Source organism: Sus scrofa, chromosome 11 (genome assembly GCF_000003025.6).
Source record: "Sus scrofa isolate TJ Tabasco breed Duroc chromosome 11, Sscrofa11.1, whole genome shotgun sequence".
Lineage (NCBI taxonomy): Eukaryota > Metazoa > Chordata > Mammalia > Artiodactyla > Suidae > Sus > Sus scrofa.
The window spans coordinates 36,977,886-37,049,974 of record NC_010453.5 but is presented as its reverse complement, the minus strand read 5'-3'; the positions used below and the strand labels follow the sequence as shown (position 1 = coordinate 37,049,974).

General features: G+C 35.4%; 1 long non-coding RNA gene across 1 annotated transcript; it reads left to right on the top strand.

Moving 5' to 3' along the window:
• LOC110255825 lies at positions 14,697-19,396 on the top strand. The gene is made up of 3 exons (XR_002336688.1): positions 14,697-14,820; positions 16,204-16,358; positions 17,175-19,396. It is a non-coding gene; the product is annotated as an uncharacterized LOC110255825 (long non-coding RNA).

Genomic DNA, 72,089 nt, shown 5'->3' with positions numbered 1-72,089 from the left:
ACCATTAGAGGACCTATTAAAAGAGGCACAAAAGGTTTATGTGAGAAGGGATGAGGAAAAGCAAGAGCAAAGGACCAAGATCATGTTTGCATATCAACAAAAACAAGACAGATTAAATCAAAGAGGTCCTAAAACCAAAAGTAAGAGACGGTCACAATATCGGCCTCACCGCTATCCAGAAACAGGATGTAAGGGAAAGGGGAATAGATGGCAAGGTGAAAACAAGTGCTTTAGGTGTGGCAAATTGGGACATTTCAAAAGGAAGTGCCCTGAGTGGAAAAAGGAGGAGAAAACAATCCCTCTCATATTATTTGAGGAAAATGAGGACTAGGGGTGTCAGGGGCTCTTAGTAGTGATTGACCAACTTAAAAATCCACAAATGCCCTACCCAGAGCCCTTGATAAATTTAGAGGTAGGGTCATACCATGAAACTATGATTTTTCTTATTGATTCAGGGGCGTCTCGCTCCTTGCTTTGTTACTTGCCCAAAGGGTGTTCTTCTTCACGTGAACAAATATTAGTATCTGGAGTAAAAGGGGAGGGATTCTCTGCAAACATTTTAGAAGAAACCAAAGTAAATTTCCAAAACAGATGTGCCAGAATATGTTTCCTTTTTGTTCCAGAGACCAGCACACATCTATGTGGAAGAGACCTAATGACCAAATTGGGATTGGGTTTACAGATTACCAAAAAAACTTTACAAGTAAAACTAAATCTTTTAACCCCAACAGTGGAGGGACAAATTCAACCACAAGTGTGGGCATCAGAGGGAAATTGTGGGGGACTCAAAGTGACCCCTATTAAAACACAGTTAAAAAATCCCTGGAGAAGTAGTCTGGAGAAAACAATACTCTACAAGGAAGGGTGGGACTTAAACCAATTATAGAGGGACTACTTTAAGAGGGTCTCTTAGAACCCTGCGTGTCTTCCTATAAAACCCCTATTCTCCCTGTGCATAAGGTGGATGGGTCCTATGGCTTAGTCCAGGATTTGCGGGCAATTAACCAGATTGTTAAACATCCAGTAGTCCCAAATCCCTATACCCTCCTGAGTAAAATTCCATTTGACCACCAATGGTTCAGTGTAATTGATTTAAAAGATGCCTTTTGGGCATGCCCCATGGACTCAGAGAGTTGGGACCTATTCGCCTTTGAATAGGAGGACCCAGTAACTGGAAGAAGACAACAATGTAGATGGACAGCCCTCCCCCAGGTGTTTGGAGACTCCCCACATCTTTTCAGGCAAATTTTAGAACAGGTGTTGGGAGACTTTACACCCCCTCATGGGACCTGCCTACTCCAATGTGTAGATGACTTGTTACAATCAAACACTGATCAAAAGAAACTTACAGCAGCTACACTTTCCCTTCCCAATTTCCTTGGGGAACAAGGCCTTAGGGTCTCCAAAAAAAAAGTTATAGTTTGTTGAAAAGGAGGTGAAATACTTAGGACATCTAATAACTGGGGGTAAGAGAAAACTCAGCCCAGAAAGAATAGAGGGGTATCATAGGCCTGCCTCTTTCAACCACCAAACATGAACTTAGAAAATTCCTAGGCCCAATTGGATATTATTGCCTTTGGATCAACTCTTATGCATTAAAAACTAAAAATCTATATTCTAAACTTGTGTAGGAAGGCCCTGACCTCCTACTATGGAGCCAGGAGGAAATACAACAATTCAGGGATCTGAGGGAGGTACTGATGGGTGCCCCTGTTCTGGCTCTACCATCCTTTGAAAAACCTTTTCATTTATTTGTAAGTGTGGACAGGGGAATGGCTCCAGGGGTCCCCACGCAGGAACATGGGGGAAGTCGCCAGCCGGTGGCCTTTCTTTCCCACCTCCTAGCTCCTGTCACCAGAGGATGGCCTGAGTACATACAGTCAGTAGCTGCCACCACCCTCTTAACTGAAGAGAGCAGGAAACTCACCTTTGGAGGAAGGCTAACTGTGAGTACCCCACACCAGGTATGAGCCATCCTAAACCAAAGGGTAGGGAGATGGCTCACTGACTCCTGAGTTTTAAAATATGAGGCAATCTTATTGGAAAGGGATGACTTAACCTTAAACCCTGCTTCTTTCCTCACTCAAAGGAAGCCCTCAATTCCCATCGAACATCATGGTTTAAATTTAATAGACTATCAGACCAAAGCTTGACCCAATCTATGGGAAACTCCCTTCCGTTCAGGGAGACATTTATTCACTGATGGATCTTCTCGGGTCTTCCAGGGAAAAACACACAATGGTTATTCAGTCATTGATGGAGAGACTCAATCCATCACTGAGTGAGGAAGACTCCCAAATGCATGGTCAGCTCAAACTTGTGAACTCTTTGCCCTTAACCAAGCCTTAAGATATTTAAAAGGAAAGGAGGGCACAATCTATACTGACTCTAAATATGCCTTTGGAGTGGTCCATACCTTTGAAAAATTTGGATGGAAAGGGGACTTATTAACAGTAAAGGACAGGGACTAATACATGAGGACTTGATTAAACAAGTACTTAATATTATCTCCAGCTCCCAGAAGAGATAGCAGTGGTATATGTGCCAGGTCACCGGAAGGGGACCTCGTTTGAAGCCCGAGGAATCTCCTTAGCAGATGAGGAAGCCAAGAGGGTGGCATTAGAATTGGGGGTTCCTATCTTCCATCTTACTCCCTCCCTTCCCAAAATAATGATCTCTCCCTCCTTTTCAGAAAAAGAGAAGGAACAACTACAACAGCTGGGGGCCCAACTTGACGCTCAGGGAAGATGGTTTCTCCCAGATGGGAGGGAAATGCTTATGAGAGAAATTCTGACACACCTACACCAAGGAAGCCATTGGGGACCTCAGGCCATGTGCGACACAGTCTTAGGGGCCTATGGGTGTGCCAGTATCTACACAATGGCCAAACAGGTAATAGAAGGTTCTTAACATGCAAAAAGACCAATAAAAGGGCTTTACAAAAAACAGCTACCGGAGGAAGGTCTCCTGGTTTAAGCCCTTTCCAGAGTATCCAGATTGATTACACCGAAATGCCCAAAATAGGGAGACTTAAATACCTCTTAGTCATAGTAGACCATCTAACTCATTGGGTGGAGGCCACCCCATTACTCAGTGCTACTGTCAATTATGTGACAAAGGCCTTATTAGAACAAATTATTCCCCAATTTGGGATGGTTGAAAACATAGATTCGGAGAATGGAAGTCATTTTACAGCTCAGATAACAAAGGGACTCTCCAGAGAATTAGATATTAAATGGCTATGCCACACCCCATGGCATCCTCCCTCTTCTGGTCGAATTGAGAGAATGAACCAAACTCTCAAAGCTCATTTAACTAAGTTAATATTGGAAACCCAGCTACCCTGGACCAAATACCTCCCTATTGCTTTACTTAGAATTAGAACTGCTCCCCGAAAGGATGTCAGTCTATCTCTATATGAAATGTTATATGGGTTTCCTTACCTGGGTAGATCATCTGACCTGCCTACCTTTGAAACCAAAGACCAATTTTTAAGGAGTTATGTATTTGGTTTATCCTTCTCCCTTCATTTTCTCAGACAGAAGGGATTACTAGCCCAGGCTCTACCGCATGATTTCCTGGTCCATTCACAGCAGCCTGGAGACTATGTTCTAATCAAGTCATGGAAAGAAGACAAACTCCAGCCAACCTGAGAGGGACCTTTCCTCGTGTTGCTGATTACCAAAACTGCAGTTTGAATGGCCAAGCAAGGATGGACTCACCACACCTGGGTGAAAAAAAGGGGGGGCCATAACAGGCAAAGAACAATGGGTGGCTTCTCCAGGGACCACCGAAACCAGCTGGTCTTAAAAAGGGCTCAAAATTATTCTTGATATGGGTGACTATTTGGGGATCATTAGTATTTGGTAATCAGGGTGAATCATGGGACCCTCTAACTCCAAAATATTATTAGGGCCTGGGATTATGGGCAGGTTATCCACCCAAATTTGTTATTAACTTAACCCAGACCCCTAACCCAATAGTCATAAAATTTGATGCTTGCCAGGACCTAGATTGTGGAACTCTATAAAGGCAAAGACAATTTTCATCTGTAGATAAATACCTTTGTCCAGAACTCAGCCCACAAGAACTATATAAACAAGTTGGAAGATGGGACCATGAATACCCATGTGCAAGTTGGGATGATGTTTGGTGGACCACCCAATACAAGGGGTGGACTTTCCCCCATGCTCATAATTTAGGAGCATTAAGAGACAAGATTCACATCTCAAAGGGAGAGCCCCCCAATTAGTTGTACCCACTTAACATGTAATCCAATCTTGTTAACTATCAACAACCCAGAATTGCTACTTTCCACAATTCCCCCCTTTCATTTTTTTGATCAGTTCAAGTAGCTTTTGTGTTGAGTCCTTAGGGTTTTCTATGTATAGTACCATGTCATCTGCATACAGTGACAGTTTTACCTCTTTTCTTCCTATCTGGATGCTTTTTTATTTCTTTTGTTTGTCTGATTGCTGTTGCAAAGACTTCCAGCACTCTGCTGATTAACAGTGGTGAGAGTGGGCATCCTTATCTTGTTCCAGATTTTAGTGGGAAGGCTTTCAACTTTCCCCCACTGAGTATTATATTTGCTATGGGGTTGTCATAAATGGCTTTGATTATGTTAAGGTATGTTCCCTCTATACCCACTTTAGTAAGAGTTGTTTTGTTTTTGTCCTTCCTCATATTGTGTTTGTTAGATAATTCTTTTTTTATTGAAGTATATTTTTTTTATTTTAATTTTTCATTGTTATTTTCCCAATACATTTTCTTTTCTGCTGTACAGCATGGTGACCCAGTTACACATACATGTATATGTTCTTTTTTCTCCAATTATCATGCTCCACTATAAGTGATTAGACATAGCTCTCAGTGCTACACAGCAGGATCTCATTGCTTATCCATTCTAAAAGCAAGTTTGCATCTATTAACCCAAAGCTCCCAATCCATCCCACTCCAGGATGTTGCACTTTGTCAAATGCTTTTTCTGCATCTAGTGAGATTATCATATGGTTTCTGACTTTTCTTTTGTTACTGTGGTTTATAACACTGACAAGGGCTTAATCTCTAAAATATACAAACAACTTGCACAACTCAACAGCAAAAAAGCCAACAACCCAATTGAAAAATGGGCAAAGGACCTGAATAGACATTTCTCTAAGGAAGATATACAGATGGCCAACAAGCACATGAAAAAATGCTCAACATCACTGATTATTAGAGAAATGCAAATCAAAACTACCATGGGATACCACCTCAAACCAGTCAGAATGGCCATCATTAATAAGTCCACAAATAACAAGTGCTGGAGGGGCTGTGGAGAAAAGGGAACCCTCCTGCACTGTTGGTGGGAATGTAAGCTGGTACCACCACTATGGAGAACAGTATTGAGGTGCCTTAGAAAACTATATGCAGAACTACCATGTGACCCAGCAATCCCACTCTTGGGCATGTATCCAGATAAAACTTTCCTTGAAAAAGACACATGCACCCACATATTCATTGCAGCTCTGTTCACAATAGCCAAGACATGGAAACAACCCAAGTGTTCACCAACAGATGACTGGATTAGGAAGATGTGGTATATATACACAATGAATACTATTCAGCCACGAAGAAGAACAAAATAATGCCATTTGCAGCAACATGGATGGAACTAGAGACTCTCATACTAAGTGAAGTAAGTCAGAAACAGAAAGACATATACCATATGATGATATGACATATACCATATGATATCTGGAATCTAACATATGACACAAATGAACCTTTCCACAGAAAAGACAATCATGGACTTGGAGAATAGACTTGTCATTGCCAAGGGTGAGGCAGAGGGAGTGGGGTGGGTTGGGAACTTGGGGTTAATAGATGCAGACTGTTGCCTTTGGAATGGATTTGCAATGAGATCCTGGCTCTGTAGCACTGGGAACTATGTCTAGTCACTTATGATGGAGCATGATAATGTGAGAAGAAAAATGTGTAAAAAAATAAAAATGGAGTATAATTATGGAAATATCTAACTCAATAAAAGAAAATATCTCATACTTTATGCAAACATGAATATCATTCTTAAATTTTGGGTATTTTATTCAATGTCTAGAAAAAATAGTTTTTTTTTTAGACGCAAATGTACCTTTACAATTAAAATAATTAATTTTTAACAACTCTTTATTTCTAATTGATATGTAATAAACTTTATTTAAAAATATAAAACTTAGGGAGTTCCCACGGTGGCTTAGTGGTAACAAACTGAAATAGTGTTCATGAGGTTGTGGGGTCATTCCCTCACCTTGCTCACTGGGTTAAGAATCTGATGTTGCCATGAGCTGTGGTGTAGTTTGCAGACATGATTCATACTTGGTGTGGCTGTAGCTGTGGCATAAGCCAGCAGCTGCTGCTGTGATTCAATTCATAGTTTGAGAATTCCCATATGCTGTGGGTGTGGCCCTATAAACACCAAAAAAGAAAAAGTTTACATTTGGGTATTTTGATGTATGTTTTGGAACATGTATACATTTGTGAAAACTTCAGTGTAATCAAAATACTAAGTGTATCCTTCACCTCCAAAATTTCCTTTCATCCTTTCTAATTCCTCTTTCCCATTACTTATCCTTCTTATCCACAAGAACCTGTTGGTCTGCTTTAGTTACTACAGATTAGTGGATTAATATGCAGCTTCATGAATGGAGTTGTAAATAATTTTTATCTAAATTTTTCAAACTTAATGTAATTATATGAGATCCATAAGGAAACATACAACTCTTTTTCAGCTTTATTGAGATATATGTCACATATATTAGCTACACCAGTATAAAGCATGCAATTCAGTATTGTTATTTTCAGAAATTTGTAATTGTACATTAAAATCCATATTAGAATATTTTCAACTCTCCAGAAAGAAATGCTGAACTTATTAGAAATCATTTCCCATTCTCACTGAACCTCATTCACTCTACCTGATTCTAGTCAACCACTAATCTACTTTCTGTCACTATTGGTTTAACCACTCAGGAAATTCCACATAAACACAGTCATATAATATCTTATCTTCTGTTACTGGTTTCTTGCACTCAGTAATGTTTTTAAGACCTAGTCATTTTATAGTATATATCATTGTTTCATTTTATTTCCAAATAATAAATTATATGAATATACTACATCATATTCATCAACTAATCAGCTGATGGACATTTAAGTCATTGCCAATTTTTAGCTATTATGAAACATTCTATGAATACTCGTACAAATTTTTTGTTTTTTTTTTGTTTTGTTTTTTGTCTTTTTTTTAGGGCCACACCCATGCCTTATGGAGGTTCCCAGGCCAAGGGTCAAATCAGAGCTGTAGCTGCCTGCCTATACCACTGGCACAGCATTGACAGATCTGACTGAGCTTAATCTGTGACCCACAGGACAGTACACAGCAATGCTGGATCTTTAACCCACTGAGAAAGGCCAGGGATTTAACCTGAATCCTCATGGATCCTCATCAGATTCTTTTCCAGTGAACCATGAAGGGAAATCTTTATACAAGTTTTCATATAGACATATATTCATTTCTCTTGAGTGTATACCTAAGAGTGGAATGCTGGGTTTTACATAAACAATATATTTAACTTTTTTAGGAACTACTTCTCTTTTTCAAAAGGATGATACAATTTTAAAATTCCATCAATGATATATGAGTGTTCCAATCTCTCTATATCCTCAACACTTATCATCATCTTCTATTCTTTTTTGTTTTTAAGTTTTAGCCATTCTAGTCGCTGCAAAGTGATGTGTCATTATGAATTTAAATTTCATTCTTCTAATGAAGAAATATGTGTTTATTTGCTATTTTTATTCAATCTGTTGAGATCCTTCCTTCATTTTTAATCAGGTTGCATGTCTTTTAATAAAGTCTCATGGATAGTACCTTGTTGTAATTGCATTTGAAATTATATCAATCAGAGTTCTGTCAGAGAAGGAATACCCTCTTTCCAGAAAACACACTCACAGACATATACTAATTTTTTAGAGCTGTTATCTTTGTGTCTGATGCTGGGTTTTGAAGTCTAAAGGCAAGCAGATAAGAAGAAAAGATAGATGTAAAACAAGAGCCCATGAGGGTGGACTTGTTCCCATGTGAGTATCTCATTGACTCCAAGTCTGATGATGATGTTATCAGGTGGAGAACCTGAAGCCCTTCATCACAGAGCTAATCACAGGAACTGGGGCAACAATCAGAGAAGTTAAAGGAGATACTAGGGGAAAATAGAGCAGCTATAGGTCTGGTTCTTCTGCTGAAGTGAACCACTAGATGATTTATATGAATGACTGGCAACAGCTCCTGGTGACATCAACCTTTCAAGTATAAAAATAATATGGCAGATACTTCACTTTTGCACTCTAGATCTCATACAAAATATTTCTGTAGCAAGCTCTAACCAGAAATGCAGAGAGAAACATTCTTAGAAATTATGTCAGTCTAGCCCTTTTGACACACTACAAAATTACTCAAATGATAACATTGGAAGATGTCTCTAAGAACATGCATTTAAAGGCAAATTTTAATAGGGTGTTATGGACATTGAACATTTTTTTTAGGGCCACGCTCATAGCATATGGAAGTTCCCAGGCTAGTGGCTGAATCAGAGCTGTACCTGTTGGCCTACACCACAGCCACAGCCACAGCCACAGCCACAACAGATCTGAGCTGCATCTGTGACCAACACCACAGCTCAGAGCAACACTAGATCCTTAACCCACTGAGCGAGGCCAGGGAATGAACCTGCATCCTCATGGTTACTAGTTAAATTCATTTCCACTGAGCCATGATGGGAACTCCCTACATTAAATAAATTGCATTGAAAACATTTTGAGAACAGGTTGACTTAACTGATATCTAACCTAGTTTGGAGAGTTACTCAGCATATTATTTAACTTTGAGAAAAACAAAAATAAATAGCATTTTCTAAGCTATTCTCTACCCTATATTTTAACCTGCCTATTCTAACTAAATAGTTCTGAATTCTAATCCTTACTTAGTTTGAATATTTGAAGCAAGCCATGTGGCTGAAATAAACACTCTAATAGTTTCCTCTGGCTTCTTTCATATTTAAAGTTTCTCTTATCTGTCATAGCATTTTGTTGAATCTATCATTTACAATAGGAAATTTCCTAAAGCCAAGCAAATTTTTTAAAAAAAATGTGATGAGAATTTGCAATAATATTTAAATTGAAATTTGCAAAACAAGTGAAAAAATTAGCAATGTATGCCCTTTATTTTATATTTCTAAACTTGTATTCTTCTGATAGTATTTATCCATTTTCTCTAACATAAGGAAATTTGTGCATATAGCCAAATGAAATCCCAATGTGGTTTGTAAATCATGATTCCCTTTTTTCCTGGGATTGTGAAATTTTGAATTGATTTAGAACATTAAAAAAAGTCACTCTGGAGTTCCCACTGTGGCACAGTGTGTTAAGAATCCAACTGCAGCAGCTCCAGTGGCTGCGGAGGTAGAGGTTAGATCCCTGCCACAGTGGGTTAAATGATCTGGTGTTGCCACAGCTGTGGCTCAGATTCAATCCCTGACCTGGAAATTTTCATATGCTATGGGTGCAGCCATTAAATAAATAAATAAATAAATAAATAAAATTTAAAAAGTCACTTCTGAGTAATCTCTGTCTTTAATTTTAATAAAAGTTAAATGATAATACATGTCTTAATCTCATTAATTGAAACTCTTCTTTTTAGGTGTTTTATATATTGATAAAAGGGTAGATCAAAGCTAAATTTAAGTGTTTCCATTCAACCTTATGAATTTAAAAAAATTGTATAGTATATGTTTATATAGAAATCAAATTCCCAAGATCATTCCAAAAATAACTCTCAAATACACCCTGCATTTAGAAAGCTTATGTTAATGGGCCAGATGATAGATTCCTTAATAGAGACAACTGAACTTATCACTATATTGAGATCATTTAATTTCTTTAAATGCAGCACTATTCACAATAGCCAAGATATGGAAACAACCCAAATATCCATCAACAGATGAATAGATTAAGAAGATTTTGTACGTATATACAATGGAATACTACTCAGCCATAAAAATGAAAAAACATTGCCATTTGCAACAACATGGATGGAACTAGATATTATCATACTAAGTGAAGTAACTTAGAAAGAGAAAGACAAACACCATATAATATCACTTATATGTGGAATCTAATAAAACACAGCACAGATCATCTATCTACAAAACAGAAACAGAGCACAGACATGGAGATCAGACTTGTGTTTGCCAGGGGTAAGGGGAGAGGGAAGGATGGGTGAGGAGTTTTCAAACTAAATAGATACAAATTATTACATTTAGAATGGATAAGCAAGGGGGTCCTATTGTACAGCACAGGGAACTCTGTGCAGTCTCTTGGGTTAGAACATGATGGAAGATAGTACAAAAAAAAAGTATGTATGTGCATGTGTGACTGGGTCAATTTTCTATAGAACAGAAATTGAAGGAACATTGAAAAGCAACTACACTTTAATTCTTTTTAAATGTAAAAAAATTGTTAATTGAAAACAAAATATGTGACTATAATATTGAAATTAATATTAAGCTTGCACAAGTATTTGTCAAACTTTAAATATATACTTACATTTCACTTATATTCTGTGTTTCATTTACTGTTAGTATTTTTATTGTGAATAATTTGTTAGTTATACTATATTTTATGTGTTTATAGGAGATGTTGGAACTGATGGAGATTTGGTCCATTACAACTTATTTCTATTGCCTATCTTTAACTCAAGGATCATTGGTTTAATTGATTTTAACACTTCATTTTAATTTTTTCTGAACATGTGTTATATGAGTCTTATTGAATTCATGAGGTTTAATGGACTGAATAATGACATCAAAGTGTGTGTGTGTTAAAAATGTAAATAAGGAAATAAATCATAATTTAAAAATTTCAATTTTGCATAGTATTTCTTATGTAAATAACATAAAACAATCTAATTTCTACAGTAACTTGTTTTGTGAAATATCTTTTTTATTTATTTTTATGGTCCCACCCATGGAATGTGGAAGTTTTTAGGCTAGGGATTGAATCCCAGCTTCAGCTGTGACCCAAGTCACAGCTGCAGAAAGGCCAGATCCTTTAAACCACTGCAATGAGCTGGGGATTGAACCCACATCTTCAGGACTCAATATGCTCCAGTCAGATTCTTAACTCACTGCACTATAGCAAAAATTCTATGAAATGACTTTTTAACTTTTAAAAAAGTCAGAATTTTGTCCCATTTTTTGTATTTATTTCCTAAAGAAATTGCTAGCAAATAAATGTGGGATCAAATGGAACTCACACATGTTGTAGGTAGAACTATGATGTATTCATAATCAATTACTAATTTTACTTTACTTTTAAAATATTATTTTTTCTAATTTTAAATGACATGCTCAAGAAAGGAAATACTTTAATATGTTTGGGAGAAAAAAGGTAAGCTTATTTTAGCTTATTTTTAATTATACCTGAGTAAAACTAACTAGCTTATACTTTTGCCAAGGTCACTTTTAGGGAAAAAATAAGTGGTTTTCCATAAATATAGAAAAAGCATTAAAAATAAATACCTGCATGGGATATAACTTTGCTGAAAATCAAACTGAAATATTTCTCCCACTTTGATAAAAAATAATTTTCTCACAGCAGGGAAGTTACAGGATAAATCTGTTCAATGTGCCAGGAAGGGATACATGACCTGGTTTCTATTAACAGAAATAGGGTGTCTTGCAGCTATATCTCCATAAGTTGCACTGAAAAATACCCCTGTAAGTAAAGATTCAACCCAAGGGTTAGCTTTTACTGAAAGTTATAAACTTCAAGAAACAGGGTATAGAATGGAAGTGCTGACACAACCTTAAAGATAGTTGCTTGAATGAAGTAACTATAATATTCCAACTCCTTTATTTCAGAAAGTGAGTGTTTATGTTGCCACTGGAAAAAAGAATTTATGTGGAAATTACTCATATTTGGTGAATTGCATGGTAATAAAAGAAAGTATTGCTAAATAGAGCTTTGGGTAAAATGGAATATAGACTCAATTTTTCTACAAACCATTTTTACAAGTTTCATGTTTTACTATTTATGTTCTACAAATCTTGAACCTTTTATTATTATTAGTTTTGCATTTCATTTGCAAACACTTCACTCATGAAATAATTTATATAACAATAGTGAGACAGTCTATGTTGAAATTCAGGAAGCAAATATAATAGCTTTTTAAGAAAAAGTAACTTTTTAAGAAAATATAAAGTCAGATTTTCTGTTTTATGGTCATCTAATCTTTAAATAGTGGTTTAACAGTGGTGGGTACCTATGAAAGGGTTCATAATGTTATGCTAAATATCAGTTAATAATTTTCTGAGAAATTGATCTATGTATTTCAAAAAACATCCAATATAAAACATTAAAAATTTATGATGTAAAATTTTTATTTTATTTCTCCAAAAATTATATTGCTTTAAATATTTTTAATAAGGCTTCTATCCTAATTTATGACTAAGTCTAGTGTGAGGCTTTTCAAAGTAGTGTTTAAAATGTTGGTAATGAATTATTCTCTTTATTTACATGATTATAAAGGAAAGACTTTTGTGTAATATGTATATTACAGGTGTGAAACTGTAATAATACTTTGACACATACTTGCTCTCAAGGATTTAAGTCTAATTGGAGAAAGATATAAAAATATACAAAAGAATGTCATATGTATAACCAAGTAAGGATATGCTTGGGTTAACAATATACACAACCAAGAAATAACAACATTGGGATCTTGAGATCAAAAGTAGTTAAAAAGATGGAATATTTCTCATGAGACTTGAATGGTAAGAAATAATTCACAGGTAGATGGAAAGGATATTTTATGGGGAAGAGAGATGAGATAATTGGAGTAAACTACTCACAAAGCATATACAGCATGAAGAATGAAGATACATGACCATTACTAATATATCCATGTAGATGTATCTATGTAGAAGGGTAAAATGCTGAAAGTTAGAAGAAGAGAACTGATCTCTGTCCTGAGGGAGTTCAGGATATGTGAAATAATTTTGTGCATTTTTCCTCTATGAGATAAGAATAATAGAAAAAATAAAAGGAAAGCATAAAAAAAAGATAGAGCCAAAATATATACTTTTTAATGAGATCACATCATTTAAGCAAGCACTGAATGAAACAGTCCTTATTCAATGTAGAGTCTCAAGACATTGTTTTAAAGAAGGTAAATAGAAAATCATATTAACATCCTTAAATGATAATTTTTTATATCTTCAAAAATTACTTTAGGCCTAAGTATTTGAAAATTTATGGCCAAGACAAGTAGTCAAGTTTTTAAATACAATAGACTTAAGACCTACAGATGGCCAAAAAACATATGAAAAGATGTTCAGAATCACTCCATCATTAGAGAAATGCAAATCAAAACTATTATGAGGTACCACCTTACACTGGCCAAAATGTCCACCATCAAAAAGTCTATAAACAATAAATTCTGGAAAGGGTGTGGAGGAAAGGGTAGGTACCCTATTACACTGTTGGTGGGAATGTAAATTGGTGCAACCACTGTGGAAAACAGTATGGAGATTCCTCAGAAAATCAAAAATAGAACTACTATTTGATCCAGCAGTCCAACTCCTGGGCACCTATCCAGAGAAAACCATTACTCAAAAAGATACATGTAGTCCAATATTCATTGCAGCACTCTATACAATAGCCAAGACATGGTAACAACATAAATGTCCATCGACAGAAGAGTGGATAAAGATGTGGTACATATACACAATGGACTATCACTCAGCCATTGAAAGGAAAGAAATAATGACATTTTTAGCAACATGGATGGATCTAGAAGTTATCACGCTAAGTGAAGTTGGTATACAGTGAGAAACCAACATCATATGCTATCGCTTACATGTGGAATCTAAACAAAGGAGAGAATGAACTTCTTTGCAGAACAGATATCGACTTAGAGACTTGAAAAACATGTTCTCCAAAGGAGACAGGTTGGGAGGTCGGGGGATGGGCTGCGGGTTTGTGATAGAAATGCTATAAAATTAGGTCATGATGATCATTGTACAACTATAAATGTAATAAAATTCATTGAGTAATAAGAAAAGAAACTGGAAAACCTAATTATTTCATATTACATTGAAGGTTAAATAAATTATGGCATAGGGAAACAGTAACAACAACAAAACAGTCATCCAATGGATAAGAAGGTAACTGCTTTGTAAAAGAAACATTCTATTAAAAGAACATTTTGAAAATTGAAAAAAAAATAATACAATAGACTTGAATTTGAATTCAGTGTTGAAATTCATTAATTTATGAGCTGTTTTCCTTTTCCAATTAATGGCTATATAGTAGGAATTTTGCATTAATTAAAATGGAAGCACATGTAGAGTGCTTGGCTCATAAGAGATAATAAATGAGACTTTGTTTTTGTTTAATGTAAACACCCACAGTGTTATCTTTTTCCTTTATTATTGATAAATCCACTGCACAATGGAGAAATTGGACTTTTGAAGTGCCTATCCTACATGTGATATTAAGCTGTGACAGATGGACGCTCAGTTGCTGTTGTGCAGAACTTTTGCCAAATAGAATAGTCATCTGAAAAAGGTGACAATAATAGAGTTCTTCACTGCAGGATTCAAAGACCTACTGCCGTTCATCATGATTGTAGATAATGCCCAATGACTCTGTGTCTATAAAAATACCAATAGATATTTGATAATCTTTGCTAAAGATATAAGAAAAGAGAAGCTGAACTTCAAGGTAGGAAGTTACGATTTCTCTCTCTCCCTCTCTCTCTTTCTCCCTCCATCTTCCCTATCTTCCCTATCCGTCTCTTACACAAATGAAATAGGAGTGATGAATGAGAAAATTAAAATTTGTGTAGGAAATATTTCAAGTAGAAAATGAAAGAGATATTCTCAACTTCTTCAGAGAAAAATATTAGAATGTTCAGATAAAAACCATAGGCTTTTTGTGACTGAGTAATTTGAAAGTGAAAACAGACAATAATTTCTCTTGTGTGGTTTAGACCACTCATATTCCTACACTCTGCTTCACTTTTCCTTCCTTTTTCCCTCTCTCCTTCCTTCTCTTTCTTCCTCCCTTCCCTCATCTCTTCTCTCCTCTTTTTCTGCTTCTTTTTCTCTCTCCTTTTTCTCCTTTTAGTCTTCCTCTTCTTCAGAGTATTTGCTTTTAAAAAATATGTATCCACGCTTGCCTTACTTTTTTAACTCTATCTTTTCTTTGTCTTTTTGTTATCCTGCCTCGGAAATTGCTCCACTATTTTCGTAAGCTGACAGAATTTCCTCTTGGTCATATACTGAGTTATTAAAACCAATGGTTCAAGGAAAACCTAACTCCATGTCTCAAAGCTTTAACTTAATATTTTATATTTTAACTTCTTTCTGGAAAAGTGTTGAACTCTGTTTGGGGAATGAAAACACAAAGATCTTGGTAGCTCTTTATGCTAGGAGATTCGGGGGGGTTGTTTGTTTATGTCTTTTCTATTTATTTCTATATTTAGTATTTCATCATTTCACAGCACTAGAAAAATTGGCAAGAAGCAGTGTCAAATCCCTATTCAGATATAAAGGAATATATATAAACCTAAAATAACTATTATATATCAAATATTTATTACACACTAGGCTATATATTAAGTACTTTGCTAACCATTTTACTGGCATTATTTAATTAATCCACATAACCATTATTTCTGTATGTAACCATTATTTTTGTATGTACTATTTTATATAAGAAAACTTTTGGAGAAACTATTTACCTAAGGTCAAATATTTATTTAGTTGTTCTAAAGCCCATGTTCTTAATAACACAGTATATTATCTTCCTTAATACTGATTGAATAAATCCTAAAGACAGACATTTGGTCAAGGTGAGGTGCTTATTAATTAATTTGCCCTTTATGGTAGATACTGTGGATTGCCTTCAAGATCAAGATGCACATTCCCTTAGCTGCAGGAAGTTATGGTTCAAGAGGCTCGTAGTTGATTACCTTTTTGGGAATTTCCCTTAACTGAAGCTTATTATCATATCCAAATTTATATCCCCTTGTCAGGAGCAGTCTGCTTCTAAAGACCATTTTATATGAGTGTTCAAAGTTTCATCTATTTTTCCCCAACTCAGGACAACTCGAAAGGGACATTCCAGGTCCAGATATCCCTACAGAATGGGCTGAGGACTCTGTTGCAGCTGTATCCCTATTGAACATCTCCCTCTGCTCTTCTTGTTTACATATTTCCTTAGAAATATCATTCCTAAGCCCAGTACGCCTCCTGCATGTGAGTATCCATCTCAGAATCTGTTGCCATGGAACCCAACCTAAGACATTTGGTCCCTGAATGATTCCAGAATGCAGATTTTTTGTTTTGTTTTGTTTTTTGTCTTTTTGCTATTTCTTGGGCCGCTCCTGTGGCATATGGAGGTTCCCAGGCTAGGGGTCAAATCAGAGCTGAAGCTGCCGGCCTATGCCAGAGCCACAGCAACGCAGGATCCGAGCCACGTCTGCAACCTACACCACAGCTCACGGCAATGCTGGATCATTAACCCACTGAGCAAAGGCAGGGACCGAACCCACAACGTCATGGTTCCTAGTCGGACTCCTTAACCACTACACCACCATGGGAACTCCCAGAATGCAGATTTAAATGGGAGGTTTTGTGGTTGGGTCACTTGCCAGATTTCTGACTTTGAGTACCAACCACTGATAGTATGTAGAGTTATGAAAGCCCTCAGAATTATGTAGCAGAGCAGTTGTTATAAACTTTCTGGTATTGAATTTGAATGGGATACATACAAATGGAAATGAATGACTGATGCAATATTTTATGCATTTGAGAAGAGGGAAGTAATAAATATACAGACTACAGAACTATATAATATTGTTGGATGTTATCCATGCATAATGGAAAGTCAATTAAAGGGTGACTTAATGTGAAGTGTGAAAATCAATGGGATTGCTTGGCAGCTTATAAAGCTAATCTCATCTCCTGCACTTGAGGGCCTGAAAAAATGAACATCAGACTTAGACCATAAATATGGGAGCAGCAGCACTTCAGTGATATTTGAATTCTCAATCTAATTAAGTATCTTTACAGCAAACTCAAAGTCCTGAACAGAAAGGAATAGTGCCTTTGGAATTGGAATGTTTTCATTCAATAATCGTCAAACCCCAGATTTTTCTGAACCCTCCTGAAGTGATAAAATGGCTCGCTCTTTCTTGTTAAAGACCAGAACCACCCAAACCCTTGCTTCAACATTATTCAGAATCATCTGCTCTGGAAAGAAACATGAATTTACTTGGAATTTCTTCCCATTTTCCCTCTTGGCCATAAGGTAAGTAACAATCCCAGTCAGGTAGAGAAGTGCTGGTTCTGCTAAGGAGGGAAGAAACCAAATGCAAAAAAAAAAAACCTTCCCCAAAAAACCACTACAGAGTATGTCAACATGTATCATCTGCAGCCAAGAGAACATGTATAGGAATGAAGTCTGAGGGTGGTGGGTCAAAGGAACCAAAACAGAAAGTTGAAAGTTGGATATGGGAGAATATATAAATATGGTGTACTTTCCCAGATATGTTTTATCACTCTAGGAAAGATACACAGAGGAGATGGGATTTGGAAGTTTAGAAAAATCAATGGTTTAATCTAAGCGATGTAACAATTCCAATATAGAAGACACTGAATAAAAGGATCAATATGAGAATCTCTCATACTAGAGTGGATGCATTATACAATATTGGACAGTTCACTATGAAAATAGTACACTGGCTTACCATATTGATGACATATTATTACTTAGAGACCAATCAATAATGTGGTGGTAAGTCTACTGCTTTAATTACGTATAGATTGAAAGTGTTAAAAATCCATCTCATAGTAATTGATGAATATTTTTGTCTTTGTCTTTCCTGCTCATCAAGCTCACCAGCATCATTCTCAAGAATTCAGAATATCTTATCCACTCATAGCAGATCTCTCAGACCATCACCACTGACCAATGAAGTATTTGCAACAGAGATTTACCGATGGGCATATGATGATGAGGTCCGCTACTCCTAACAAACACTGGAACAAGAGAAGCCATTGACCTGATATAGCTATAGAATTGCTTCTTAGAAGGTCAGCAGAGGTGCCTGTATAGAGTTGATAATCTATTAATATGGGGCACCATCCTCCAGGATACACCATAAATCACTAATGATTTTCCCTAGTGGATAGAACACTTGGATTAGGAAACCACAGGTGTTAAGTAGATGTGGGCCTGTTTTCCATACTTCCAGTTGCAGTACTTTCCATCTCCACAATTCAGGCTCTAGAAGTCCTAATTCCAGAAGTGGTGGATGCTTTTGCTTAAGTACCATTAAACTTTGTTACGGCTGCAATATGGTAATTTCAGATTCCTTGTTCACAGTGAATTGCAAGTACAGGAATTCACATTATTGGTTAAAAAGAAAAAATTACCCTCATCAGTATAGCTATTGCTATAAAATTGTACCAATAAAGAATGCATTTGGCATTAGTTATTTTCTTTTGGTACCATGATACCTCTTTTAATTATAAACAGATAAGTGTATCAGCCAAAGACTGAAGAGATCATCAATGAGGAGTAAAAGTCAGGTTTACCTATGAGGTAATCCACCTAGACCAATGGAAATGCTAGCTGATATGAGGGGAATCTAGAAAAGGTATGAAGAAGGGAGAAAATTGCTATCACTTAAGACCTTGAGACCAACTGCAGTGAGGAGAAAAGAGGTTGTAAATCATCTTACTAGCCCACATATTATACATTTCCCTAGGAGATGAGACAAAATGAAATTCTGGTGAATATGAACCAGATGAGGTAAACTTACTATTAGAAACATGCAGATCAAAAGGGCAAAAAAAATAGGGACTCCAATGGAAAGTGTGGAGTACCATAGCTGCCATGAGTACTGGCTGATGACAACTCAGAGCTGAGTATTTCTCCTGGAGTGTTCCTTGCCTAAAGGTCAGGATGCATTCAAAGAACGGTTTATGCTGGGGTAAAATGGTCCAGACCTCTTATCTCAGTTTTGAACAGTTAAGCCCCTGGGATCAGCTGAGACTTTTGCATCACAATTTAATTTTAGCATCTGCTCAATCCTACTCCTCTCATATGCATACATTTTTTCCCAAGTACATACCCATAAAACTCCTATGTGCAAATATTTAATTCAGAATGTTTTTTTTCTAGGAATTTCAGTATAAAATACTCTCAACTTGGAGTTCCCATCATGGATCAGTGGTTAATGAATCTGACCAGGAACCATGAGGTTGCAGGTTCCATCCCTGGCCTTGCTCAGTGGGATAAGTATTTGGCATTGCCAATGAACTGTGGTGTAGATTGAAGCCACAGCTCAGATCTGGCATTCCTGTAGCTCTGGCATAGGCCAGCAGCTGTAGCTCTGATTAGACCCCTAGCCTGGGAACCTCCATATGCCATGGATGTGGCCCTAGAAAAGAAAAATAAAATAAATAAAATAAAATAAAATAAAATATAAATAAAATAAAATAAAATAAATACTCTCAACTTAAAATCTATAAAGGAATTATATTTAAATACTCATGTAGACAGTAAGCATGCCTAAAAGCAAATCATGTACTATATGAAATATTGGGTTGTTATATATCTCTTCTATTCCAGAATGAGAAAACATGGAAAAGAAGCAAAATGAAATTCAAAAAAAATCGTACTACAGAGAGATGTAAATGAAAAAGATAATACTAGTGAAATTATTTATAATTAAAACAAAAATAAATTTTAGACAGTTGTTTGGCTTATTGCACGGTGTATGTATTGATTTTTAATTTGAAAGGAAAATCCAATAAAGTATACAAATAAAAGAATAGATTTGGCTTACAAAAATAATATGACTTCTACAGAAAGCAGCAGAGAAAAGCTGGTTATATTTGAATAATCTCATCTAATCTCAAAATTTTAATACATACATAACTTGATGAACAAAAAATCAGTTTATTGTGCCCACATATCCACCTGATCTTGGACTTTGGTATACAACACTCTACCTTATATCTCAGCTTATTATCCAGAAGACATCTCAAAGTCAATATTTACAAAACTGAATTACTTTCTCTGGTTTATTTTTGCCTCACTACTCTTCTCACACCACAAGTCTTCTCATTTTTATGTTGGCTGTTACCAAAACATACAACTATTGTAAACGTGTGAGTCTTGTTCTTGACTGTGGGCTCTTTTTCATATTCTATATCTTATTATATTCCAATTCTATCCAATTTGCTTTTTTTTAATGTCTCTCCTTCCTACTCTCCTACATATGATGGGGATTCTTACCTATAAACTAAATTATTAATAACATGTTTAATTGGGTCTGCACTTCTGTTTCATTATCCAAGAAATCTTTTCATACATACTACCAACATGACTTTTCATCTTGATGAAAACTGTTTAATGATTTTCTGTTGCCTTTAGAGTAAAAGACTCTAAGATGCTATACAAGACATTTTATTTGTGCTGCCTGCTAAAGTTTCCACCTCTGTTTCTCACCATCTTCTTTAAGTAGTATTATTTAATATCATTACTTTTCCATCAGGTTTTAAGATCCAACTCAGGCATATTCTCTTTGGGGAAATCTTAAATCCACTAGCCACAACATTTGTAAAATTACCAAAAATCAATTTTTGCATCTTTTTTCTAGATGGCTTTTTCTAGATGGCTTTTTCAAGATGGCTTTTTGAACGTCTCTGATAGTTTCCTGCTTCAGAGAAATTATTTGCTGCTATTTAAAATATAAAATCATGGAATGTGTTCATGAAAACTGATAAATTTATTTTTTAAGTTAAAAAAAAGAAAGCACCTAAGATCATGTAAAAATGGAATTCTGGACTATGCCTGGTTAATAGAAGGGCTACTGTGTACTGGTGTTACTCACTGTGAATTACAAAATGAAATAACCTAATTGAAATACAAATAATCAGTACATATCCAAAAATCCTGTGATATTGAATAGAATATTTTCAAAATGTAAAATATGTAATTATGAATGATTTTCATAAACTCTAAGCAGAACAGGTTTGCCAAAAAATCAGGTTAATTTATTTAATTTTATTTCCCTAATACATTACATATATTTTTTTCTACTGAGTGCATGATGACCCAGTTACACATAAATGTATACATTCTTTCTTCTCACATTATCATGCTCCATCATAAGTGACTAGACATAGTTCCCAGTGCTACAGAGCCAGGATCTCATTGCAAATCCATTCCAAAGGCAACAGTCTGCATCTATTAACCCCAAGTTCCCAACCCACCCCACTCCCTCTGCCTCACCCTTGGCAATGACAAGTCTATTCTCCAAGTCCATGATTGTCTTTTCTGTGGAAAGGTTCATTTGTGTCATATGTTAGATTCCAGATATCATATGGTATATGTCATATCATCATATGGTATATGTCTTTCTGTTTCTGACTTACTTCACTTAGTATGAGAGTCTCTAGTTCCATCCATGTTGCTGCAAATGGCATTATTTTGTTCTTCTTCGTGGCTGAATAGTATTCATTGTGTATATATACCACATCTTCCTAATCCAGTCATCTGTTGGTGAACACTTGGGTTGTTTCCATGTCTTGGCTATTGTGAACAGAGCTGCAATGAATATGTGGGTGCATGTGTCTTTTTCAAGGAAAGTTTTATCTGGATACATGCCCAAGAGTGGGATTGCTGGGTCACATGGTAGTTCTGCATATAGTTTTCTAAGGCACCTCAATACTGTTCTCCATAGTGGTGGTACCAGCTTACATTCCCACCAACAGTGCAGGAGGGTTCCCTTTTCTCCACAGCCCCTCCAGCACTTGTTATTTGTGGACTTATTAATGATGGCCATTCTGACTGGTTTGAGGTGGTATCCCATGGTAGTTTTGATTTGCATTTCTCTAATAATCAGTGATGTTGAGCATTTTTTCATGTGCTTGTTGGCCATCTGTATATCTTCCTTAGAGAAATGTCTATTCAGGTCCTTTGCCCATTTTTCAATTGGGTTGTTGGCTTTTTTGCTGTTGAGTTGTGCAAGTTGTTTGTATATTTTAGAGATTAAGCCCTTGTCAGTGTTATAAACCACAGTAACAAAAGAAAAGTCAGAAACCATATGATAATCTCACTAGATGCAGAAAAAGCATTTGACAAAGTGCAACATCCTGGAGTGGGATGGATTGGGAGCTTTGGGTTAATAGATGCAAACTTGCTTTTAGAATGGATAAGCAATGAGATCCTGCTGTGTAGCACTGAGAGCTATGTCTAATCCCTTATAGTGGAGCATGATAATTGGAGAAAAAAGAACATATACATGTATGTGTAACTGGGTCACCATGCTGTACAGCAGAAAAGAAAATGTATTGGGAAAATAACAATGAAAAATTAAAATAAAAAAAATATACTTCAATAAAAAAAAGAATTATCTAACAAACACAATATGAGGAAGGACAAAAACAAAACAACTCTTACTAAAGTGGGTATAGAGGGAACATACCTTAACATAATCAAAGCCATTTATGACAACCCCATAGCAAATATAATACTCAGTGGGGGAAAGTTGAAAGCCTTCCCACTAAAATCTGGAACAAGATAAGGATGCCCACTCTCACCACTGTTAATCAGCAGAGTGCTGGAAGTCTTTGCAACAGCAATCAGACAAACAAAAGAAATAAAAAAGCATCCAGATAGGAAGAAAAGAGGTAAAACTGTCACTGTATGCAGATGACATGGTACTATACATAGAAAACCCTAAGGACTCAACACAAAAGCTACTTGAACTGATCAAAAAAATGAAAGGGGGGAATTGTGGAAAGTAGCAATTCTGGGTTGTTGATAGTTAACAAGATTGGATTACATGTTAAGTGGGTACAACTAATTGGGGGGCTCTCCCTTTGAGATGTGAATCTTGTCTCTTAATGCTCCTAAATTATGAGCATGGGGGAAAGTCCACCCCTTGTATTGGGTGGTCCACCAAACATCATCCCAACTTGCACATGGGTATTCATGGTCCCATCTTCCAACTTGTTTATATAGTTCTTGTGGGCTGAGTTCTGGACAAAGGTATTTATCTACAGATGAAAATTGTCTTTGCCTTTATAGAGTTCCACAATCTAGGTCCTGGCAAGCATCAAATTTTATGACTATTGGGTTAGGGGTCTGGGTTAAGTTAATAACAAATTTGGGTGGATAACCTGCCCATAATCCCAGGCCCTAATAATATTTTGGAGTTAGAGGGTCCCATGATTCACCCTGATTACCAAATACTAATGATCCCCAAATAGTCACCCATATCAAGAATAATTTTGAGCCCTTTTTAAGACCAGCTGGGTTTCGGTGGTCCCTGGAGAAGCCACCCATTGTTCTTTGCCTGTTATGGCCCCCCCTTTTTTTCACCCAGGTGTGGTGAGTCCATCCTTGCTTGGCCATTCAAACTGCAGTTTTGGTAATCAGCAACACGAGGAAAGGTCCCTCTCAGGTTGGCTGGAGTTTGTCTTCTTTCCATGACTTGATTAGAACATAGTCTCCAGGCTGCTGTGAATGGACCAGGAAATCATGCGGTAGAGCCTGGGCTAGTAATCCCTTCTGTCTGAGAAAATGAAGGGAGAAGGATAAACCAAATACATAACTCCTTAAAAATTGGTCTTTGGTTTCAAAGGTAGGCAGGTCAGATGATCTACCCAGGTAAGGAAACCCATATAACATTTCATATAGAGATAGACTGACATCCTTTCGGGGAGCAGTTCTAATTCTAAGTAAAGCAATAGGGAGGTATTTGGTCCAGGGTAGCTGGGTTTCCAATATTAACTTAGTTAAATGAGCTTTGAGAGTTTGGTTCATTCTCTCAATTCGACCAGAAGAGGGAGGATGCCATGGGGTGTGGCATAGCCATTTAATATCTAATTCTCTGGAGAGTCCCTTTGTTATCTGAGCTGTAAAATGACTTCCATTCTCCGAATCTATGTTTTCAACCATCCCAAATTGGGGAATAATTTGTTCTAATAAGGCCTTTGTCACATAATTGACAGTAGCACTGAGTAATGGGGTGGCCTCCACCCAATGAGTTAGATGGTCTACTATGACTAAGAGGTATTTAAGTCTCCCTATTTTGGGCATTTCGGTGTAATCAATCTGGATACTCTGGAAAGGGCTTAAACCAGGAGACCTTCCTCCGGTAGCTGTTTTTTGTAAAGCCCTTTTATTGGTCTTTTTGCATGTTAAGAACCTTCTATTACCTGTTTGGCCATTGTGTAGATACTGGCACACCCATAGGCCCCTAAGACTGTGTCGCACATGGCCTGAGGTCCCCAATGGCTTCCTTGGTGTAGGTGTGTCAGAATTTCTCTCATAAGCATTTCCCTCCCATCTGGGAGAAACCATCTTCCCTGAGCGTCAAGTTGGGCCCCCAGCTGTTGTAGTTGTTCCTTCTCTTTTTCTGAAAAGGAGGGAGAGATCATTATTTTGGGAAGGGAGGGAGTAAGATGGAAGATAGGAACCCCCAATTCTAATGCCACCCTCTTGGCTTCCTCATCTGCTAAGGAGATTCCTCGGGCTTCAAACGAGGTCCCCTTCCGGTGACCTGGCACATATACCACTGCTATCTCTTCTGGGAGCTGGAGATAATATTAAGTACTTGTTTAATCAAGTCCTCATGTATTAGTCCCTGTCCTTTACTGTTAATAAGTCCCCTTTCCATCCAAATTTTTCAAAGGTATGGACCACTCCAAAGGCATATTTAGAGTCAGTATAGATTGTGCCCTCCTTTCCTTTTAAATATCTTAAGGCTTGGTTAAGGGCAAAGAGTTCACAAGTTTGAGCTGACCATGCATTTGGGAGTCTTCCTCACTCAGTGATGGATTGAGTCTCTCCATCAATGACTGAATAACCATTGTGTGTTTTTCCCTGGAAGACCCGAGAAGATCCATCAGTGAATAAATGTCTCCCTGAACGGAAGGGAGTTTCCCATAGATTGGGTCAAGCTTTGGTCTGATAGTCTATTAAATTTAAACCATGATGTTCGATGGGAATTGAGGGCTTCCTTTGAGTGAGGAAAGAAGCAGGGTTTAAGGTTAAGTCATCCCTTTCCAATAAGATTGCCTCATATTTTAAAACTCAGGAGTCAGTGAGCCATCTCCCTACCCTTTGGTTTAGGATGGCTCATACCTGGTGTGGGGTACTCACAGTTAGCCTTCCTCCAAAGGTGAGTTTCCTGCTCTCTTCAGTTAAGAGGGTGGTGGCAGCTACTGACTGTATGTACTCAGGCCATCCTCTGGTGACAGGAGCTAGGAGGTGGGAAAGAAAGGCCACCGGCTGGCGACTTCCCCCATGTTCCTGCGTGGGGACCCCTGGAGCCATTCCCCTGTCCACACTTACAAATAAATGAAAAGGTTTTTCAAAGGATGGTAGAGCCAGAACAGGGGCACCCATCAGTACCTCCCTCAGATCCCTGAATTGTTGTATTTCCTCCTGGCTCCATAGTAGGAGGTCAGGGCCTTCCTACACAAGTTTAGAATATAGATTTTTAGTTTTTAATGCATAAGAGTTGATCCAAAGGCAATAATATCCAATTGGGCCTAGGAATTTTCTAAGTTCATGTTTGGTGGTTGAAAGAGGCAGGCCTATGATACCCCTCTATTCTTTCTGGGCTGAGTTTTCTCTTACCCCCAGTTATTAGATGTCCTAAGTATTTCACCTCCTTTTCAACAAACTATAACTTTTTTTTTGGAGACCCTAAGGCCTTGTTCCCCAAGGAAATTGGGAAGGGAAAGTGTAGCTGCTGTAAGTTTCTTTTGATCAGTGTTTGATTGTAACAAGTCATCTACACATTGGAGTAGGCAGGTCCCATGAGGGGGTGTAAAGTCTCCCAACACCTGTTCTAAAATTTGCCTGAAAAGATGTGGGGAGTCTCCAAACACCTGGGGGAGGGCTGTCCATCTACATTGTTGTCTTCTTCCAGTTACTGGGTCCTCCTATTCAAAGGCGAATAGGTCCCAACTCTCTGAGTCCATGGGGCATGCCCAAAAGGCATCTTTTAAATCAATTACACTGAACCATTGGTGGTCAAATGGAATTTTACTCAGGAGGGTATAGGGATTTGGGACTACTGGATGTTTAACAATCTGGTTAATTGCCCGCAAATCCTGGACTAAGCCATAGGACCCATCCACCTTATGCACAGGGAGAATAGGGGTTTTATAGGAAGACACGCAGGGTTCTAAGAGACCCTCTTAAAGTAGTCCCTCTATAATTGGTTTAAGTCCCACCCTTCCTTGTAGAGTATTGTTTTCTCCAGACTACTTCTCCAGGGATTTTTTAACTGTGTTTTAATAGGGGTCACTTTGAGTCCCCCACAATTTCCCTCTGATGCCCACACTTGTGGTTGAATTTGTCCCTCCACTGTTGGGGTTAAAAGATTTAGTTTTACTTGTAAAGTTTTTTTGGTAATCTGTAAACCCAATCCCAATTTGGTCATTAGGTCTCTTCCACATAGATGTGTGCTGGTCTCTGGAACAAAAAGGAAACATATTCTGGCACATCTGTTTTGGAAATTTACTTTGGTTTCTTCTAAAATGTTTGCAGAGAATCCCTCCCCTTTTACTCCAGATACTAATATTTGTTCACGTGAAGAAGAACACCCTTTGGGCAAGTAACAAAGCAAGGAGCGAGACGCCCCTGAATCAATAAGAAAAATCATAGTTTCATGGTATGACCCTACCTCTAAATTTATCAAGGGCTCTGGGTAGGGCATTTGTGGATTTTTAAGTTGGTCAATCACTACTAAGAGCCCCTGACACCCCTAGTCCTCATTTTCCTCAAATAATATGAGAGGGATTGTTTTCTCCTCCTTTTTCCACTCAGGGCACTTCCTTTTGAAATGTCCCAATTTGCCACACCTAAAGCACTTGTTTTCACCTTGCCATCTATTCCCCTTTCCCTTACATCCTGTTTCTGGATAGCGGTGAGGCCGATATTGCGACCGTCTCTTACTTTTGGCTTTAGGACCTCTTTGATTTAATCTGTCTTGTTTTTGTTGATATGCAAACATGATCTTGGTCCTTTGCTCTTGCTTTTCCTCATCCCTTCTCACATAAACCTTTTGTGCCTCTTTTAATAGGTCCTCTAATGGTTTATCTTTCCAAGCCTCTATTTTTTGTAACTTCTTGGAAATATCTGGCCAACTACTAGTTATGAAGTGAAGTTTGAGCTTGCCCTGTCCCAGAGGGTTGGTGGAATCTATTCCACCGTATCTTCTCATCTGAATTCTGAGTCTTCCCAAAAATTCAGTTGGTCCCTCCTCTTTACCTTGCCACACCTCAAATGCCTTAGATATATTTTGAGTTTGAGGTATGGCATCCCTAATTCCCTGAATTATTAGATTTCTCAAGTCCACCATATGCCCCCGGTGGACTACATTGTTATTGTCACATCCAGGGTCCTTGTTGGGAAATTTTGTTTCTGCCCTAACTTCCTCCGGTTGAGGAGGATGGGTTCACTCCCACAAGGCCATGGCTGACCTTCAAATCATCCCCTTTTCTTCTCCAGAGAACAGAATGCTCAAAATAGACATTAATTCAGACCATGTATAGACTTGTGGTCCAAGGAATTGATCTAGTTTATCTGCTACCCCGTATGGGTCTTCTAGCGATGGTTGCAATTTCGGACCTCAGTGCTGGTTAAAGGGGCATTTACATATCCTATTTCTCCCCCACTTAAGCAAACCTCCCATAGTGGGAAGAGCATTTGTGGCCCTTCTTGTCTATCCCCAGGGGTAGCAGTGGGAAAAGGAAAATTTTGAATATCCTCCTGACATTGCTTTAACTCTCTCCTAAGTCTGGAATAAGGCCCTGCCATATCCTCTGGTTTTGTTGAGGTGCTGGGCTTTGATCCCACTGGCTGTGGCAGTATGTCTATGGCTGTGGCGCCCCCATCCTGTTCTGACTCCCTGAACAGTGGCAGTGCACATGTGCCTGCCTGGTGGGCTCTAGGCTCCTCCCCTTCCTGCTCTGACTCAGCTAGTGGGGGCAGCACACTTGCACCTGCATGATGGGCTCTGTGGCCCTCCCCCTCTGTGCTAATTCATGGCCTGAGGCAGTGCCCTTGCACCTGCATGATGGGCTCTGCACCCCTCCCCCTCTTGTGCTCCCCCGGCAGTGGCAGCTGCAGCTGGAGGGGATCCAGCACCATTTTGGGGATGTGAGGTGGCAGCAGCAAGCCAAGGGGTCCCATGGAGGGGAGGAAGTCCCCGATTGTTCTTGGGTTTCCTCCTCTTTTTCCTTCTTATCCCATGCTCTGAGGGGAAATAAGACCACCGGTCCCTGCCACCAACAGAGAGCATAATCAGTTTCTTCCTGGGACCCTGGTGTCTTGTTCTGGACAAATTGAATAGGCATCTGACAGACCCAATCCTTGTCCAATCCGATCTTTGGTCAGAAGACGGATGTGGCAAGGACAGGTGTCTGTGTCCAGATAAAACAGCAATACTTAATCATTTTTCCCTTCTTTTTGTCTTTTGTCCATGGACTGTCACCCCAATACTTTAACGGTAGTCCCAGAGGATTGTCTGAAGGAATTTGGTCCCCCCCATTTGATCCTCCAAGTAGAGGTACAAGTCGGGAAGACTTACTTCCCATTTCCCAGGATCACGTTTTGATCCTCTGATTTCACCCAAAGTCACCAGCCTCACCCGAGGCCACCAGCCTCACCCAAGGCCTTTGAGGGTTGTACTCTGATTTTATGATTTCACCCAAAATCGCTGGCCTCACCCGAGACCTTTGAGACTTATGGACCCCCTTCCCCGACCACCAAGGATTTTCCTACCTTGGTCCATTAATGGAAGTTGCCTGGTCATTGCATGATTTCCCGTGTTGTCACGAACCCTCCACGGGTTTGGAGTTCACAGATGCGGACTTCTCAATTCAAGGCCACCACAACAGGGCCGTGGGACATGTCTCCCCTCCTCGAGAGTCCACAGTCCAGTGGACCCCAAATCCCAGGCGAGCCCCCAAGTCTGTTGGAAATTACAATAACTCTGGCTCAGGTCATCAGTGTCGGAAAGTGAGACATGTGGACAAGGAGAAAGCTTGACAAGGCTCTTTACTTCTGCAGGAAGGTGTGGGCACTCCAAGAAGTGTGCGTGCCAAACAAAGGACCCTCCACTATTTATCCCTAACGCAGGTGACTTACCTGTCCCCTTCCTATTAGTGAGGTCAGGGCGCACCTTCTTCCCTGTTGGCTAATTTGAAACAAGTTATTACTGGGAAAAGAGGTAAAGAGGAATGGGGTCACGGGGTTGATTCAGTGGAAGCCGGAGCCAGAGCAAAATCGAGTAACCAATATTTCCTTTGATAGAAAAGACATTATGTTACTTTACACAGAACCACAAAAGACCCAGAATTGCCAAAGCAATTCTGAGGAACAAAAGCCAAGCAGGAGGCATCGCTCTGGCAGACTTCAGGCAATATTCCAAAGCCACAGTCATCAAGACAGTGTGGTACTGCTACCAAAACAGACATAGAGACCAATGGAACAGAAGAGAGAACCCAGAAATAAGCCCAGACACATATGTTCAATTAATCTTTGACAAGGGAGGCAAGAATACAAAATGGGAACAAAGACAGTCTCTTCAGCAAGCATTGCTGGGAAACCTGGACAGCTGCATGCAAGTCAATGAAACTAGAACACACCCTCACTCCATGCACAAAAATAAACTCAAAATGGTCTAGAGACAAATATAAGACAAGACACCATCAAACTCCTGGAAGAGAACATAGGCAAAACATTCTCTGACATCATCCTTACAAATGTTTTCTCAGGTCAATCTTCCAAAGCAACAGAAATAAAAGAAAAATTAAACCAATGGGACCTAATCAAACTGTCAACCTTTTGCACAGAAAAGGAAACCAAAAAGAAAACACAAAGACAACTTACAGAATGGGTGAAAATAGTTTCAATTGATGCAACTGAAAAAAACTCAGTTTATACGTCAGAAATATTCTGAATTATTTCTGATTAAGAACATTCTGGCAGCCTTTCATTTTAATTTATGTTGGATTATTTTCCATTATACTTCCATTTTTTTCCCATTCTTCTTTGTAAATTTATGAGTAACATAATATCTAATGAGGAGGTTCAATTTGAACCACCTGGTTTAAATTGATACCACATTCTAATGTAAAATAATGGACCTAAAGGTAGAAAATTATAGAAATTTCCCAATCAATACAATGTACAGGAAAAAGGAGCTTCTGGAAAAGGATTTAGAAGAGATTGAGAGTTAGCTGCTATTGCAAAAAGGTACTTTGCATCCCTTGGAGAAAGATAAGCCTTCATTGGAAGAAACAGACTCAGAGAACTACTTGGGCAGCAGAGCAAAGGTAGGTATCCCCTATCTCTTGATAAAATTATACTTTTGCCTGAATAGAGCCCCAATTTTTCAGGCAGGCTTTTCTGAATCAAATGTGGAACACTTAGTAAGTATCCCTACTGGCTGGGTATTTATATCCAGGAAATAGGGAATACACAGGAAAGAGCAACAATACAGAAAGCCAAGTGAAGTGGGCAGCTGCCTCTAATGATAGGCACCCCTAGCAACTTGCATGGAGATTACTCAAGAAAAATAGTGATGTATAAACATGACCATGCCCAGAGAAAAGTGCCATATTGTCAATTTCACATAAGAACTTCTAGCCAATATTTGACATTTAAGGGGGAATATTTGACATTAAATTAACTTTATAATTTTATTTCCTGTGATTGAAAATTCTAAATGCTGACTTCAAACTGTGTTTGGAATTTTTAAATATCTTAGGCATTTCCATTTCTTAAGAAGGACTGGAAGTAATGAAACATCTAAATTTTTATCAAAGGATACAGACAAATTATATCTCTGGATACATTTTAAAAAAAGCAGTGGGAGGTTAAAATAGAGGTGAATATATATAATTGCCTTTGAATTATGCTTATTAAGCCTATCAATTATAACTTATCCTTGCACTATCATCTAACTTGTACTTCCCTAAATATTTTAGTCCATCCCATCAACATCTTACAGGAATTAACTTCTTTTGCATTTAAATAAACTATAATAAAAATAACATTTTTGAAACTTTTCTTTTGTTTTTGCCTCAAATCATTTTTTTCTAAGCCAGGATTCTTGGAAGAGGCATCTATATTCAGTACTACCATTTTTCTCACCTTCCATGTACCACTCTAATCAACACTATATATATATATACATAAATATATATACACACAAATATAAATTTTCACTTGTATATTTAGTAGAATACAGTAAATTAATGATCATAGTTTTCAAACATATCCAACTACAGCTCTCCACATTTTTAAATGACAACACTGTTCTCCACTGGCTCATGCCAAAAATTTTGATACCATTCCTATCCCCCATCTTTGTCTCAATTCCATGTCTAAACCTTTAGTTAATTATGATTTTTTGTAACCTTTAAGTTACATATAGAATAATGACATTTCTTCTTAATTCCAGTGTACATACTCAAATATGAGACATAATTATTTTTGGTCTGGTTTAATTTTTTAGTCTTCTAATTCAAGGAATGACAAATATTTCATTTGTCAATGACAAATAAATATTTTACTATTATGTTCACTCTAATATATTTACTATATTAAATATACATTTTAATATTTTAGACTTTAAGGACAAGAGGCAAAAATCAGTATATTATGTAGTAATTTGTATAGCAAGAGAAGAAGCCTTGTTGTTGAAAAAAATCAAAATATACTATTGAGTATATTTTTTGAAATACATACCAAATAATGACAAAATTGGAATTATCTTCCTGATAGTATTCTGTATCAACAAAGTGATTATCGTATTATCTGTAAAAACACTGTTAGCTCAATACCTTACAAAAATAGACAGATGCTGGATTTAGCCTATTGGATGTAGACTAGTTTATAGCTTCTATCCTCATACTCCCAGTTTGTTCATCATAGAGCAGTCAAAGTAATCCTTTCTAAACTGTAAATCACATCATGCTCCTTCTCTACTTAAACCCTGCTACTGGTTCCTCATCTTAGGGTAAGAGACAAAGCTTTGACAATGTCATAAAAAAATTCTAGATGATTTTATTATACTTTCTTTTAAGTGCTTTTTTTTTTTTTTGTAAATTTTAGGAAGCAGTTTTAGGTCCACAGCAAAATTTAGGGGAAGGTATGAAGATTTCCCCTATAGTCCCTGAGTCCAACATGCATAACATCCCCCCAATAACAACAGCCTTACTGGAGGGGCACATCTGTTACCACTAGTGAACTTAACATTGACACGACATAATAAAAGTTCATAATTTACATTACGGTTCACCCTTGATGTTGTATATTATATGTATTTGGACTGATGTTTAATGATATGCATTCATAATTATAATGCAGAGTATTTTTACTGCCCTAAAATTTCTCCATGCTACACCTATTCATTCCCTCCCACCATCATGGACAACCACTAATCTTTAAATTGTCTCCAGAGTTGTATTTCCAAAATTTCATATCGTTGGAATATATGGTCTTTTCATATTGGTTTCTTTCACTTATAAACATGTATTTAAGATTAATCTTTCAATATTTATTCTTACACTTTCATCCATATTGATGAAATACCACAGCCATTACAAAAGGCAATGGCTTCAACTTCCATTTGTACTCATCTCAATCAACCACAAGTGGAAAGTATGAATACTTTTGCCATACCACTTTATGTCAAGAATTACTATTGCTGTTTGGTGAGGAATTTAGCTCTACAACCCCATCCTAGGTGTCTGTTACTTATAGGTTTTCATGGTGCTCATTATCTTGACTTGCGTTTCCTCCAAGAATAGTACCTATACTTAAGTTTTCTATTTGAGTCATCTATTTGTAAATGTTATCACAGAGAGCAGGAGAGGAATATGGTGAGGGTTGGAGAAAAGGGAAGTATTTACTTATCATGTCCTATTTCCTTTTGGCCAAGATCCAGCCCAAGGTTGTTCTTTGTGCCTTAAGACCCCTTCACTTTTGAGTTCTATACATGTGAGTGACAGTGTGTTTGTGTACCTGAGATGACAGGAAGATAAGCAAGTTACGGCTGCAAGACAATGAGTTTGTATAGACATCAAGCTGCTCTTTAAGCCCTTGTGGAACTAGACACTGAAGCAGTGGCTGCAATAGGGTAAAGTTTAGTGACTATGATCTTGTATTCAAAGAGAATCAATGCATTGTTTATTACAATACCTATTAAGTAATTAAATGATTTATGTTTTGTTCTCCAACTTGGTATATTTTTATGAAATTTAAATTGGCCTTGCGCACTGCTATTATGTAATAGTGCCTGGCACAAAATATATTATAAAATATGTTTGCTCAAAGATATTTTAAAAGTAAAATGAAAAAAATAACTAAATTCTCCACTATGGCTGTTTCCAAAAATATTTTCCTTATCGTTATATAAAATATAATTTAACTTCAAAGATTACTCAATTTAACTTCTAATAATGCTAATCAGCTATCTGCCTAAAGATTTAAAATACTAAATTGTAAAGAAAATGTAATGTGTTTTTATGTAACAAAAGGTGCATAATAATTGAGTTGTACTTAAAGTATTCTAAGCTTGAGGAAATACAGATATCTTAAGAATATGCATTATAACACAGAATACTTTGTTAAAAAAAATAGAAACCTAATATTGTCTCTGGTAGTTTGCATAGGCAGTAATGATTAATAAAATATGTAGTCTTCCTTGACTGTCCGGATTATCTTTGAGGAAAGTAAATTATGAGTTCTTAAGTTATGGTGAATGCATTTCAGATTTCAGGAGCATCTTAAGAAATTTATTCTTGGTGCAGTTTTATTCATGCATTTATTAGAAATCATGATGTCTGATTTAACTTCAAGACTATGTGTATAAGATATTATGATCATTTGCACTCCTTGTACAAGACTCTGTATAATTGGATTTTGTTATGTCAACATAGTATATAACTTCTGCATTTCAATAGAATATAAAGAGCTTTACTCCACTGGTTGCCTACTATCAACTACAAAATGAACAGTTTGCATTCTGCTGTGCAAGTTATCAATATTTAACCAAAACTGACAGGACACTAGAAAACCAATTGAACCAGAACTTATTACAGTGAAGCTGAAGGTTTTTTTACATGACATACACACCATGATAACCAGTGATCTATACAACTGTAATGTGCTTGGGTCACTCAAACAAATGAGGATAAAGTTATATATTTCATGGGTAGATATATTGCTTTAACTTCATGGGAATTTGAAATGGAAAAGTTAATTGCATTCTAAAAGAGTTTAAGAATTATATTCTCCTATGACCCTGTGGATTTGCACAATGAGACATTATTTCCACAGAGATCAGTAACACAAAGGACCCTTAAAAACTGCACTGAATGGTGAGTTTAAAATTATATAAAAGTAAAGAAGTCAACTACATGTCAGTTTAGCATCCCTTTAAGTAAAGCTCTGTAAAACTTCAACTACTTTATATGCAGAAATTTCCAGAACTAAAACAACATGTAAGTGATTGGGGTAGTCTAATGGATATATGACATGGACCAAAAGTAACTGTTTGATACACTGGGTCCTAGTTTTCCAAGAGGAAAAATGAACCTACAAAAAATATTTCAAGTCTAATTAAAAAATTGAAAAGCAATAACCAGATGTTCTTAAATAATCTGCAGCCTAAGATGAGTTTCAGAAATTCTCCTCATTTACTTTTAACTTATTTTTTTCTCCAACCAGTCAGTCACTATTTTTTTAACTCATTTGCTTGTCTGCTCTTTTGCTTAAAAAGGGGATGTGAGTGATTAAAGATATGTAAGATTTATGTGCTCTTGATGCTTTCACATACTCTTATCTCTTTCTTGGATTATAGCTGCATATTTTTTGCTTTTATACTTGCTTCTAGTCCTATCATTTCAGTAATATCTAGACTTCCCAGCTGATTTACTGCATTTTGAATTCCACATCTATTCCTGGCATAGTTTACCCTTCTAGTTTTATTAATTCCTAGTAAAATGAAAAAAAATAACTAAATTCTCCACTATGACTGTTTCCAAAAATATTTTCCTTATCGTTATATAAAATATAATTTAACTTCAAAGATTACTCAATTTAACTTCTAATAATGCTAATCAGCTATCTGCCTAAAGATTTAAAATACTAAATTGTAAAGAAAATGTAATGTGTTTTTATATAACAAAAGGTGCATAATAATTGAGTTGTACTTAAAGTATTCTAAGCTTGAGGAAATACAGATATCTTAAGAATATGCATTATAACACAGAATACTTTGTAAAAAAAATTAGAAACCTAATATTGTCTTTTATTTCAGTTGAGCAACAAGCAAACAATCAAAAATTCCCATCACTGTAGTGCTAGCTGCAGCTGTTAAGATCTATGTGCTGCCCTCCCACAACCAGAGGGCTTTCTAGCATCAAATATTAAACTCTAACTATAAAGTATTCAACATACTTTGCATTTATTCTACCTATATGTCAATTTCAAAACCAAAATTTATTTGCTATCTCAAGTTATTTTCTAGATTGAAATCCTTATGCTTTAGTGAAATATTAAGGTCAAGATGATAATAAAAATATTTTGCTTTTTAATTTTCATAAAAAATTGAAAAGCAAAATTATTTCACCAGAATTTAAAAGTTTAAAATCCGTCCCTGGCTTTGTTGAGGAAGTATTGACAAATAAAAATTACATATATTTAAGGTATAAATTGTGCTGTTTTGATATACTACTCATACATTGTGAAATGATTACCACAAACAAGTTAATTAACATATTCATCACCTTACATAGCTCTGTATGTACGTGGTGAGAATACTTGAGATCTACTCTCTTACCAAATTTCAAATATACTCCATAATAGTTAACCATAGTCAACATACTGGACATTAGGTCTCCAGAACTTATTCATATTATAACTAAAAGTCTATACCTTCTGACCAGAAACCTCCATTCCCCTCAACCCCGATGCCAGCAACTGCCATTCCATTAGTATGAATTTGACTTTTTAAAAATTTAATATATAAGACTATGCAGTATTTATCTGTTTGTGTCTGGCGTATTTCACTTAGCGTAGTGTGCTCCAGGTTTTTCTATGTTTGTACAAATGGCAGGATTTTCATCTTATTTAAAGCCGAATAGTACAAATCATCTAATTTAAAGCCGAATAGTACAAATCATCTAAACTGTCAAAGAATGGACAATATGTGGTGAAAAATGCAGCTAGACTTCATTAGGCTGCCTTCTGGCTTCCCCACTGTTTACCTTATCCTTGGTATATCTCTCTCTAAACAGTCAACATGGTAATATGGGGTTCTTAAAGAGAATTTCTTCCTCTTTAATGCACTTATCTTCTTGAACCTATAACCTATTCCATCTGGAAGAAATGAGATCAGATTAGACTTTAAATCAAAATTGTATTAGGCCTTAGATAACAAAAGAGTAAATAGGAAAGAGGATAATACATGTATAGGTCCCAACAAAAATCATGTGGCAAATGAATGTGATGTCCTCAAATAGTCTGCCCCCAAGCAAACATCTTCCTAGTTTTATGAACCTGTGTTAAACCTCCTTCCTGGATAAATTATAAGCTTCTCTTGGAAAAGCATACACTGCTCAAAAATAAGTGTGCTTAAATGTAACATTATCAACCAACATTCACCCATTAGAAATATCTAGCCTTTACTAAAGAGTTAGTTTCAAGATCAGGTATCTTATAAGAGTGTAGAAGCACTAAAACAATAACCTAAATGTAAACAAGAGGATAACAGTCCCTGTACTGGATAAGAAAAAAAAATTGTGTGATAGAGTAATGAAAAAAACATTTTAAAATACTCTCCTGGGTTCAGGATTGTAGATTTCTATGTGACTATATTGAACACAAATGGTGTATCATTCTTATCTTAATTTTATTTTCAGGGAGTTCCCATCATGTCACAGAAGAAACAAATCTGACTAAGAACCATGACGTCGTGCGTTCCATCCCTGGCCTCACTTAATGGGTTAAGGATCTGGTGTTGCCATAAACTGTGTTATAGGTCACAGATGTGGCTTGGATCTTGTGCTGCTCTGGCTGTGGTGTGGGCCAGCTGTTTCAGCTCCAATTAGACCCCTAGCCTGGGAACCATCATATGCCATGGTTGTGGCCTAAAAAGCAAAAAAAAAAAAATATATATATATATATATTTTTTTTTTTTTTTCAGAGAATTAAAAAATATGTGCAGGATAATATTATTTGTAGGAATTTGAAGTGTATGAGGAATGAAGCTGTTAGGTGGAATATAAAACATGTGGTTTTATGAGGCAAAATAGTCAAATAGAGCAATTATCCATGGTTGATTCATGAATCAATGAAAGTGAAATGAATGACAATATTAAACATTTTTAAAATAAACTGAAAATAAAGTGTCACAATATATATTTGGCACTCAAATGTTTTACCCATTTGATATTCACAAAATTATTGATGGAAAAATCAGTATCCTTTCCAAGAATGCCACCAATTTATTAATTCTTTATTACTGCATGCTGTCATTTATTCACTTATTTGATAAATATATAATGAGTACTTGATATGTTCTTATACCACAAAATACTTAAAATACCATATTAGATAAGTAGTATTATGTTACAAATATAGAAATAGGATTAATGAAGATAAATAACTTGATCAAGTCCACACATCATTAAAGTGGCAAAGTTGGGACTCAAACGCATATGCTTTTAACCATTTTCCATGTATTTTTTGAGCCATAGTTCCACATTTCCTTTATATTTAATATATTTTGCTCTAGGTGAAAAATCATGCATACTTTTGCAAATATATCTTAAAAGCATCATTTTAAAAAATAATCATTTATATAAATGTTACCACAAATATTAAAAACACCTTCTAAGTAATTTTTTTAGAATATATTATCAAATATGTGTTGCAATGAGTATATTTTCATATTATAAAGAAAAAATCAAACTTTCCTCTCCCTTTTCAGTACTAGTCTACCATATAGTGCAATTCACTTTGTTATCTCTTTGCATCTTAAATATATTAAGCTAAAGAAAACTTACACAAAATAAATATAGCAGCATCCATAGTTGCAGTTTTATTCTTTTACCATTACAGAACAATAGTGTTTCAAACCTACAAACAACTTTTCTTCGTGACTGATGTCACTACTATTTAGCCCTTCGAGGTTAGCATTTATTGATTTTGCTTTTACTTTGATTGGATCTTACCTACCTCCGTGCTTCAGTAAATTGAAACCTTCTTCAGTTCAGGGAAGAAAGCTAAGAGCAAGGCTATGAGAAAGTGTACACTGACCTCAATTTGTTTCAGACTATATTGGCAAAATCACTGTCACTGTGTTGCAGCTGTGACCTTAACTGCATTTGTGTAAATTCAATCCACAATATTCTAGACAGCTGATGGAAGACTAGCCTAAAGTGTAAAAATTAAAATAGTTTTAAAATTAAAAAAGAGAAATATTAAGACCATTTTATTAAAATACTTCAGTATTCTTCATGTGCATTAACTTCTATACATCCATTAAATCAATTCAACTTACCTGAATACCTGTTGTGGCAATGTGTACTGTGGGGGTTAAAAAAAAATATAGTGATGTCTTACACTTACGGACTTCACAAAATGGTAAAGGATGTACTGAAGTTAATTAAAAATTATGGTATGTTATATCAAATTATAAACATTAACCTGTGGGAGCACAGATTAAAATATGATCATATAAATTACAGTACAAACTGGAGCTTTGTTGTAAGTAAAATGGGAGTTATTGTTGATAATTATGCTAGAATAACAAGAATAAATAAACTGAGAAGGGAAAAAGGGATTATGGTCATACTAGCCTGGAAAAGGTAGCAGACTATATAAGGGATATCTGAAATTAAATTCAAATTGGGAGCCATTCAGACAGCAGGCAAAAAGGAAGGAAATTCAGGCATATGGTGCCCAGCATAAGCAGAGGCACTAAGAATGAAAAGGATTTGGAAAATCTGATGACTACAGTGAAAGATATAGTAGTAGATATTATTTGGGGGAATTTGAGGCCAGATTGTCAAGCTGATTTTGAATTATGTTATGTAATTTGATATTTATGCTACACAAAGATCAAAGAAAAATTAGAGATGGTTAAGTTACCAAACTTTATTGCCTATTAGAATCACTGGGTAGGAGCGCCCATCATGGCTCAGCAGAAATGAATCCGACTGTTATCCATGAGGATGCAGGTTTGATCCCAGGCCTCACTTAGTGGGTCAGGAATCTGGCATTGCCATAAGATGAACTGTAGGTCATAGACACAGCTCAGATCCTGTGGTGCTGTAGCTTTGGCATAGACCAGAACCTATAGCTCTGATATGACCCCTAACCTGGGAACTTCCATATGCCACAGGCATGACCCTAAATTAAAAAAAAAAAAAATCAAGAATCACTGGGTAAACTCAAAAATTTAGCTGCCTAGGTTGCACCTAATTAAATCAAAATATCTAGATGTAGAATCTAGACATTAAGTTTTTTAAAGACCCCAGGTTATTCTAATTTACTTCCATTTTTGGAAACCACTGGCTAAAGCATTACAAACACCCATTTGACGTCATCTGACAATTTTGAATGAAATCTTCAGAATAGTATCTAACAATGTGGGCATTTTTTGTATTCCTCCAATATGCCAACCAACAATTTGAACATTTTTTATGGCCTATTTATTATGACTACGATGCTCTTTAAGAAAATATTTTGCATAAGACTCTATTTAACTTTATTCAGATCTCTGAATAGGTCACAATGTCACCTTTCCAGAGACATACTCTGACCAAATGATCTAAAAATAGTAATACTCATCCATTTTTTACCCAATAATGCAAAATGATGTCTTCTTATTACTTATGCCTACCTGATATCTTGCTATATATTTATATGTTTAGTTATTTGCTTTCTGCCACAAACATTATTAGAACACAAAATCATTGATAGTAAGAATATCAGAGATGGGTTTACTTTCATACCTCTGGCACATAAAGAGTCCTTGGTATGTAAATACTTGCTAAATAAATGAATTATGAAAATAAGGGAGGGTAAAATAACCATCTTTTGTCTCTGAGTGTAGTTAAAATGTTCCCATTTTAAAAAGAGAAAGACAAACTATCAATGTTTCTCTAAGTTGCTATTTTAAATTTGAAGTTGATATGAGAAAATAAACTGTTTTCTCTTCAAAAGAATTATATTAAGTATAATGGAGCTTTGAAGTTATAGAAATAATCTAGAACCCTTTGCTAAATTTGCTGAATGTATAGTACATTGTCCATTTTTGCCAACAATTAACTGAACTGAATGCTACAAGACTTACAGTGATGACATCCTCCACACACAAATCTATGTTCTTAACCAATGTGACAACTTTGCCACAATTTTTAATGGACCTTTTTTTTTTAATCCAAAGACTTTAGACACTGAGAATTCAATAATTTCTGTAGCAATAAAATGAAAATTGAACCACTCAGAAAAATACAGATTCAGTGTTTATCATTTAATATTTTTCTCCCTTTATTAATTTGGGTTCTCTGAGATCAGTTGACAAGCTCAAACTGGTTTGCTCAGGATCTTCCAGGTTTTGCTCTACAAATTACATGTACCACAAAATTTCTCAGTTCTGAGAAGAGTGGAGTGACTGATCAGCCTAAAATTTTGCTCATACAGAAGCAAGAACAAAGTATCTTTTTTTTTTTTAAGGTAGAATCAATTTGTTTGCCTTCCCTCTATATGTATTACTGAATCAATTTCATTTTACCTGAAATTTAGCAAGCCAAATCTTGGAGATGCTAAAGTTTGCAGCATAGAGGGTTCATTCACAAGACAGTCAAGTAAGGAGATCAGGAAACTGGTCTCAGATCTATCTCCCCAAAGCAAAGGGCTAGGGTATATATGAGCCAATAAATAAAAAAACAGAGTGGTATGAGGCATGGGGAACTTACAAAGTCTGGGAAAGGTGATTTGAAAAAGGTGCAGTAATCATCATTGTGTGTAGGCTATAGGCCTCTGCCTTCAAAAATGAAAGAACTTATGATCTAAGAGTGGAGTTTTAGGCCCTCTGAAGTCAAAAGGTCACCTGGCAGACACTCACACATGCCCTTTTGGAGGGTTGGTGGGTCCTTTCCAGCTTTATCAGCTAAACTTGAACTAGACAGAGCTGACTCCAAGTTCTAAGTTCCTGGAAAACAACATGGGCAAAAGTCTGTTTAGGCTACCTGCTGATTGGAATACCATGCAAGTCCTTTGTGGTAACAATTAAAACAACCTAATCAAGGTTTCACTAATCAAGTGAAAGCAGGTGAAATATATTTGACTAATTACTACCCATAGCTTTTATGAGTGAAAAGTTTAAATTGTTAAGATTTGAATTCATAAGCCCTCTTGATCATTCAGCCCTGTAGGTAAAAAAACTATTTGATCTATCCAATTGTTTTGTGCAGCTTCAAATATTGGTAATATGACCTAGATGCAAATATTTTGATTTCCGTTTGGACTTTTAAAATATTCTATTCATACAATAAAATGCTATCATAAGAAGACATATTTACACATATATTTATATTTGCATATGAATAAATTAGAAATTTTTTGTCAGGCCAAGATGTGAAAAGGGCACTGAATAAATGAGAATTAGGCTAAAACCATATAATCACTGGCAGGATAGTCAACCTTCATCCAATTACTTTAGCAAAATATTTTTAACAACTATAATTACCAGAATAGTTTCCAAAGTATTCCTAAGACTGCCTTGGTGATTGAAGTTAGTTTTTACCTTATATTTTGCCTTGCATTTTTTTTTATTTGAAAATGATGTGAAGAGAAAAATAAGTATAATTTATTTGAATTATAAAATTATTTAAAAATATACCTACATTTGTGTATGTGTGTATATATATATATATATATATATATATATATATATATATACATGTGTCTACATATACATATGTTCATGTATGTATTATTAACCTAACCTCATTACCTGCCCAAAATTGAATACCATATATGAATAATAGTCTCTCTAAAACAATAGAATCACTATTTCCGGAGATCAACTCTGACAATTTTTATGATTTATCTTCAGACATCAGTAACAATAAACATCTTAGGCTCATGTTCCTTTACAATTATTATACAAACAGGGTAAAATGAACATAGCCTTCCTTTCTGCTCAATCAGGAAAACAAGCATCTTTCTCCTTCCCCTCTACCTTTACCCCAGGCCTTTCCTGTTTCTGGGATACAGTCTTCACAACCTTCATAAAGAGTATCAAATTCTGCTGAATATTCATTTTAGCACTTTTTTTTTTCTTTTAGGACTGCTCCTGCAACACAGTGAAGTTTCTGGGCTAGGCGTTGAATCGGAGCTTCAGCTGCCAGCCTATGCCACAGCCATGGCAAAAGCATATCCAAGCCACTTCTGTGACCTTTATCAGAGCTCATGGCAATGCAGGATCTTTTAACACACTGAGTGAGGCCATGGTTTGAAGCCACATCCTTGTGAATGCTAGTTGAGTTCTTAGCCCACTGAGCCATAATGAGAATTTTTTACCAGCACTTTAAGTTGAACTTTATTGTAGTTTTGAAATAAATATAAAATAATATTAAAAGTGGTTGCTCTTTTCTAATATGGGGAAAGAAGGATTGAGTGAGATCTGGGGTCAAACATACATCCTCATGGATACAAATCAGATTTGTTTCCACTGAGCCACATCAGGAGCTCCACTAGAACCATTTTAAAGTGTAATTGACAACTATAAAGATACTTATTATAGACTAGTTTGAGAGTTAAAAAGTCTGTCAGGTCCCATTCCTAAAGAGGCCACCACACTTTTGTGTGATTTACCTCCAGGAGGTTATCTGAAATTTGGAGGAAAAAATCATGGTTCTTCCAGCATAAGGAGGAAAAAATGTAGACATTTCATTATAGGCTAATATAAGCTGTTCTCCTTAACAGTGCCTGTTCTCAAAGGATTATTTTATCACAATCCAACAAACCTAGGAAAATAAATGTACTCCACTCTAGCCCCTCTAACCTTTGACTTGGAAGAAGGCAAATATCCATTTCAGGCTCACTGTAGGACTATAATCTGATTATTAACTGCAGCATACTTGCCCTGTCCTCACACATTATTACTACATCAGTAGAACTTCTATATAATAACAATATATAAGAGCTAAAACAACTGGAAAATTCAGACCATGTTTATGGAGGCTCTGGAAAACCTCAAAGACAAAAGAGAAAACAAAACCAAAGGTACCACAGGAAATTTTACCCTACAACACCGCAGCTACAGTAAAGAGTAAATGAACTCTGACTTTGAGACAGAAAAATGTAAATTTCTCACCAAGGCTTGTCTACCTTAGTACCATTTACTCAATATATTATGTCTGGCTATCAACCAAAAATTAAATGATATACTAAATGAAAAAACTATAGTCTGAAGAGACAAAAACATCAAAATCAGACTCAGGCATGGCCAATATTTTAGAGTTAACAGGCTAGAAATTAAAAATAGCTATGTATAATAGACTATGGCTCTAATGGAAATGGTGGACAACACACAAAAACATAGGGGAGAAAGCAGAGAGATTAAAAAAAAACTATGAAAGCCTCAAAGGAAATGCTAGAAAAAAAATATAACAGAAATAAAGAATACCTTTAATGGATTTGTCACCTTGGACATAGCTGAGGAAATAATGAGTAAAGTTTAAAATATATCAGTAAGAACAAAAAAATGAAATACGAAAAGATAAAAAAATAGAAAAGAGGAAAGTAATATCCATTTGGAATAATTACAAATGGTATAACATACACATAATTGGAATACCAAAAAAGGGAAAGAAAGAAACACAATAAACATTTGCAATAATAATGACTGAAAATATTCTAAAATTAATGACAGACACCATGCCAGAAATCCAGGAAACTCAGATAATGCCAAGTAAGATAAATACCAAAAAAATCTATCGGAGTTCCCATTGGGGCTACAGTGACAATTCCAGATCCACAACCTTCTGTGCCACAAGGGAACTTCTGTGTTCAATAATCTTTGACATTGCTATTGTAATTGTTTTGGGGTCCCACAATCCAAACCAATACAAGATTGTGAACTTAATAAATAGTGTGTATTCTGACTCCTCCACAAACCAGCACTTTCCCTTTCTCTCTCCCTCTCCTTGGGCTTTCCTATTCCCAAAACACACTGATATCAAATTTATACCAATTAATAACACTATAACCAATGACATCAAACTGTTCAAGTTAAAAGAAGAATCACACCTTTCTCATTTTAAGTTAAAAGCTAGAAATGATTAAGTTAATGAGGAAGACATATCTTAAACCTAGATATATAAAAACTAGCCTTTTTTTTTCTTTTCTTTTTTTTCCATCAAATGGTTACCCAAGTTGTGAATGCAAAAATAATTTTTTGAAGAAAATTAAAAGTGCTACTCTAGTGAATACACAATTTGCAAGAAAGTAAAACAGCCTTAGTGCTGATATGTAGAAAATTTTAGTGGTCTTGATAGAAGATCGAAACAGCCACAACATCCCTTTAGACAAAGCATAATCTAGACTTAGTCCATAACTCTCATCAATTCTGAGAGAAATGAAGAAGCTGAAGAAGAAAAGTTTGAAGGTAGCAGAGGTTGCTTCATGAAGTCCAAGGAAAGAAGCCATCTCCAAAATATAAATGTACAAGGTGAAGCCACAAGTGCTGAAGTAGACACTGCATGAGTTGTCCAGATTATCTACCTAAGGTAAGAGGGCAACTACAAATCAAAAACAAACAAAACATAATACAAACCAAGAAGAAGAGGACTCAAGCATAAAATAAAATTAAATCATTCAAAAAAAGAAGGAACAAAGGACAAATAAAATCATCGAGAAAGAAAGGTTTAAAATGGCAATAAATACATATACATCAATAATTACCTTAAAAGTCAATGGACTGAACTGTCCAATCAAATGACTGGAGAGGCAGATTGGATTAAAAAAAAATCCTACAATATGCAGCCTAAGGAGAGCAACCTTAGGGCAAAAGACACACACAGATTGAAACTGAGGATATGGAAAAAGGTATTTCATACAAAGATAAATTACAGGAAAACAGGAGTCACAATGATCATATCAGACAAAATAATCTTTAAAACAAAGTCCATAAAGAAAGATAAAGAAGGACACTATTTGATGATAAAAGCATCAGTTTGAAAAGAGGATATTATAAAACAAATACTTACAGACATAAAAAGAGAAATTGATGGGAATACAATAAGAATAGAAGACTTTAACACCCCACTCACATCAATGCACAGATCTTCTAGACAAAATAATCAATAAGGCGATAGAGATCCTAAATAACACAATGGAAAATACTTAATTGATATATTCATGACAGTACATCCAAAAGAACCATAATATACACTCATTCTTTTCAAGTGTGCATGGAACATTCTTTAAGACTGACAACTACTAGGAGCACAAAACTAACCTCAAGAATTTAATTTTTTTTTTGGTGGTTATTTTTAAAATTTTATTTTATAATGATTTTTATTTTTTTTCAAATATAACTGGTTTACAGTGTTCTGTCAATTTTCTATTGTACAGCAAGGTGACCCAGTCACACATACATATATACATTCTTTTTTCTCATATTATCATGCACCAAAATAAGTGACTAGATATATTTCCAAATTCTATACAGCAGGATCTCATTGCTAATCCATTCCAAAGGCAACAGTTTGCATCTATTAATCCCAAATTCCCAATCCATCCACTCCTTCCCCCTCCCATGGCATCCATGAGATTCCAGATAGAAGTGATATCAGATAGTAGTTGCCTGTCTCTTTCTGACTTAATCCACTTAGTATGAGAGTCTCTAGTTCCATTCTTGTGGTTGCAAATGGCATTATTTGCTATTTTTTATGGCTGAGTAGTTTTCAAGATATATATATATACATGTTCTGAATCCATTCATCTGCCAATGGACATTTAGGTTGTTTCCGTGTCTTGGCTACTGTGAATAATGCTGCAATGAATATGTGGGTGCATGTCTTTTTCAAGGATAGTTTTGTCTGGATATATGCCCAAGAGTCCCAAGAGTGAGATTACTGGAACATATGGTAGTTCTATGTATATTTTTCTAAGGTACTACCAACATGTTTTCCATAGTGGTTGTACCAACTTGCATTCCCACCAAGAGTGCAGGTGGGTTCCCTTTTCTCCACACCCTCTCCAGCATTTGTTATTTGTGCACTTATTAATGATGGCCATTCTAACTAGTGTGAGGTGGTACCTCATAGTAGTTTTGATATGCATTTCTCTAATAATCAGTTATGTATTTAAATAGAAGTTATTTCAAACATCTTCTCTGACCACAATAGCATAAAGCTAGAAATCAGTGAAAGGAAAAGAAACGAGAAAAAAACTGACTACCTGGAGGCTAAAAAACATGCTACTTAAAAAAAATGGAATAGTATGAGAAATAGAATATATATATATATATATATATATATATATATATATATATATGACTAGGGCACTGTGCTGTACAGCAGAAATTGGCACAACAATGTATATCAACTATATTTAATAAAAATAAAATTAAAAAATAAAATAAACAATGGGTAAACAAGGAAATCTAAAGGTAATTTATTGTAATTTGAGACAAGTTACAATGAAAACAAAACCATAGAAAATATATGGGATGCCACAAAAGCCATTCTTAGAGGGAAGCATAGCAATTCAGCCTTTCTCAAAAAACAAGAAAAATTTCAGATAAACAACCTAACTTACTACCTAAAAGAATTAGAAAAAGAGAGAGAAAACAAAACCTAAATTCGGTAGAAGGAAGGAAGTCACAAAGTTCAGAATATATCAATAAAATAGAGATTTTAATAAAACCTAGAAAAAATTGATAAAACCAAGAGTTATTTTTGAAAGGGTAAAGAAGATCAAAAAATCCCTGGCCAGACTCACCAAAAATAAAAGAGAGAGAACCAAAATAAGCAAAATAAAAAATGTAAACAGGAGAACTCTCAAAGGACACTGTAAAAAAAGAGAGAGATTGAGTACTATGATCAAATACAACTTAGAAGAAATGGACAAATCCTGGAAAGACATAGTCCACTAAAACTAATCAAGAAAAAATTAGATAATTTGAACAGTTCAGTCACTACAAATGAAATTGACTATGTAGTAAAACAAAACAGAAGTCCAGGACCAGATGGCTGCACCAGCAAATTCTAGCAAATAAACAAAGAAGAATAATACCTATCCTTCTTAAACTCTTCCAGAAGACTGAAGATGAAGGAACACTCCCAAAGACATTTTATGAACCACCATCACCACAATAACAAACTATACAAATATACCACAAAAAAAGCATTATAGGTCAATATCTTTGATAAATATAAACTCAAAAATATTCAATATTTTAATGAATTGAATCCAACAACACTTTAAAAAGAAAGATCATACACCCTGACCAAGTGGGATTCAACCCAGTTTCATGAGGATGGTTCAACAGGTACAAATCAATCAATATAAAACACCACATAACAAAAGAAAAGGCAAATACCACATGGCCATATCACTACATGCAACAAAACATTTAACAAAATTCAGAATCCATTTCATGATAATAAAAAAAAAACTCTTACCAGTGTGGTAACATAATAAAACATCTAAACATAATAAAAACCATTTAAGACAAAACCACAGCTAATATAATACTCAATAGAAAAAAAAACTAAAATCTTTCCCACTACAATCTGGAACAAGAAAAGTATCCCCACTCTCACCACTTTTATTCAACATAGTATCAGAATTCCTTTTCAAAGCAATCAGAGAAGAAAAAACTAACATATCCAAATTGGAAGGGAAGCGGTAAAATTGTCACCATATGCAGATGACATGACACTAATTTTGAAAACCTGAAATTCTTTACACAAAAACTATTTTATCTGATCAATGAATTTAGTGAAGTAGCAGAATAAAAGATGAACATTCAGAAATTGGTTACATTTCTGTATACTAACAATGAAAAGTTAGAAAAAGAATATGAAAAAAATATTTCTTAAAATCATACCAAAAATCATGAAATAACTAGGAGCAACCTGACCAAGGAAGTAAAAGACTTAGATGCTGAGAACCATAAAACATTAACAAGGAAATGAAGGAAGATTCAAAGAAATGGAAAGATATGCCATGCTCTTGAAGTGATTTATGTTGGGTTAAAATGGCTAACTACCCAAGGTAGGTTTACTACCCAAAATAACCTATGGATTTAATGCGACCTCTATCAAATTACACATGACATTTTGCACTGAGCTAGAACAAATAATCCAAAAATTTATATGGAACCACCAAAGACCCAAAATTGCTAAAGCAATCTTGAGGAAAAACAAAACAAAAAAATCAAAACTACTCCAGACTTCAAACAATATTACAAAGCTACAGTAATGAAAACAGTGTGGTGTTCACTTAAAAAAAAGATACACAGATCAATGGAACAGAATAGAGAGCCCAGAAATAAGCCCAGAGATAAACAGTCAATTAATATTTTACAAAGCAGGCAATAATATGAATGAAAAACAGTCTCTTCAACAAGTGGTGCTAGGAAAAAAGCTCTGAGAAAGACCTGCATATAAGCCAATTAAACTGGTACAGACCCTGACACAATGCACAAAAACAAGCTCAAAATGGCTTAAAACTTAAATATAAGACATGACAGCATAAAACTCCTAGAAGAGAAGATAGACAAAACAATATCAGCATAATACCTCCAAAGTTAATAGAAATAAAAACATACTAAGGAGTTCCCATTGTAGCTCAGTGGTTAGTGAATCTGACTGGAGCCATGAGGTTGTAGGTCAATCCCTGGCCTTGCTCAATGGGTTAAGAATCCAGCATTGACATGAGCTGTGGTGTACGTCACAGATACAGCTCAGATCCCACGTTGCTGGGGCTCTGGCATAGGCTGGCAGCTGCAGCTCCGATTAGACCTCCATATGCCACAGGTGAGGCCCCAGAAAAGACAAAAAGACAAAAAAAAAATACTAAAAAAATGGGACCTAATCAAACTTACAAGTTTTACACAGGTAAGAAAGCCATCAACAAAAGAAAAAGCCAAACTAAGAATCAGGATAAAATAGTTGCAAACAATGCAACTGAAAAGGGCTTAATCTCCAAACTATACAAGCAACTCAAACAATTCAATAACACCAAAAAACACATAGCCCAATCGAAAATGGGCAGAGGTCCTAAGTAGACATTTATCCAAAGGAGACACACAGATGGTCAATAGGCACATGAAAAGATGCTCAGCATGTTAATTACTAGGGAAATGCAAATGAAAACTCCAGTGAGGTAACACCTCACACTTGTAAGAATGGCCATCATTAATAAGTCTACCAATAACAAATGCTGGAGGGAGTGTGGAGAAAAGGGAACTCTCCCACACTCTTGGTGATAATGTAAGTTGTTAGACCACCATGGAAAACAGTATGGATGTACCTTAGAAAACTAAATATAGAACTACCATATGATCCAGCAATCCCAGTCATGGGTGCCTATCCAGAAATAACTATAATTCAAAATTATACTTGCTCATGTATGTTCATAGAGCACTATTCATAATAGCTAAGACATGGAAACAACCTAAATGTCCATGGACAGACAGATGAATGGATTAAAAAGATGAATGGATATATATATATATATGTATATATATATATATCCATTCATATATCTGACCTATTGCTGAGATGAAAGTTCAGTTTTAAAAAATCACTGCTCACTGACAATGCAGCTGGTCACCCAAGGGCCCTGATGTAGATGTGAACGTTTAGTGTTGTTTTTATGCCTGCTATCACAATATTTATACTTCAGCCTACAGATCAATGAGCAAATTTCAAGTCTAGCATTAAAAAAAATTTTGTAAGACTATAGCTGCCATAGACCATAGACTCTAAATTGCTCTGATGAATCTAGGCAAAGACAACTGAAAATCTTCTGGGAAGGATTTGCCACACTAGAGCCACTAAGAACATCCATGATTCATTGGAAGTGTTAACATCAACACTAACATGAATTTGGGAAAAAAAAAGTTGATCCCAAACCTCATAGATGAGATTTTGGGGATCAAGACTTCAGAGGATAACATAACAGCTATGGAGGAAAATAGTGAAAATTAGAATTAGAAGTGGAGCCTGAAAATGTAATTGAATTGCTTTAATTTCATGATAAAACTGTCATGGATAAGGAGTTGCATCTTATGAATGAGCAAAGAGGTTTTTTAAGTGGACCCTTCTCCTGGTGAAAGTGCTGGAGACTGCTTAAGTGACAACAAAGGATTTAAAATATTACATAAACTTAGTTGATAAAGAAGTGGCAGGGTTTGAGAGGATTAACTCCAGTTTTGAAAAACAAAATTACTACTAAAAGCATTGTTGGTAGAAGAGAAATTGCCTGTAAAAGAAAGATTAAATCTGCTCAGCAAACTTCATTGTTTTCTTATTTTAAAAAAATTGCCACAGTAACCTCAGCCTTTAGTAACTGCCACCCTGAGAATCAGCAGTCATTAACATAAAGGCAAAAAGATTATGACTCCTTGAAGATTCAGATGATGGTTAGAATTTTTTTAATTAAAAAGTGTATCTTTTAATTATTATATGTACATTGCTTTTTAGACATGATGCTATTACACACTTTACAAACTACAATATAGTGTAAATATAACTTTTATGTGCACTGAGAAAGCAAGTAATTCGTGTGACTCACTTTACGGCAATATTCACCTCATTGCAGTGGTCTGGATCTGAACCCACAATACCACCAAGACATGCTTGTATTGCACTACTTATAAAATGGTATAATGTTATTTTAAAGATAACTTGGATTAATTTTAAAATGTATTGAAATTTCTAAGACAACCACTGAAGACTTAAAAATAAACAGAACCGATATGTTACAATAGGAAAGAAAACAGAAGTGTTGAAATATTCTATTAGAACCAGAAAAAGAAGAAAAAGAGAAAGAGAAGAAAACTATAGAAAAAAGGAAACATGGAATTAAGGCAATGAATAGAGAAAAGTATAAATTTATACATTAATATTATAATCATTTAAAATGCAAATGATCTAAATATATTAAATTAAAGACAGGCTGAAAATGGGTAAAAAAATCAGTAATATTTTATCAGTTTAAATTAAAAAGACTCACATAAATTTAAAGTAAAAGAATGGAGAAAAATACATGCTACACTAATCAAAGGAGAGCTATAGGAACTAATTTCAGAAAAGGATTACAAGGCAAGAAAAAGTGGCATAAAGAGCAACATTACATATTAATGGAGTCAATTCTCCAAGAAGATATAACAATTCTCAATGTATGGGTCCTAATGATATAAAGTCAAATACGTGAGGCAATAACTGGTAAACTACAAGGAGAAAGACAAATCTCTTATTATATTTGAATACTTTAACACCCCTCTTTTCATAACTGACAGATTCAGCAGGCAGAAAATCATTAAGGATATAAATTTGAACTGAAGAGCACCATCAATCAACTGGATGTAATTGACATTTATAAAATACTTATTCTATCAAAGCGGAATATACATTATCCTCAAGTTCATGTAAAACAGTTTACCAATGTAGACCACATTCTTGGTCATAAAATACATCTGATCAAATTTAGAATAATAGACATCAAACAATGTATGTTTCAGAAACTAGAAAATAAGAAAATATCTTTAAAAATTCCAAATATTTGGCTACAAAATTATTCCTTCTAAACTTCACACAGATTAGGAATTCTTAAAATAAACTTTTAAATATTTTGAGCAAAATGAAAGTGAAAATACAACCTACCAAAATTTGCAGGATGCAGTAAAGCCAATGTTTTCAGTTAAATCTGCAGTATTGATGCATACATTAGAAGAAAAATCAAATGTTAATAAGCTAAGCTGTTACTTTGGGGACCAGAAAAAAAAGAAGAGCAAAATAAATCTAAAGTAAACATAAGAAAATGCGAGAGCAGAAATCAATAAGATTGAAAAGAGGGACATAATAGATAAAATCAATTCCAAAAAAAAGCTGAGTCTTTAAAAAGATCAATAAAACTGACAACTCCCTAGCTAGTTTAGCCAAGAAAAATGAGATAAGAAGTACTGATACTAGAAATAAAAGATGGACCATCACTATTGATACGGCAGACATTAAAATATAACAAAAACAATCACAAACAACTCTATGCCCCCAAATTTGATAATTTTGATGAAATGCTCCAAATCTTTGAAAGAAACAATTGAACAAAATTTATAAAAGAAATAAATAGAAAATACAAAGTCTAATGTCTATGAAAAATTGAATCAATTGATAAACTTTCAAAATAAGAAAATATGTCCCAGAAGTTTTTACTGAAGTATTCTACCCAAAAGGTAGGGAACAAATGATACTAAATTCCTACAATTTGATTTGGGAAATAGATTCAGGGGTCATATTTTCTAATACATTCTAAGAGGCCAGCATTTCCCTAAATAATACCAAAGTTCCAGCAATAAGCAATGGTATTTAAAATTAAAAACATGACACTTTTTATATGATCTACATGATCTCCCCCCTAAAAAAAGGAATATTTAGGTTAAAATCCAACACCATATGTATAAGATATATATGAGATAACCTACAAACTTTGATGAAAAAAAAATAAATACCTATTCCATATTCATGGATTTGAATATTCAATATTGTGGTTATCCTAAAATTTATTTATAGATTTAATGTAATTCTAATATAGCTCCTAGCAAGTTAGTTTGTGTATGTTGAAAAACTGATTCTAAAGTTTATACAGACAAACAAAAAGACTCAGAATGTTCAAGACAATACTAAAGAAGAAAAATATCAAAGACTGACAATACTCAACTTCTAGATTTACTGTATTGCTTCAGTGATCAAGATAGTGTGGTATTGGTGAACGAATAGACAATATAATCAGTGGAATGGAATAGTGAGCCCCTAAGTAGACTCATACAAATAGAGTAATTAAATCCAATGATATTTTATTAGTTTTATTTTTATTTTTTCCAAATTCATAATAATTCAATATCCCCAAGAGAAAATTGAGGACTACAATAACGCTATTTTAAGTTTATTAGAAACCTATTTGCTAAATAACCAGAAGAGCTAAGTGTAAAAAATTGACGGACAGAAGAGTTAGTCACAATGGCAAAATTGGTAGGGTTTAATGGTAGGGAGCAGAGAGTCTTCAAGACTCTATCTGAGACCATATGATTGGAGAGCATTTAGAATCAGAAGGAAAAATAAAGGAAAAAATGAGGCATTGTGAATAGTGATGCAATGAACATAGGGGTGAATGTATCTTTTGGAATTAGATCTTCGAACAAACATATGCTCAGGAATGGGATTTCAGGATCACATCGTAGTTCTACATTTAGGTTTCTAAGGAACCTCCATACTGCTTTCCAAAATGGTTGTACCAATTTATATTCCCATCAACAATTGAGGAGTCTTCCCTTCTCTCCACACATTTTCCAGCAGTTATTTACAGACTTATTAGTGATGGCCATTCTGACCAATGTGAAGTGGCATCTCTTTGTAATTTTGATATGAATTTCACTAATAATTAGTGATATTGAGGATTTTTTCATGTGCTAACTTACCATTCATATGTCTTCTAAAATATGTAACAAATTAATCTATCAACAAAACAGAAATAGACTCAGACATAGGGAATAGACTTGTAGTTGCCAAAGGGGAGGAAGGAGGAAATGGAATGGACTGAGAGTTGGGGTTAGTATATGCAAACTATTACATTTAGAATAGATAAGCAATGAAATCCTACTGAATAACGCAGGAATCTTTATCCAATCTCTTGGGATAGAACATGATGGGAAATAATATGAAAAAAAGAATGTGTGTGTGTGTGTTTGTGTGTGTACTGCTGGAGGCCCCCATGCTAGTGGAGCACAGCTTACACCAGAAAATCTGCTGGGAGTGGCTCCCATCCTTCTGGAGATCAGGGAAAACACAGGCTCCTTGGCTCTGCCCAGATAATCTGCAGAGGCATGTGCCAATGGTGCCTGATCATCAGCAGAAGAGCTGCTGTAAGCAGTACAAATTCCCAAGAGAGGGCTACTGGTGGCTGCTCCCTGATGGAGTTGCAGGCTGTCCAACTGGAGAAAAGCAGTTTGAAAGCCCATATCAGTGGCACTTCTTCCACACCACATTCCAATTCACAGGGATACAGATAGCAGTCCTACCAGCAGCAAGGCAGTTTAGGGAACCACCAGAAAGACACATCTGATAGCTATAGAGAGAGCTTTTAGCAACAATTAGGGAGAAGCCCCCACCCCTGGGGTTTTGGAGAGAGATACCTAGAGTGACCAAACAAGGGGAGTGCCAACAGAAGAGTGGCATCTCCTCCTATACCTACAGAGAACCATCCCTATAGCCTTCCCAGCAAAGGGAGGAGTGGCAGGAGAAACTGCTGACATTTCAAGCTATGAAAAGTAGCCCTCAAAGCTACCTGCTAGCAGGATGAGCTGTAAGAGACACTACTATCCCCATGAGCTACAAAAGCAATTCTGTGAATTGTGAGACACTGCCGCCTTCCCCACAGACACTATCCCTAGCAGCTACAGGAGAAGAAGTGTGATACTGCTGCTCCCAACACATGTTCTGGGTACACATGAACTGCTACCACCCCTGAGAACAACAGGACTGGGCACCTGTTTCACCATCTACATACCAACACTCAAGGGGACATAAATAGAAATGGAGACACTATGAAATGACAAAGAACCAGGTTTCAGACAAAGGAACATGACAAAAACACACAAAAACCACTAAATGATGAGGAGATAGGCAATTTACCAGAAAAAAATTCAGAGTAATGATAGTAAAGCTGATTAAGATTGTGGAAAAAGAATGGGACAAAGATGGAGAACTTAAAAGAAAAAATTATCAAAGAGCTAGAGGGATTTACAGAGCAAGATGAATAGCACAATAGCCGAAATGAAAAATAATCTATATGCAAACAATAGCAGGTAAACGGCAGCAGAAAAATGAATAAGTGAGGTGGAAGACAGAGTGGTGGAAATCTCTGTAACAGAAAAGAATGAAGAAAAAAGAATTAAAAAAAACTGAGGAGAGTCTATGAGACCTCTGAGACAACATTAAATATACCAATATTTGCATCATGGGGTTCCAAAGGAGAAGAAAGAAAGGGCCAGAGAAAATATTTGAAGAGATTATAACTGAAAATTTCCCAAATATGGGAAAGCAAACATTCACTCAAATGGAAGAAGCACAGAGAATTCCACACAAAATAAACCCAAAAAGAAATACAAGATACATACTAATCAAATTGACAAAAATTAAGCTAAAAGAAAGGAAGTTAAGAGCCACAAGGGAAAAGAAACAAATCACATATGAGGGAACCTCCTTAAGGATAACAGCTGATCTTTCAGCAGAAATTCTACAAGCCAGAGGGAGTGGCAAAATATATTTGAGGTGATGAAAAAGAGGAACCTAGAACCAAGAATACTCTACCCAGGAAAGCTCTCATTCAGACTTGAGGGAGGCATCAAAAGCTTTACAGAGAAGCAAAATCTAAGAGAATTCAGCACCTCCAAAGCATCTCTACGTCAACTACTAAAGAAAATCCTCTGAACAGAAAACAAAAAGCAACAGTTAGAAAGATTATTACAAATGAAAAAGTTCATTGGTAAAGGCAAAGATAATATAAAAGTAGGAAATCGTCCAGACAAATATGATACCTAAACTAGCAAGCATGAGAAGTGTAGAAGACAAATGCAGAATATTGAAAATGAATTTGAAATTAAGAGACCAGCAAGAGAAACAATTCTGCACACATAAAGATGGGTATATCAAAATATATGGGAACCACAAATCAAATAACTATAATGTTCACACACATAAAAAAGAAAAAGCAAGCCAAACATAACATTAAGGATGATCAGAAAATCATTAAGAGAAGACAACAAAAAGAGGAAGGGAAAAAAAGACCAAAATAGTAATAAAAAGTTAAGTAAATGACAATAAGTACATACTTACCCATAATTACACTGAATGTAAACATATTAAACACTCCAACTGAAACACACAGACTCACCAAATGGATTCAAAAACAAGACCCATATATATGATGTCTACAGGAGACACACTTTTTTTTTTTTTTGTCTTTTTTCTGTTTCTTGGGCCACTCCTGCGGCATATGGAGGTTCCCAGGCTAGGGGTCCAATCGGAGCTGTAGCCACCGGCCTACGCCAGAGCCACAGCAACTCAGGATCCGAGCCACGTCTGCAACCTACACCACAGCTCACGGCAACGCAGGATCCTTAACCCACTGAGCAAGGGCAGGGACAGAACCCACAACCTCATGGTTCCTAGTCGAATTCGTTAACCACTGCGCCACGACGGGAGCTCCAGGAGACCCACTTCTGATCTAAGGACACATACAGACTTAAAGTGAGGTGATAGAAGAAAATATTGCATGGAAATTATAGAAAACCAGGAGTAGTAATATTCATATCAGAAAAAAATAGATTTTAAAATAAAAAGGTCTCAAGAGACACAGAAGGACATTACATAATGATTAAGGTTTCAATACAAGAAGAATTAAAAATGTAAATATATATGCCTCCAACATAGGAGCAGCACGATATATAAGGCAACTACTACCAGCCATAAAAGGGGAAATTGACAGTAACATAATAATAAGCTTGGAATTTAACACACCACTTACAGCAATGGACAGATCATTCAGACAGGAAATCAACAAGGAAAAACAGGGCTTAAATGATACAGTAGACCAACTAGACTTAACTGACAGCTATAGAACTTTTCACCCCAAAGCAGCAGAATATACTTTCTTCTCAAGTGCACACGGACTATTCCCCAGGGTTGATCACATCTTGTGATACAGATCAAGACTTGATAAATTTTCAAAGAATTGAAATTAAAATCAAGTATTTTCTCTGATCACAATTCAGTGAGACTAGAAATCAACTATAAGAAAAATAAAAAACATCAAACCCCCACAAACTCCTGGAGAGTAAACAGTATACTACTAAAAGCCAATGGATCATGAAGAAATCAAAGAGGAAATTAAAAGACAGAGAAAAAATGACAATGAGGATACAAAAATCCCAAACATATGAGACACAGCAAAAGCAGTTCTTTTTTTTTTTTTTGGTGTCAAAATTTTATTTATTTATTTATTTTCCCACTGTACAGCAAGGGGATCAAATTATCCTTACATGTATACATTACAATTACATTTTTTCCCCCACCCTTTGTTCTGTTGCAACATGAGTATCTAGACAAAGTTCTCAATGCTACTCAGCAGAATATCCTTGTAAATCTATTCTAAGTTGTGTCTGATAAGCCCAAGCTCCCGATCCCTCCCACTCCCTCCCCCTCCCATCAGGCAGCCACAAGTCTCTTCTCCAAGTCCATGATTTTCTTTTCTGAGGAGATGTTCATTTGTGCTGGATATTAGATTCCAGTTATAAGTGATATCATATGGTATTTGTCTTTGTCTTTCTGGCTCATTTCACTCAGTATGAGATTCTCTAGTCCCATCCATGTTGCTGCAAATGCCATTATGTCATTTTTTCTTATGGCTGAGTAGTATTCCATTGTGGATATATACCACATCTTCTGAATCCAATTATCTGTTGATGGACATGTGGGTTGTTTCCATGTCCTGGCTATTGTGAATAGTGCTGCAATGAACATGTGGGTGCATGTGTCTCTTTTAAGTAGAGTTTTGTCCGGATAGATGCCCAAGAGTGGGATTGTGGGGTCATATGGAAGTTCTATGGATAGATTTCTAAGGTATCTCCAAACTGTTCTCCATAGTGGCTGTACCAGTTTACATTCCCACCAACAGTGCAGGAGGGTTCCCTAGCAAAAGCAGTTCTGAGAGGGAAATTTATAAAGCAATACAACCTTATCTAAGGAAAGAAGATAAAACTCAAACAACCTAAACTTACACCTTAAACATCTAGAGATAGAAGAACAGACAAAGCACAAAATTAGTAGAAGGAAAGAAACCATAAAGATTAGAACACAAATTAATAACAGAGACAAAGAAAGAAACTAAAAGGATCAATGAAACCAAAAGTTGATTCCTTGAAAAGATAAAAAAAAGTTGATAAACCTTTCTCCAGACTCATCGAGAAAAAAAAGAGAGGGATCAAATAAAAAAAAATTAGAAGTGAAAAAGAGAAGTTATAACTGATATTGCAGAAATACAAAGGATCATGAGAGACTACTATGATAAACTGTATAACTGTATTCCAATAAAATGAACAGCCTAGAAGAAATAGACAGATTCTGACAAAGGTACAACCTAACAACACTGAACCAGAAAGAAATAGAAAATATGAGTAGACCAATCACAAGTGCTTAAATTGAAAATGTGTTTAGAAAATGTCCACAAAAGAGAAGTCCAGGAGCTGACGGCTTCACAGATGAGTTCTATCAAACATTAAGTGAAGAATTTATACCTCTTTTTCTGAAACTTTTCCAGAAAATTGCAGAGGAAGGAAAACTCCAAAGCTCATTCTATGAAGCCACCATCACCTTAATACTAAAACCAGACAAAGATACCACAAAAAGGGAAAATTACAGGACAATAGCTCTGATGAACATAGATGCAAAATTCCTCACCAAAATATTAGCAAACCACATACAAATATACATTAAAAAGATTATTCAGGAGTTCCTGTCGTGGTGCAGTGATTAATGAATCCAACTAGGAACCATGAGGTTGTGGGTTCAATCCCTGGCCTTGCTCAGTGGGTTAAAGGTCTGGTGTTGCCATGAGCTGTGGTGTAGTTTGCAGACACAGCTCAGATCCCTCATTGCTGTGGCTCTGGCATAGGCCAGTGGCTATAGCTCTGATTAGACCCTTAGCCTGGGAACCTCCATATGCCATGGGAGCAGCCCTAGAAAAGGAAAAAATACCAAAAAAAAAAAAAAAGATCATTCACCATGACCAAGAAGGATTTACCCTAAGAATGCAAGGATTCTTCAATATCCACAAAACTATAGATGTGATATACCTCATCAACAAACTGAAAAGTAAGAAAAACATTTATCACCTTAATAGATGCAGTAAAAACTTTAGACAAAATTCAACACAAATTCCTGATAAAAGCTCTCCAAAGAGTGGGTACAGAGGGGAATTACCACAATATAATAAAAGCCATTGATGACAAACCCACAGGTAACATCATTCTTAATGGTGAAAAATTGAAAGCATTTCCACTAAGACCAGGAATAAGACAAGGATGTCCTCTTTCACCAATATTATTCAACATAGTTTTGGAAGTCCTAGCCACAGCAATCAGAGAAGAAAATGAAATAAAAGGAATTCAAATTGGAAAAGAAGTAAAACTATCACTTTGCAGATGGCATAATACAATACCTAAAAAATTCTAAAGACAGTACCAGAAAACTATTAGAGCTTCAGTGAATTTGGTAAAGATGCAGGATACAAAATTAATACATGGAAGTCAATTGAATTTATATATTCTAACAGTGAAATATCAGAAAGAGAAATTACGGTAACCATCCCATTTATCATTGGATAAAAATGAATAAAATACTAGGAATAAACCTACCTAAAGTGACAAAAGACTTGTAATCTGAAAACTATAAGACACTAATGAAAGAAATCAAAGATGGAAAAATATATCATGCTCTTGGATTAGAGAATCAATATAGTGAAAATGGCAATACTACCTAAAGCAAACTACAGATTCAACGCAATCCCTATCAAATTACCAATGGCATTCCTTATAGAATTAGAACAATATATTTTAAAATTTGTATGGAAACACAAAAGATAGCCAAAGCAATAGTGAAAAGAGAACATGGAATTGGAGGAATCATGGTCCCTGACTTCAGACACTACTACAAACTACAGTCATCAAGACAGTATGGTGCTGGCACAAATACAGGAATATAGATTGATGAAACAGACTAGAAAGCCAAGAAATAAATCCAAACATCTATGGTCAACTAATCTATGACAAAGGAGTTAGGAACATACAGTGGAGGAAAAAGAGTCTCTTCCTGGGAAGACTGGTCAACAACATGTAAAAGAATGAAGTTAGAACATTTTATAATACCATACACAGAAACAAACTCAAAATGGATTAAAGACCTAAATATAAGGCCAGATAATATAAAACTCCTAGAGGAATACATAGGCAAAACACTCCTTGACATCAATCATAGCAACATCTTATTTGATCCACCTCCTAGAATAAAGACAATAAAAACACAAATGAATAAATAGGACCTTATTAAACTCAAAAGTTTTTTCTGCACTGCAAAGGAAATCATTAAAAAAATGAAACGAAAACACACAGAATGGGAGTAAATTTTTGAAAATGACTCTACGAACAAATGTTTAATCTTCAAATATACAGACAACCTACAGAACTCAACAACAACAACAAAAACCCAATTGAAAAATGGGCAGAAGACCTAAATAGACATTTCTCCAAAGAAGACAATCTGATGTCCAGCCGGGCACATGAAAAAATCCTCAAAACCCTAATTATTAGAGAAATGCAGTTAAAAAATAATGAATACCACCTCATGACAGTTAAAGTGGCCATCATTAACAAGCAACAAACAACAAATGCTGGAGAGGATGTGGAGAGAACCTACTTTACTTTTGGTGGGAATGTATATTGGTATAACCACTGTGGAAAATAGTGTGGAAATACCTCAGAAAACTAAATATAGAACTATCCTATGACCCAGCAATCCCACTCCTGGGCATATATCTGGACAAAACTTTCATTGAAAAATATACATACACTCCTATGTTAATTGCAGCACTATTCACAGTAGCCCAAGACACGGAAACAACCTAAAGGCCCATCAACAGATAATAGATTAAGAAGATGTGGTATGCGTGTATATGTAATACTACACAGCTATACAAGAACAAAACAGTGTCATTTGCAGCAATATGGATGGAACTAGACACTCTTACACCAAGTGATGTAAGTCAGAAAGAAAAAGACAGACATTATATGATATCACTTATATGTGGAGTCTAAAATATGGCACAAGGAATCTATCTACAAAACATAAACAGATCAGGAACATGGGGGACAGACTTGCATTTGCCAGGGGGAGGGAGAAGGAGTAGGATGGATTGGGGGTCTGAGGTTAGTAGAAGAAAACTGTTACATTTGGAGTGGATGGGCAATGGGAGACTGCTGTATAGCACAGGGAACTATAACAAATCACTTGTGATAGATCAGGTTGGAAGATAAGGTGAGATGAAGAATGTATATATATGTAAGACTGGGTCACTTTGCCAGCAGAAATTGAGAGAAGATTGTAAATTAACTATAATAAAAAATTAAAAATATACAAGTTTATTAACAATTAAACAAATGGCTTTACTAAATATATATATATTTGTATTAAAATTTTTCCATATTACTGCAGCCATAATTGCATTTAATAGTCAATGCTTTTATTATAAATTTGCCTGTTTTGAACTTAAACATTTAAACAAAAATAAAACTGGAATGTAAGCCTATAAGAAGAATAAAATCATTTATTTTCTAACATGTCTTCTAATTGCTCCATGACAAAGTATTTTACTTTGTTTCTAATCTTAAAATTTTCACCTTTACTTTTTTCCTCTTTGACCTTTATATAAAATGGGACTCTAGTATTTCAAATGGAATTATATTCATCAACTAAAATGAGATTATGTCTCACTGAAAGGAACATGATTGATGTAATATGACAAGGGCAGCCAAATATGTCACATCAGCTTCAAAATATTAAATGCCTTTATGGATGAAGACAAAAATAAAATATCTGTACATAAAGGCTTGAAGAAAATAAATTTAAATCTTCTCCAAAACCAAGGCCAAGGATTGTGTTAGATTTTATTAAATAATTATATTATTTGTAAGTAAATAATTATAATTTCTTTCAAATTTATTGAAAATGTAAAAAAAATGATCCTCATTTAAAAACATTTAATCTAAATTCTATTTAAGAGAAATATTAGAAGAATATTTGATATAAAAACTTTAACTACAAAACAAATTAACAATTAGAAATAGAGTATTTTAAATTAAAACTTCTGAAATTAAATTACTCATATTCTTGACTTGTTTTTTTTGAATACACATGCTTCTAGCCTTATTTTGGTTTTTGCTTTACCTTATGAATTGCATGATAAAGTTCATACTTTGTAAGAATTATATGAACAGTGGAAGAAAAAACATCTTTAAAGTATTGGCATTGCACAGTTTTAATTACTTTAGAAAACTGAAGTTTTGAAAATGTTCCAATAATAGGATTTTGTTTTGATATATCAATATACATATATATATGTAAATGTATATATATAGGTGTGTACATATATACATTTTTTCCATATATATTCTATGATTTGATCCTAGAATTTAGTTTCTTTCTCTTCAGCCCCCTCTCTGCTTTAAAATCTTTGCCTATTCCTGGGAGTTCCCATTGTGGCTCAGCACAAATGAACCCAACTAATATCCATGACGATGTGGTTTCAATCCCTGGCCCCACTCAGTGTGTTAAGGATCCAGCATGGCTGTGAGCTGCAGTGCTAGTCCCAGATGTGGCTCAAATCTAGCTTTGCTGTGGCTGTGGTATAGGCCAGCAACTATAGCTCTGATTTGACCCCTTACCTGAAAAGTTCCATATGGCCACTTCCTGTGGCCCTTTAAAAAAATGCAGATTCCATGGATATTGGGATGTGAACAGAGATTAAAAATGTAGTTAGTTTGAACAATCCCATGATATTTCACACAAAGAATCTCTAAGAAATGTCTTGCCAATATTTACAGAGCTAGCCAAAATGATTGTTCATTAAAACATTTATTGTTTAAAATAAACTTATAGTTTTATATGATCCTTCCATTATAAGAAATAATAAGAAGGAGTTCCCATCATGGCATAGTGGAAATGAATCCAATTAGGAAACATGGGGTTGTGTGTTCGATCCCTGGCCTCACTCAGTGAGTTAATCTGGCCTTGGTATGAGCTGTGGTGTAGTTTGCAGACATGGCTTGGATCTGGCATTGCTGTGGCTCTGGTGTAGGCCAGAGGTAACAGCTCCAATTAGACCCCTAGCCTTGGAATCTTGGGTGCAGCCCTGAAAGACAAAAGACCAAAAAAAAAAAAAAAAAAGAAGTAATAAGGATTTAAGTTATGTAAACTAACATACTGATATTTTATTTGGGTCGTCACATAGGCTTCATATACAGGATAATTCTGTATTATTAATGCACAAAGAATTATATTTTCACTGTATATGCACATATACATACACATATAAGAGTCAAGACATAATCTAAAGATTTTGGCACCTCTGACTATTAATGATTAAGTGATTTTTAGAAATGTAAGGAAAGGTATAAGTTTATTAACAAACATCTGTTAAGGTTCAGATTAAGTAGGCATAAATGTAACATGAAACCTAAGACAATGAGGTTTTGTAATAATCCAAACTGGTAAGATATATTCTTATATTGTGATAAATAAAATAGAAGACTGAGCCATTAAATCAGTATTGTAATGATGTTTTTATTTTCTCTTATGTAGAATATTACTGTAATATATTCAGCCAGCTGACTTTCCAGAAATTCTCTCTATAACAATAATAATAATGATGATGCTAGATTTTTATAGAGTATTTGTCTTCTGAGATGCTCTGCGTTTATATGTACATTGTTTCATTCATTCTAAAAATGTTCTTGCAAGCAAAGTGAGGTCAGGCATTATCTTCTTCACTTGTTGTACATGTAAAGGCAACAAAGCGAAGCTAAATGACTTACAGTGTTATTTCCAAAGCTGAAGTTAGAACCAAGCTCTACTGATTTTCAGTATTTTATACTTTTTTTGCCTTTTGTCTTTTTAGGGCTGTACCCATGACATATGGCAGTTTCTAGGCTAGGGGTCAAATCTGAGCTGTAGCTGCCAGCCAGTGCCACAGCCACAGCAATGTGGGATCCAAGTCATGTCTGTGGCATATACCACAGCTCACAGCAATGCTGGATCCTTATCCTACTGAGCAAGGCCAGGGATTGAACCTGCATCCTCATGGATACTAGTTGGGTTCATTAAACACTGAACCATGACAGGACATCTCTTCTCTACCTTTGGTAAGAACAATTTAGCTGTAATAAATATTAGCTCCTGATATGATAAATAGGTGTTTAGAGGGAGGTATAGAAAGATTTTCAATTCATTTTGAAATGCATGAAAAATTAAGATGCGTCATTAGATTGATAGAAGGATATACTGATATGTATGTGATTAAACAGGTATTGTAAAATGTTATTGTTAGAAACTAAATGGTGGATATTTTATTGTTCTCTGTAAAATTCTTTCATCTTTTCTGTACTTTTGAATTTTTATATAATAAATATGATCTCTATAAAGACATTAAAAATCATTTAAGGGTTACTTTTCCTTTTTTATCATATATAATATATATTTTTTTCTACTGTACAGCTTGGTGACCCAGTTACACATAACACGTATATACATAACATTATGTGTTCCATCATAATTGATTCGACAGAGTTCCCAGTGCTACACAGCAGGATCCCATTGCTAATTTACCCCAAGGGCAATATTCTGTATCTATTTACCCCAAGCTCCCAGTGCCTCCCACTCCCTTCCCTTCCCCCTTGGCAACCACAAATCTATTCTTCAAGTCCATGATTTCCAAACAACTTCATACACCACATTAACAAAAGAAAAGCCAAAAACCACATGATCATCTCAATAGGTGCAGAAAAGCATTTGACAAAGTCCAACATCCATTCATGATAAAAACTCTTACCAAAGCATGTATACAGGGAACACACCTTAACATAATCAAAGCCATTTATGACAAAACCCACAGCAAATACAATACTCAATGGAGAAATGCTGAAAGCCTTCCCACTAAACTCTGGAACAAGACAAGGATGTCCACTCTCACCACTGTTATTCAGCATAATAATGGAAGTCCTGGCCACAGCAATCAGACAAAAAAAGGAAGTAAAAAGCATCCAGATAGGAAGAGAAAAGGTAAAACTGTCACTGTATGCAGATGACATGATACTATATATAGAAAACCCTAAGGACTCAACACAAAAGCTACTTGAACTGATCAACAAATTCAGAAAAGGAGCAGGGTAGAAGATTAACATTCAGAAATCAGTCACATTTCTGTTTACTAAAAATGGAACATTCAAAAAGGAATACAAAAATACAATTTTAAAATTGCACCCCCAAAAATCAAATACCTTGGAATACACCTGACCAAGGAGTTAAAGGACTTGTATGCTGAGAACTATAAAACATTAATCAAGGAAATTCCAGAAGATGTAAAGAAATGGAAAGCTATTCCATGCTCCTGGGTTGGAAAAGTTAATATTGTAAAAATGGCCATACTACCCAAAGCAATCTACAGATTCAATGTGATCCCTATCAAAGTACCCATGACATTTTTCACAGAACTAGAACAAACAACACAAACATTTATATGGAACCACAAAAGACCCAGAATTGCCAAATAAATCCTGAGCAACAGAAACCAAGCAGGAGGCATCACTCTCCCAGACTTCAGGCAATATTGCAAAGCCACAGTCATCAAGCCAGTGTGGTACTGGTACCTAAACAGACATACAGACCAATGGAACAGAAGAGAGAACGCATAAATAAACCCAGACAGCCATGGTCAATTATTCTTTGACAAAGATGGCAAGAACATAAAATGGGGAAAAAGACAGTCTTTTCATCAAGAATTGCTGGGAAACCTGGACAGCTGCATGCATGTCAATTAAACTAGAACACACCCTCACACCATGTACCAAGATAAACTCAAAATGGCTTAAAGACTTAAATATAAGACAAGACACCATCAAACTCCTGGAAGAGAACATAGACAAAACATTCTCTGACATTAACCTTATGAAAGTTTTCTCAGGTCAGTCTCCCAAAGCAACAGAAATAACAGCAAAAATAAACCAATTGGACCTAATCAAACTGACAAGATTTTGCACAGTGAAGGAAACAAAAACAAAAACAAAAATACAACTTACAGAATGGGAGAAAATAGTTCAAATGATGCAATGGACAAGGGCCTAATCTCTCAAACATACAAACAACTTATACAACTCAACAGCAAAAAAGCCAACAACTAATTGAAAGATGGGCAAAGGACCTGAAGAGACATTTCTCCAAGTAAGATATACAGATGGCCAACGAGCACTTGAAACAATGCTCAACATCACTGATTATTAGAGAGTTACTCTTTCTAACAGTGAAATATCAGAAAGGGGATATATTTTTTTTAAATCACACTTAAACATAAAATACCTACAATAAATCTGTTCAAGGGAGTGAAAGAGTTATATTCTGAGAACCATTATTTCCATTAATCAAGGAAATTAAAGAGGAGTAAAAGAAATGGAAAGATAATTCTATTTTCCTGGACTGGAATAATTAATATTGTTAAAATGGCCATGCTACTCAAGGCAATATACAGATTTAATATGATCCCTATCAAATCACCCATGACATTTTTCACAGAGATAGAACATTCTAAAATTTTATATGGAACTGTAAAAGAGCCAGAATTGCCAAAGCAATCCTGAGGAAAATAAACAAAGCAGGAGGCATAACTCTCCCAGACTTCAGACAATATCATAAAGCTACAAAAATAAAAACAGTGTGGTATTAGTACAAAACCAGACATACAGATCAATGGAACAGAGTAAAGAGCCCAGAAATAAGCCCGGAAAAATAGGGTCAATTAATCTTGGACAAATGAGTTGAGAATGTAAAATGGCGAAAACTTTCTTCAGCTAGTGGCACTGGGAAAACTGGACAGCTGCATGTAAATCAATGAAACTAAAACACACACACTCTCACATCAAACACAAAAATAAATTCAAATTTGCTTAATATTCAAACATATGGCAAGACACAAAACATCTTGAGAACATAAACTTAACATTCTAACACATAAACCATGAAAATGTCTTATTAGTCATTTTCCCAAGGGAAAAGACATAAAAACATAATAAACAAATGTGACCTAGTCAAACTTACAAGCATTTGCAAAGCGAGGAAATGCTGCTTGTGGTATGGCTTCTGGAACTGGAGGAGGGGTTTTCCTGCTACCTGAGAGGGAATGTAGGGAACAAGGCTGTAGTGGTGAATCCTGCCCCTTCCCTCCATCACACTCAAACAGTTGTGCCTGGCCTCCAAGCCCATCCAGGTCTCTTTACCCTATGTCATCAAATGTGATTGTGCTAGACTCTAGTCCCCCCAGGCAGTTACCACACCAGCAACCCCAGTTTGGTTTTTTTCTATGTATTTTTCCAGCCCCAGTTCTCTCCCTGAGTCTAATTTCCAAAGCCTGAGTTTAGTTCTCAACCTCTACCTGTATAAGTGGTCAGTTGTCTTGGGCTGGGAAGAGCAGGGTGGTAGCACTGACCATTTTTACAAGACTATTTCCATTTTAATTGCTTCAAAAAATGTTGTGTTCTCATCTGAGGCTCTAAAATTCCTCCTTTTTCCCAGCTGATCTCGTTGATGTGGGGACTTCCCAGGGTTCAGAAACTTTTCTTCTTTGCCAGCTCCCTCTTATGTGTGCAGGTCCCATCCTGCTTTTTTCTCATTTTCTCTCTCTTTTCCTTTCTTTTTTTCTTTCCATATTTTGTCCGTCCCACTTTCGTGAAGATTTTCTTGCTCCATTAGAATCCTGAGGTCTTTTGTTAACCTTCAGCAAATTTTCTGTGCAAATCATTTCACAAGTAGATATATTTTTATGTATTTGTTGGATAAGTGAGCTTCAAGCCTTACTGCTCTGCTATCTCCTCCCTCCTCTATTGATCCTTGATTGGTTTGAATCTGCAAATGTAGAACTCAAAAAGCTGGCAAAGTCTTGAATTGCATTTCCCAGAAAAGTATGTTGAAGTCTTGACACTAATACCTATGTATGTGACCTTCTTTAGAAACACTGGGCCACTGCAGATGCGATTAGTCATACAAGGTTCGTGTGGGCCCTAAATTAAATATGACTTGCATTTTTATAAGAAGAGAAGAAACACAGAGACACACAGGAGTGAACACCATGTGAAGACAGAGGTGGATGTTGAACTGATATCTCTATTAGCCCAAGAACACCAATGATTGCCAGCAACCACCAGAAACTAGGGGTGGTTTGAAACAGCTTCTCCCTCAGAACCTCCACAGGAATTTGGTAACATTCTGATTTCAGACTTCTAGCCTCCAGAACTCTTGTTCAAAACCACCATGTTAATTTGGTAACTTAGTCATAAAAAACCAACTATATACACACATGCATGTGTAGATATAAATGTATGTTTGTAAATGATGTAAACACAATACATATATGATTAAACGTATACAACTATATATATACATATACATACAGGTGAAATAAATACATATATGTGATTAGTAAACATTTGGTTCATGTGAATTTTTCATAATAATTATTATCTTTCCATTATAGCTGGTTTATAGTGTTCTGTCCATTTTCTACTGTACAGCAAGGTGATACAGTCACACATACATGTATACATTCTTTTTTCTCACATTATCATGCTAATGTGAATTTAAATCAAGCCAGAAAGAAAACTCTTATATGAATAGCAACGTATTCATACTATCAATTCAAATGTATGATCCTTCAAATGAACAAACTGTGACATAAATTTTGTATCTAACCAGCTGACATTATTTTCTTTTCAATATATTCACATTGGCATCTTAAATGCATAAAATAGAAATAATGTGAATAATCTTAGGCAAAAAATAAAGTCTCAAGAAGATAATTTTCAAAGCTCATTCATATCTGTACACTTAAAGCCTTTTACCACATTGTATAATAGATTTTCATTAGTTTAATTTCTGAAAGGTGCTGAAGAAAGATGCAACCAAAAAAGGAGAAACAAAGAGCAAGCTAACACCAATACATTTACAACTTTGTTATTATTTGTTTAAATTTTCAAAATATAATATTTTTTAAAAAAGTATCTGGTATATCATAAAGAACCAAGAATATTTATTCTATGATTGATTAACTAAATGAAATAATGAAATAACTCAACTTAAATATATTTGTATTAAAATTATTATTTCTTATGGTGACAAAGAAACATGTAACCCTAATGCTGAAATTTTTCTATTACTTTATATAAAATATATTCCTTAGATTTATAAAATATGTATAAATATAATTTTAAAGAAAACTTACTATTAAACCTACTGAAATTGGATTTGTTTTTTGCTTTTAATATTCCCACCATTTTTTTTCCTTTTTTCAAAAGCTACCTGTTATTTCAAATTGCAAATACATTTGCAAAAATATCTCCCATTGTATTAGAGAGTAAGGGATTTGTGTTTTAACAATATATTATAAATAGATATGAGGATATAGAATGCTAAATAATTGGTAAATTGATACTTCATTTGCAAACAAGATCAAATTTCTTAACATAATTTCTTAATATAACTCCATCTTATCTTATAGACATTTATACATTAACACATACTATAGATAGCATACTTTTCTTTATATGTGTGTATGTTTGTGATTCCTACCTAAATGTTCCCTTTCAATGTATACATTTAGTTCATTACATCAGTGATTGGTAACTAATACAATAGCTTTAGACTTTTTTTTTAACAAATGGCTTTACAATTATTAATAATTTATCCCCCATATGTCTTTTATAAGAAGAAGCCCTAGAGAAACTAGGTAGAAAGGGAGCTGGAAATCCCTAAGTATCATGTTAAAACCAATCACAAACATACTGTGAACCAGAGTTAAGTTATACATCAGGTCAGCTTCAAAAATGATTATCAAACTGTGTAAGGATAACTGAAACCAGTAACAGAGTAAACACTGTGTTAAGATAATAGTGTGCTGACAGGGCAGATGCCTTCCAGCTGAATCATTTTTCCATTCCTGGAAGATTTTGAAATGGAGAATTAAGCATTGTCTACCTCAGGGGTACTCAGTCAGAATGTATTTCTGCAGATGAGCTTGCTGATATGACACAGAAACGCACAGTGATAAGTCATATAGAGTCCCAGTGCTTGCAGGCAAGAGTCATGCACATTGAACAGGCTGGATCAATGCTACACCCTCAGTTTGCTCTAGACAACAACAGATAGAAAACACCATGTAGCTGTAGAACAATACTTGATGAGAAAATAAGCCAAGCAGTATACCGTGGTGTCTTATGACACAATTGAGAAATGAATCCCTCAGGGGGCCTGTGGAGAAATTCATAAATATGTAAAAGAGTTAAGTCTTTGGAAAGTATATTACTTGCAGGATTAGATTTAGAAATGGGGAAGGCTATAGCTTTCTTATATATAAGAACTTTGTGACTGAAAATGGGACTTTTGATAAATAGCACATACATAATGCCAAATGGCAAATCAGAAGATATAATCTGTGAATCAGCATTTAGCCAGTATACATCCCACATTGATTATTATAAGTTCATCCAAGTCAGACAAGTTAAGAGTTTCTATTTTCTTCAATTAAAGTATAAATACAGTGAAATTCCTACTTACTCATGTATATTTATTTATTAGGAAGATATTTTATGTTGAATTTTGTGTGTGTGTGTGTGTTTGCCTCTTCTAGGGCCGCTCCCATGGCATATGGAGGTTCCCAGGCTAAGGGTCTAATCAGAGCTGTAGCCAATGGCCTACACCACAGCCACAGCAACACCAGATCTGAGCCATGTCTGTGACCTGCAGCACAGCTCAGGACAATGCCGGATCCTTAACACACTTAGCAAGGCCAGGGATCAAACCCACAACCTCATGGTTCCTAGTCAGATTTGTTAACCACTGAGCCACAATGGGAACTCCCTTATGATGAATTTTTAATCCTAGGCTAACTTCCTGCAGCTTCTAGTATATTAAGACTATCCTTGCCCTAGCCTAAAATACAAGTTTTCCCAGAGATGGTGGACAATTCCAGCTTTAATTCAAGCAAAACATATATCTAGAAGATTATTTATTCAACTACTTCAAATCTTATTAAATATTCCAAAGTGTGACACAAATGCGCTTAATCTGGTTTTAGAATTTTACATACCTCCAAATCCATGCACAGATAAAAGAGATTTACCCATATCTGTGAGCATAATTCTTTTTTACTGTGCAATCCTGAAAATGAACTCTCAAGCCATAAAACAACAAAACAAATGAATGTGTAAATGCCTTATCTCTTCAACTATATAATACATGTCAAGTCAGACCTGATATTTGCAGCAGGTATCATAGAGCTTTAAGCCTAATAGGTACTCAAAAAGTGTTGGCTGAACTATTTGAGTTAACCACACAGAAATGCTGTAGATAAGGTTGAGAAAATGGCTGATAGTTTATATTAATGAACATAATGTGATGTTACTGTGCTTTGTTCTATAGCTAAAACTGAAGTATGGATACAGCAGATGATAATAAGAACAAGCCATTTAAATACTAAAGAATTCTTTACAGATTCCTTTATACTAACTCAAGGAAATAAATCAGAACATGAGGTTTCTTTTAAAAAAAGATAAAGTCTAGTGTTTATAGACTATAAATGAGAAAGGATACAGATAATTCTTAAAATTGTGAGGAATTTACTAATATTAGTTTTCTAAGTAACAACAAAAATAGGTAGAAATTACTAATTCCTTCATATCAAAAAAACTAGAAAAGATAAACTATAATTCTGAGATATAAAATATAATTTAGCAGGACAAATTTCAAAAAAAGTTAGTC